The 60,948-nt window shown below is 36.3% G+C and overlaps 4 protein-coding genes across 10 annotated transcripts; 2 read left to right on the top strand and 2 right to left on the bottom strand.

The window, feature by feature from the left end:
• Positions 1-576: 576 nt before the first annotated feature.
• On the bottom strand, positions 577-3,071 carry LOC128860304 (pineapple eye protein). The gene is made up of 3 exons (XM_054097752.1): positions 2,858-3,071; positions 2,181-2,790; positions 577-2,113 (listed from the first exon to the last, which is right to left on the bottom strand). Exons 1-3 carry the CDS (start codon positions 2,975-2,977, stop codon positions 819-821), a joined length of 2,025 nt encoding a protein of 674 aa, XP_053953727.1. The 5' UTR covers positions 2,978-3,071; the 3' UTR covers positions 577-818.
• Positions 3,072-5,008: 1,937 nt separating this feature from the next.
• Positions 5,009-21,257, top strand: LOC128855720 (neurofilament heavy polypeptide). 4 transcript variants are annotated; one of them, XM_054090865.1, is made up of 2 exons: positions 5,009-5,172; positions 17,547-21,257. In XM_054090865.1, the coding sequence occupies exon 2, from the start codon at positions 17,587-17,589 to the stop codon at positions 19,387-19,389; it is 1,803 nt and encodes a 600-aa protein (XP_053946840.1). In that variant the 5' UTR covers positions 5,009-5,172; positions 17,547-17,586; the 3' UTR covers positions 19,390-21,257. The 4 variants fall into 4 exon arrangements, with proteins under 4 accessions (XP_053946840.1, XP_053946842.1, XP_053946841.1 ...); XM_054090867.1 differs by lacking the exon at positions 5,009-5,172 and adding an exon at positions 5,179-5,266; XM_054090866.1 differs by lacking the exon at positions 5,009-5,172 and adding an exon at positions 5,179-5,276.
• A 1,443-nt stretch (positions 21,258-22,700) lies between these two features.
• LOC128860295 (tigger transposable element-derived protein 6-like) lies at positions 22,701-23,682 on the bottom strand. The gene is made up of 2 exons (XM_054097740.1): positions 23,301-23,682; positions 22,701-23,244 (listed from the first exon to the last, which is right to left on the bottom strand). Exons 1-2 carry the CDS (start codon positions 23,664-23,666, stop codon positions 22,834-22,836), a joined length of 777 nt encoding a protein of 258 aa, XP_053953715.1. The 5' UTR covers positions 23,667-23,682; the 3' UTR covers positions 22,701-22,833.
• Positions 23,683-28,697: 5,015 nt separating this feature from the next.
• LOC128855719 (serine/threonine-protein kinase greatwall) lies at positions 28,698-33,590 on the top strand. Of its 4 annotated transcripts, none has more exons than XM_054090863.1 (10): positions 28,698-29,047; positions 29,322-29,799; positions 29,888-30,046; positions 30,105-30,247; positions 30,320-30,490; positions 30,564-30,692; positions 31,103-31,260; positions 31,344-31,433; positions 31,495-32,192; positions 32,263-33,590. In XM_054090863.1, the coding sequence occupies exons 1-10, from the start codon at positions 28,859-28,861 to the stop codon at positions 32,526-32,528; spliced, it is 2,481 nt and encodes an 826-aa protein (XP_053946838.1). In that variant the 5' UTR covers positions 28,698-28,858; the 3' UTR covers positions 32,529-33,590. The 4 variants fall into 4 exon arrangements, with proteins under 4 accessions (XP_053946838.1, XP_053946837.1, XP_053946836.1 ...); XM_054090862.1 differs by having other exon boundaries at positions 29,882-30,046; positions 30,567-30,692; XM_054090861.1 differs by having other exon boundaries at positions 29,882-30,046.
• The last annotated feature ends 27,358 nt before the right edge of the window (positions 33,591-60,948 follow it).

Genomic DNA, 60,948 nt, shown 5'->3' with positions numbered 1-60,948 from the left:
AATAAAACAAATTTCTCTTGTCCGATTGATTTTAGATGAATCTCCAAGGACTTGTGATGATCAACGCAAGAGACTTCTGCAGAAACGGGCTTCACACAAACAGCGATAACTTTTACAATTATTAATTTTTTGTTTTTTGAAATTTTGCTAAAATCAAGTCGAAACATTATGTATTAATGCTATGTTGTTATTTTGTAAAATAAAGCAATTGACTAGCAAAAAAAAAATCATTGAAAATCGTCATTTTTTCATTCATTTACCCCTAACCCCTTAATAAAATTTTTTTTTTACATGAATATTTATCAAAATTATCAAGAAAGTTTTGAACAATTTTAAAAACTCACTTTATTACACTAAAATTGAGTGGACATAAAACTGCGTACTCAATTTTTTTTCAAAGATTTTTATTAAAAAATTTCAAATTTTTATGGAAATTTGTTGAATTTTTATAAATCTTTTAAATTTTAATTTAACTTTGTTTAGTTATTATATTTGTTATGGAATGGACCTATATTCTTATAAAGAAAATTAGTGAAAATTAAAAAAAGACGAAAAAAAGTAGTTTGATTACTTGGTAAAACGTTTGAGTATTTATTATTTTCACCCTGAGTCTGTACTTGACCTTGGACTAGCAAATACATATAAATACATTCTAAACCTTGAAGGTGTCATAAGTTTTTAAAATTTTCATTTAGATTTAACAACATTTGTATAAAAATAATTAAGTAATTAAGTGGAGAGAGCAATGCTGCACAAATTTTTTTTTTTTAAACATCACTGAAGTCTCTTTTTCTCACTTCGAGTACTTCTTTTAAACGCTATGTCGCATATTCGGCAATTATAGCATCGATCTTAGCGAAAATGGCGCAGTCATCACTGCGCGCTATAACATCGCCATCGCTCAACAATTGACTAGAGTTCTGCTCAATGTGTTCCAAGCTCATGCCAGCGAACCTCTCATCACGCAAGTTGATGCGCACCGTGGCAGTACCAATGCATTTTCCCTGAACATCATCATATTCAAATACCTCCAAACTTATCCACTCCTCGTTCTCTTCAGCTTGTGAAGAGGAAGATACAACCGGCGATTGATTACTCTCATCCGTTGGGTTTGTGTTTTGGATGCAAGCTATTTCTTGCGTACGTTCAATGCACGGCACTGATGTGAGGCTAAATGGTTCTGTCGTATTTTCCGATTCTGTATGCTGTGTGGCTGATACTTCTTCCACTACAACTGTGCTGCATATATTTGGAGTACAGACATCAAATACTTGCGTTTCTTCATCTTCGATATTGTGACTAATTGGATGTTGGGACGGTGAAGCTTCTTCAACAGCTTTTGTTTTACCTGCGTCAGGGCAAGAGCTTTCAAGTATTTGTGTTCCTTCAACTTCGCTATCGCAACTAATTGGATGTTGAGACAGTGAAGTTTCTTTAACAGCTTCTGTATCAGGGCAAGCGCTTTCAAGTATTTGTGTTTCTTCATCTTGGATATCGCAACTAATGGGATGTTGGGAAGGTGAAGTTTCTGCAACAGCTTCTGTATCAGGGCAAGCGCTTTCAAATACTTGTGTTTCGTCATCTGCCATATCAACTGTATTAGACGGAGGAGGCGTAGTGAGTTTTTGTATTTCCACATTTGCTGTGTCTTCATCGGAACTATCGATTTCAATCATTTCTAACTTATCATCACTTTTCTGACACGTGACTTCAACGCTAGTGTTAATACTTGCGTTGTATACTTTTCTGTTTATTGCAGCAGAATTTCCTATTGATGAATTCAGTTCCAAGTTTTGTAGCGGGATTACTGTGACAAAACTATCTGTAGATTGCGTGTCATCGTCCTCAGAGAAAGAAGCTATACAATTGGGTACGGCATTTACGCTCTTATTGCTATTTGTTTTTGTCATAAAAATGCTTTTATCAATAATGTCGTTGACATTCTCAGTTGGTAATCCTTCCTGCCGATTTATGACCGTTGACTCTGTGCGCGCGCATGTGGCACACTTGAAACTAGACACCGGTTCTTTAGCATTTTCCTTTCCTGACAAGCATTTCGGATTATGCGCTCCCATACTGCCACACAAAGAACAAAGTATCAACGACCATTTGCCTAAAAAGATGAAATGATGTAGTAATTTTTGTTATTCATGTAAACGAAATAAAAACTATTTCCGAACCTTTGTTATAATCTCGACCTCTTGGGCACAGACACACTTCCATATTACAGGTTCTATGTCCGCGATACAAGTCGACATACGTATCCTTCTGTATCTCCCAATGTGCATCTCGGTCGGGTACAAAAACACCCTGCAGCCGCACTGAATCGCGGAATTCTTTGCTACGACACCAAAGGCAACGTAAGTAATAACCGGCCGCCAGTGCATACTTTTGCACGCATACATTATGCGCATACCCTTTATTACAGCATTTGCCAAATATGAATATCACCTCATTGTAGAGACCCATTTGTTCGCGACAAATGCTGCAACGCTCAAAACTTGATGGTCGGCTCTTAAGTCCAACAGGTTGGAGTTCTGTCTTTGGTATGCAATCATCGCAATATGAACGAAAATCACCATGAAATGTGAGGAGACAGCGATTTTGACGTCCGCAACAAATATGAAAGTAATCGTTGCACTTATGGCATTGAATGGAGGCATTGGCTCGGCCGCAGAAGCAGCAAACACGTTTGGCAGCTGCATTGATTTCTTTGCGAATATCTCTTAATAGAAACCCATTAATGCCGCTACAATCCTTCCCTCTTTGGGGCAAGTTGGTAGAGAGGAGCTAAAATAAAGTGCACACATCCATGTATGTAAACATTTTGATTCTTGAATGTGTGTGAAGTATTTACCAAGCAGAAGTAATGAACGACAATATCACGGCTTTGTTGCCAATCGCCAAAGAGTAGCAGATCGAAATTGCAATTAGTCTTATCTTTGCAAATATCACAGGTTTTATAGTCTCCAGCCATCTTCAAATGAAATTTAAATGATTTTCAAATTATACAAATTTGTTTATAAGCGCCTTTTGGTAACTTCTTCTTCTTACTTTATTCATAAACACATTCACAGTAAGTATCAGCGTAACTGTTCCTACATGTTCACAGTGAATATATTTTATAGTGGTGAAATTTTTCTGGTAATTTCATTGAAATTCACTTGAAGTGAATTACAGAATCTGCCCGAATATTTTTTAGCAAGAGAATATTAATATACAAGGCTGTCACCAATCCACAAAGTCTACAAAATGAAGCGCTCGCAATATCTGTTGCGTTCTTTACGGAAATAAAGAGTTTTCTGTTAAGCTGACCACCATCATGGCACAATTACCAGCGATTTGTTGCGGAGAAAAATGCATCATGTATGGCGAAGTGCGGGCACAAATCCCAATTGAAAATTTTTATTTACCTGGGATTTACTGCTAATTTTTGGCGCTGTTTGTGGATTTTCTCTTTTTTTTACTTCCCGTCGTCGAGACAGTAGTAAGCGGAAAATGAAGGTGTAAATAAAATTTTTTTAGAAGAATTTATAGTGTTTCAAAAATGAGCCATCATTAAGATAAATAGAAAGTTAATTATTAAAATCAGATTTTTTCTTTTTTTGTTTTTTTCGTTTTTTTCTTATAGGAATGCGTGTAATTAGTTGACTTGCCTTACCAAGCCACGACAAACATTTGGACGATATCATTATTTATAGAGAATGACTCATTTTTAAAGGACTTTCAATCAAAAAATGGGTTTAGTTAAAACTTCTCACTCAGCTTGTTTTATGCCATTGAAACAGCGAAACACATTCCCAAATTTACGAGTATCCCAATTTAACCTATTCTTCTGAACTTTTTCATTTATACTCGCTCAGATGAAAGGCCGACTAGAAAGTAAGACGTGGCAAATCGCTATCTCGGCAGTCAGTTCTAAATTCGGATTTAGTTAACACTTCTCACTCACCTTTTTTTATGCGATTTAAACAGCGACCGTTTTTTGGTAAACGCATTACCAAATTTATGAGTATCCCAATTAAACCTATTTTTCTGAACTCACCTACCTACTCACGCTACCTCTCGTCAAACCGAAATCACCAGTTATATATGTTTATATTTAATTCGATTCCCTTAGTCTATTACAAACCGTCGTTATGTTGACTCAGCTATAAAACCTTAGTATACCGACCCCATTGGTAGGTAGGTGAAATGGTTGTAGTTAAACCTGGATATTTACAGAGAAAGTGCTCAACAGACTCCTTCTCTAAAAGGTCACCACAGCTTCTGCAATGGGGGTTAAATGGTGACTCTAGCTTTTCCGCGTGAGTGCCGAACGTCCAGTGACCGGTAGGTTTACGAGTTTGGAAATTGAATGGCGAGCAATCTAAAGGACTTTCTGAGTCCTTAAAGATGACAGATAAATTGGCTGATTTAGAGAAAACCCCTGCTCCGACTTCCGCTTCCATCTTGGAACCGTCAGTGAAGACAGAGATGCAAGCTTCGGCCAGATTTCCCCTCAATCCAATCTTGCCTATTTCGAAAGATTGCCCTAGCACTACCCTCAAACTCTAGCTTGCGGATAGAGAGATCTGTTCGAAGTTCGGGGAAATACGGTGTTAACTGCCTGAAAATGCTACCATGTCCCTTAAGAAATTGGCTCCAGAGGCCAACCTTCTTTAACCTGATTGCAATTTGAGCTACGATAGAAATAATGTAAAAGTCGATGGGAAGTAAGTGCAAAGGGACATTCCTTACTCTCGCAGAAAGAAAAGAGTAAATACTTTTAGTACCATTCCCCATTACAAATTTAATAAGTATTTTTCCGTATATGCCATTCACTTTTGAAACCATCACAACATTAAAGAATTATCATGCGATGTGGCTATTCTGCAATCCACCTCCCATGTTAACCAACTCTTCACAAAGGTTTAGGTCTTCGCTACATTAAACTGTACTCATGCGTTATTATCTATACGCTTGATATTCGCTATAGTGGAACATATTCTCTGACGTTTGCATCCATTCTTTCATTGCTTGTGAATGTGTAGCGGTGTGGTTTTCGTTTGAAGCGGACTTGTATGAGTGCATTGTAAACGGAAAGTTAAATCTGCATTTTATTTGGGATAAAAGAATAATAAACTAGAAGGTGTAATAAAACACGGATAACTAAAAATACACAAAGAAAAGGTTTGTGTGCAGTGTTTGTATGGTTAATAATTAAAAAGATTTTACATAATTTTGGCGGTATAGAGTGCTTCATGTTGAGGAGCGTCTGATAAATGTATGTTGAGGTAGGGAATTTGTTTAAATATACATAACTCTTTTTCGTGTTGCATTAATTTGCCGGGAGCGGTGAAGCATTAAAAGTGCATGATGCGGTTTATGTGCAGGAAAGTTGGGAAAAAATGTAAAATCTTTAAAAGGCAAATATGAATATAACCTCATTGAGGGATAAAAAGTATTCTAATAAAAAAAAAAAACGGCCAACAAGAAAGCGACGAACCGCCATTTTTAAAACGCAGCAGGCCCGAGTCTAGCGACTCCTTTGTGTGCTACACTGATGGCGAATCTAATTGGGAAGCAGAGGCTATGGGGAAAAACCCCGTGAGCACAAAAAAGCGAAGTTCATGTAAATAATTTATTTATATGAAGTGAAATTATTTGCTAACTTCAGAATTGTGTATGAAAATAAAAGACGCCGTTTTATTATAAACTTGTGAATTCGCGTCGTTTTCACTCGTCTCTCATTATTTACAAGTTTGTGCTACGAATTCAACAATGAAAACAAAAAGTGAAAGATGAAAAAATCCCCCCAACAAATGGAAGCACACTACTGTGTGTAGATCGTTCTTGCATATATGTATGTATGCGCTCTGTGCATATGTATGTGCATGTATGTATTTAACATATAAAAACCATCTTGATGTTGCATAGGTTTTTCGTTGCCTGACTAATTGACGCAGCAAGACTTTAACGGCTCTTTCGTTGAGTAGCTGGAATCACTTCCATATTTATTTTCTCAATCTACACATTGGATAATTGTGCTATTTTTCGTGCACCCCTTGGCGCCTCCAGCAACTACTTTCAATTATATTCCTAGGGTGGATGTGAAATTTAGTTTCAAGAAGAAATTTTTAAATTTAGTTTTGCTTATAGTTTATGACAGCTTATGTAATATAATATATAATTATCCATGTTTAGATAGGGGCTAACTAAAGTTTTCCAAAAAAAAAAACTAATAAAATCTAGTGACTAGCTTAAAAACAACCTCGGTTGTACGATACCTACTAGATCGTTCATGGGTAGGAAAATAAGCCAATTCTTTTTTGTATTTCTGCATTGTAGCGTAGTAACATTCGCTTTTGTACGCCTTACAACGAGTGTCGTAGGCACATTCTGCCGGCTCCGGCTATTACGTCCCCACCCTAAAATTAACTATTCCAAGCACATTCAGATGCATAGGGCTTTTTATTTGCTTTTGTATGCAGCGAAATGTTGCGAGGGCAGGTTCACTGATCGGATTTTACTAAAATATATTTATGTTGCATTTCAGGCGACGTTTACACAAACTATTTATACATTTTTCTGCAGCTATCAACAACAAAAAGTCTAACACCGAAACAATCATACATTTGCACAGACAGCTGTCGTATGCAGTTTCTATTTATGCTTATAAATGTGTATTCATATATATAAATATATATGCAATCCACTCATACACTCATGGACATTAAATATATATGGGACATTTTGACCAGTTTACTTTTGTTTCGCCAAAATTTCAATCTTCGCAATTATAATTTTTAGAAGATTTCTTGGCTTGCGGTTTTATAGCCCATTTATTTGGTATAATAAAATGCTAGCCATTTTCTCTCATATAATAATAATCTGTTATTTTCGAAGGTAGCTTTATTAATGTTTCCAAGGTTACTTAATTCTTACAACTAACTTAATAAATATGAGCTTAAAAACTAATAGTGAGAGTCAAAATGTAAATTGTTGTTGTTATGTAACAAAGGGAATTAGATTGGTTTAGATAATGTCGGTAAAGAAAAGATCAGTTTGTAAGGGGGCAAATTAAGAAATGTAAAAAAGAGATGTGGGAATATAAATAGGAAATGTCAGGAGAGAATAAGTTAGAAAGTGTGTGATGTTGGTATTAGGAGCAGAGTTATGTGCGTATATAAAAAAAAATGTCAAACGTACGTAATTAATGTCCCCTTACGTACGCATTCTGAGAAATTTCTCAGTATATGTTCGCTATGGGAACGATTATACTTTGCAAATATTCAGCTAAAACCATCGGCCCATATATAACAATTTAAATTTTGTACCAAGAATATAATAATTTTTTTTGTATTATCTGAGTCGGCGTTCGTTGTATTTTTTTCAAAAGACATGCTGCGCTAAGTATAGTGCAATAATTCAAGCCACGGGTAAAAGTACTGAAAACATCGCAGTTGCATTTCAGAATGAGCCACTTTCGATTATTTCACTCCATGCGTTTCCACGACAGTCGGTTCTACGCATTCGGCCAAGGACTGTCACTTCAGCAACATTCCCCATATAAATTTATGGGGAGTGTTTATTCTACTACAACAACAACATTATCTCCACTGACCGGAATTAAAAAAACCATCAAATTCATTGGTGTTAATTTTGCGTCAAGGTGTTTGTATGTGTTTGTGGTTGTAGCAACATGAAACATATCCCATACATTATTGGGGAAAGCTGCTAAATGGAGAGACCTTGGACGGATCTATTTTCGGGTTCGTTTGATTTTTCGCAGGCTGTGGCCTACATTATGGTATCAGAACGGCACTCTAGTACTACTTGCAGTGTACCCGTGGTACTCCTGCCATCTAACCTATCTATCTACTTTGATTTTTCGGGGTCTATGTGGGAACTTCGTTTATCTCATATTCAATCTCAAAACATCATTAAAAAACTAAAACAATAATATTCTTATTAGAATATTCTGAGTTAATGGTATGGAATGCATAATTTTGAAGTGTAAAGAACACTATGTATGTTCATACATATATACAATAGTATCTAGCGTTACAAACAAATTATATATAGTATTTAATATTTCGATTTTAAACGTTCTTCCTAGTTCCACCATCTACATACATACAGACGTTTTGATATGCAGTATTGTTGGAACTGAAACCAACCTAACCTTCTAAATACTCTTACCTGCTCTGAAACCGTCACAATTCACTCGTGTTGAAAGGCTTGTAACCTTTCGATTGTAGCGCACAAACTATCAGAACGAAAAAAATAAATAACGAATGAGTTATTTGCCTGGCGATAACTTGTTTGTTTTTCTCGCCATTTTTGTTTTGCTCATTTTCCTGGCTTAGTTTTTTTACCCTCCCGCCGTGCCACTCCACGCCGCTTCGCGTCATTTCAACTAGGCAACCGGCAAGCTAAACGGTGCTTCTGCTATGTTGCACTAGGTTGCTGTCTTCTTTACCTACGGTCAATGTTGTTTCTGTTTGGTTGGCTATAGTTGAGAAAAAACGGCAACAGAAACTGTTCGTATGTATATATTTGTGTATGTAGGTATTTACGGCATAATTTTATGTACATTTTTCTCGTTGTTCTTATACATATTTTCATAAAAGTGCATACAAACTTATTATGTACAATTATATATGTATACATGTATATGTATGTAACATATGCTGTCGTTACTGAGGGCTTGGCATATGTTATGATGCCTAGAAACGCTTGATAGCGTACGACTTGAGCAATTTTCAAGTCAAATCAAAGCAATTTACAACTAATTCTCTTTTTACACGACAGATACGTTCCCAAAAAATACGTATAAAAAGACAATTGGTGGAAACAATATTAAAAAATTCTTTTTATATTTCAGTTAAAAAATTATTTCGTGCTTACACGTTTTAATTTGTTAATATGTAATAAGAAATAAATTATTAAATGGTGAGAGCAAAATCTACCGAGTCTCAGAGACTTTTCCTGACACTAATTAAAAGGCTCTTCGTACATGCGTTGGAAAATCTCACTCTCTTTCCTCTATGAGATTCAAGAAAAATTCATAAGGATTGAAAATCGTGTTGAAATAAAACAATTACTACTACTAGATTTTTGTCGAATTATATATTTTCTTAACACGAATTTCCACGTTATCTTGAATTATTTAAATCAAGTTGTCGATGGTAATTTACGATTCAATTATGAGCTGTATTAAGAAATTCGATATTAACAATCTACAGCCGAATGTGTTGGTGCGTGACTACCATTCACAATTCACAGAGAGAACGTCGGTTCGAATTTCGATGAAACACCAAAATTAAGAAAAACATTTTCCTCGGCAGGCAATGGCACACTTCCGAGTGTATTTCTGCCATGAAAAAGCTCCTCATAAAAATATTTGCCATTCGGAGTCGGCTTAAAACTGTAGGCCCCTCCATTTGTGGAACAACATCAAGACGCACACCACAAATAAGAGGAGGAGCTCGGCCAAACACCCAAAAAGGGTATATGCTCCAATTATATATACAGTCCTGTGCAAAAAAAACCGGACAGTCTGAAAACTCCATTTTTTGAAGTAGTATGGATTTTATCAAATATGTTTGAATGTGGTTATATTCCATTGTGTTTTTAATACAAAAGTATGAAATAAAATCAATAAATTTCATACGTCTTTTCAATATTTTCATACTTTATTTGTTTTAGCATAGTCAATAACGAATGTTTTATTATTAGTTTATCCTTATTATATAATCTTACAGCTAATTAATTCAAAACAAAATTAATTATTTCATTATAAATGTTATAATTTGAAGTTTTAATACTTGGTCGCACCGCCTTTCGCCTTAATTACCGCTTTAATACGTCTCGGAATTGATTTAACCAGGGTTTGCAACAATTCCTCCGAAATATCGTTGTGTCAAGTGTCCATTATGTTATCCATGTCAGTTTTGTTCTTCGGCTTTTTTCAGCTGCCTGCTTCTTTACAATGGTCCAAAGGTTCTCAATTGGGTTTAGGTCGGGACTGTTATCCGGCCATTCCAATTGGACAATTCCGTTTTTTTTTTCCATAAATTTTTTTACCTGCAACAAATAAGGAATAAATCATGGGTTTTTTGATTTGACATTTAAACAAAACACTCGGGAGATTTAAAAAAAATCATAACTTACTTTGTGAGATCGGTGGCATGGCGCAGAATCATCCTGAAATATAACGTCCGTTCTTAGAGAAAACTGCTCCTCAATGACAGGTATTAAATGCCTATTTAAAATTGAAATGTAAGCATCTCCGTTCACCCGACCATCAATAAGAGTCAGTGCTTTCGTTCCGTCATAGCTGAAGCAGCCCCATTCTACCAACTGACTGTCTTACAGTAGGCAGTATGCATCCAGTTTTATATCTTTCGCCAGATCTGCGCCTCACATGGTGGATACCATCCGATCCAAAGAGGTTAAACTTGGATTCATCCAAAAAAATCACATTCTTCCAGTGCTCGACAGTCCAGTTTTCATGAGTTTTGGCCCATTGGTATCGTTTTTGACGCATTTTTTTTTTTGTTCAAAACAAACAGTTTTTTTGCGGGATGTCTTCCTACAAAACCGGCATTTATCAAAATCCTATGCACAGTAGATGAATCTATTTCGACGCCAGTTGCATCCATCCCGAAGATTTGAAACGGTCCTGGATACATATCCGCTTAATCGCCCGGTCTTTAGCAGGCGACGTCTTTTTTCGTCGTCCAGAACCTTTCTTTGGCTCCGTTAAAGCCGTTTCTGCAAATTTCTTTAAAAAATCGGCAACAGATGATTTGCTGAAGCCTACTTTAGCAGCAATTTGACGTACGGACAATTTTTGCTGTGATAGTGCAATAATTTGCCCCTTAACGACAGCTCCCATTTGCTTCGATCTTGGCATATTTTTGATATTAACACTTGCCACGTATCAACTATTTCACTTATTGGTTAAATTATGATACAAATTAATTCAAAACTGTTCTATTTATACACAAAAAAAGCTACTTACCGCCAAGAAGCTTTATACTCAAGCTATAGAAATTTAAATAGGGTAAATTAGCTGTCCGGTTTTTTTTGCACAGGACTGTATATATAAGAGAAAAATATATAATTGAATAAATGTTTACTCTCTTTTTACTATGGGCGAACCGTTCCCAAGACAGTTGGTTCTACGTTACCGGAACGACCCGGATGTAGGTATATTCGACCAAGGACTGCCATTTCAGCATTATCAAAAAATTTACGAGGAATGTTTTGTGCTATTGTTGTAGAAATATGCCTTTGCTTTAAAAATTTTGCCTCACCGTAACAGGAAATCAATGGAGTATATCGCTGGTAATTATTCAGGCAGAACTGTTTTCAAATATACGAATATATTTTGCTTTTTGGCAAGCCCCATTATGAAATGATGTGTGTATGTATAAAATATTTGGCTGCATTGTTTCTATAGCACCGGAAATAGGGGCGATTTCAGTTCTGTAGGTAGTTATTAGGTATTTTCTTATACGAGGGTTGCCTTTTATATTATGCGCCCAGTAATGAAAATAGTAAAATAATATTGTAAATGGCTTTACTGTTTTTCAATATATTCTCCTTGAAAGTCTGCACTTGCTTGATCTAATTTTCAAAGCATTTTCGTCACGAGCTCTTTAAAGCCTTCAGCGGCTTCTTCTGGCGTTGAAAAACGTTGAGCTCACATTTTATTTTTGATGTTCGGCAACAAAAAGAAATCATTCGGTGCCACATTAGGGCTGTGAATTACTCATTAATTCGATCTTTTGAGTGCTCAAAAACTTCCTTATGTGGTCCGGTGCGTGAGAGCTCGCACGGCTACAACAACAGCTCGCATTGTCTTGGTGAAGAATGTTTCGTCTTAGTAATTCTCCGAAAACTTCTGGCAAACAAAGGGTTGTGTAGCACTCAGAATTGACTATTTTAAGTTTCTCTAGTGGTGCAGTTGCGACCTGACCAGTTTTTTTTTTTTGAAAAAAAAAACCGACTACCATTTACTTTGGCGTCCTCCTTTCGCGATCCCCTTTTGTTGGATTAAGTTCGCCCATACTGCCGATTGCTGTTTTGTTTCCCGCTCATATGCATCGATCCAAGATTCGTTACGTGTTAAGATGTCATAGACGTGCTTTGAACCGCAGCGGCTGAATTTCTTCAAGATTTCTTTATACCAATCGACACGCGTCTGTTTTTGGGCAATTGTCAAATTATGCCATATCCAATGAGAACAAGTCTTCTTGGTGACCAAATAAACATGCAAAATTTGAATGTATGTTGGCCCCACTATTGCCGAAGGATGCTATTGCCTGCGAATATGCAACATTACGATCTTGCATTATCAACTGACGCACAGCAACCATTTTTTGGGGCACAACAACCGTTTTTAGACGGGCTTCACGAAATTCGTCCTGCAATTATCGACGACCTTGATCAATGCACTCCCCTGTCTCGATAATTCACGTCGAAAATCGTAATAAATCATCGTATGAAGTTTTTCACGAGATAATTTCATCTTTCGGGCGAGTTGAATTTTCACTCACTAAAAAAAACACACAAAAAAAGTTCTGCTAAAAAATAATAATTTTTTCGTTAAAAAATATCGAATTACAGCTCAGCACACGTAGTGCTGCAAAGGCGTAAAATATAAGAGGCAACCCTCGTACATACTGCAACTAGATAGCCATTCGGCATGGGTTATTAAGCATTTTAAATGTAAAGTTTGTATGAATTCTTTCCTATATTTTCAGCTATATCATCGGCTATTGAACACTTTTGAATAACACAATGTATGAATAGCCAAATTATAAAAACCACTATTTTTTATAAAAATATAGTTCATAGCATAATACCAAAAAGAAGGTTGTTGTTGTTCCCTCCATACATGTAAAGGGAATTGTGCTGGCGTGACAAGTCTTGGGCCGGATATATGTATGTAAATCGGGCTCATTCCGGTATTGTAGAATGGACTGTCGTGGGAATGCCAGGAAACGAAATTTTTGAAAAAGTTTTGAGCTGCTTTGAAAGCCGAAGCGACGTCCAAAATTATATAAAGTATATAAACTTACATACCATTTGTTTGAATATACATATGTAAGCAAAAAATATGTATACATCTAACACCAGTATGCAGATTAAGTTACATTCCATTCTCAATCGTGAATATTTCAATTTTTTTTTTACTATGAACAAATTATAACCGCATTCATTGTACTCTTTGCAGTAGCATTGTTATATATGTATGTACATGTGTATGTACATTAGGGTGCATCCCTGTTCATACAAAAAAAAAGTGAAACTATTTGGCCAACGGAATTATGCAATTCATTATATTTAAAAAAAAATCTGCGAACGGAAAATACTTAAAAAATTGAGTTCTTATACCCACGCACTTGTGCAAAAAATGATAATCTTACAATAGTTTGGGGTAAAAAGAAATTCATTATTTCCTCGGTATATGGCTGTGACATTTCACACTAAAAAAATTCTTTTGCTGTGTTTTCTTTGTTCCATTAAGTTTTGAGCATTGTACATATCCATAAGTAAAAACCACTCTCAGTCGGTTGTCAAAAAATGCCCACAGCTTAGATCACCTGGTTCCGAAACGCCATTTTATGAAACATAAATGCATAAAAAATGCAATGCGCTCAACCAAAAAGGCCAAAAACTCACACCATCACTCACTTGACTGCTTGTAAAGCTCACACCAAGGTTGCCGGTCATAAAATAGGAAGAAGAATAGTGTTTTTACTTGTATTTTTGCACAAAGATGAGAGTTACAGGGTGTTAACAATGGAAATCAACAAAGAGAAAATTCGGTACATTTTACAGTTTTTCTTTGAAAAAAGCCAAAACGCAATACAGGCGGCTGAAATTGTTAATAGTGTTTATGGTGCCGATACGGCAAATTATGTGCAATTTTGGTTTCGTCGATTCCGTTTAGGATGTTAAAAAAAATGTCGATAAAATCATAGAAATAATCGAAGTTGACCGGCGTGTTAGTAGTCGTAGCATCACCCAAGCGCTAAAGATCGACCATAAAACAGCTTAAACCATTTGACACAAAAGTAAAATATTTCTTTTTCCCCAAACTAATATTTGTAAGGGTTGTACGTAAACATAATAAAAAATAGTTTAAAAAAACTAAAAAACACGCTTTTATTGCTAATCGAACTAAAAAGTAGAAAATAAATTTTAATGGCAAAGGGACCTATAATGAAGTAATAGCAAATCGAACGATCAGTCATAGTCAACTACCTCAGAACATAATTATAACAAAAATTAAGATACAAATAGAGTAATTCAAATTAGTGTTTTTTAGTTTTTTTAACTGTTTTATTTTTAGTATATGTAGATGTTTACGAGTAATATACTATTACACAACCGCACACTAAATACTAACCTCAATGGTGGTGTGGAAACTAAAAATTCCCTATTTTTCTTTAAAAAAATACCCAATTCATGTTTCTACCGGTGTGGCAATATTGGCAAATGTTATAAAAAATGCACATTTTTCAGCGCTCTCACGAGAAAAAGAGTTTCCCATCTAATCATCTATGTTGTGTGTTCCGAGTCGATCAGATTTTTAGAAGCCAGTGAAAATTAAGCTCAAAGATTCCGTTACATACATACATACAACCCGACCTAATAAAAGTGTGTTAAAAAAAAATATTAATTCTAGGATTGCCAGAATAAGAATAATGGAAAACTTTTATCAAATTATTGCATTGTCATGGGTCCTTGATAAGTATGCAAAATTTCAAGTCGATCAGATTTTTAGAAGCCAGTGAAAATTAAGCTCAAAGCTTCCGTTACATACATACATACAACCCGACTTAATAAAAGTGTGTTATAACGGTTCTGCGTAACAGCATAATCGAGGCACCCTAATGCATTTCGTAGTACACACCAACAACAATAGTAGAGTCGCTGGTTCTTACTTGCTCCTTATGAGCTTTAATTCAGTGAAATGCAATGACACCTACAGTGAACGCGTGAAAATTTGAACATTCACTTGTATGGATACTTAAAATTACTTTAATTTAGGCCTGACTGTCTTGGGGGAAAGCTAGGGGTACTATTTCTGTTATGACACCCAGGCAACAATAAATGCTCCCAACTCTTTCTAAGTTATATCAAAGCTGGTGCTGGAAAGTCTTGATAAGCTGAATATCTTAGGTCAAAGCAAGTACGTATTCCATGGCTTCTAGGGTACATAGGAATTACTGGGAACGAAATGATAGATAAATTAGCCATGAAAGGTGCGGCCTCACCATTTATAGGTCCACAGACATTAAATGGTCTTGGAAAAGGTAATGTCTCCTCTCCTGAGCTGCAATTAGAGATGCCGTACCGTAGCCATAACCGTAACCATTGCAATCAGCTGTTCTTATCAAACATATGGGCATCACTGTAAACACCGTAACCATAACCGTAGTCGTATGTATCCATTGTCGCATGTCGGCATTTAGCGGCCCAAATTAGTTCGTAGCTGTTAGGCTCGCGACGTCTGTCGGTCGGAGCGATAAGATACACATAGGTATAGTAAAAGAGTCACGTTTTCATTCAAAGACATTAGGGGGCCATTAGATATGATGAAGACTTATTGTATATTTCTTATAATGTAAACTTACGATGTGAGAGAACGGTAGACTCAACGAATTTCAGTTCTTCGATTCAGTCTCTGAGGGCCACTGCCAGAGGAATCAGCAGTCTTATTATTATTTTTTGATTTTATCAGACTTTTTTTCTTGTGTTAAATAAAGCCTTAGTTTTTATAACGTTTAACGTAATATTTTCTTTACTGCGCACTCCAATACCTCTCCGTTCCCAAATGGTTAATTTATGGGATCATACAGGGTGGCTGATGAAAGCCGCTACCAAAAAAAAAATTGAATAACTTTTTTTCTTTTTAAGTTATCTGTTCTATTTTTGTTTTAATTTGCAGATTGATCTTTAAAATTTATTAAAATAGATAACTGGGACACGCAAACAAGAATTTGGATAGTCCGCCGCTATCACGCACTGGAGTCCGTAGTTTTGGTACAGAGAGAGTACAGGCGGATGTTTGGCGGCGATCCCCCGAGCAGATGGACCATAATGAGGCTGGTGAATAATTTTGCTGAGCAAGGAACAGTCGCAAGAAGGCCTTATCATCGAAACCCACCAGTTCGGAAGGAGGAAACGATCGCTGCTGTAGCTGCAGCTATACAAAGCAATCCAAGGGTTTCAGCAAGAAGCTTATCTGCTCAACTTGGTGTCAGCCGACAGTCTTTGCAAACAATAATGCACAAAGATTTAGACTTATTTCCCTACAAAATTCAAATGGTTACTGGAGACCGTTATTTGAAAATGCTGAAAGAATTTTTCTATCCAGAACTACGCCGAAAGAGAATTCCTTTCAACTCTGTGTGGTTTCAACAAGATGGGGCAACGTCTCACATAGCCCAGACTGTTATGACAGAGTTGCGACGAAAATTTCCCAATAAACTGATTTCAAGAAACTCCGAATTTCGTTGGCCCCCCAGGTCGTCTGACCTTACTGCACCTGACTTTTTCTTGTGGGGTTTATGTAAACAAGAAGTTTATAAAACAAAGCCAACAAATTTGGATGAACTAAAACAATCCATTCGGGCAACAATTGCGGATATTCCTGTCGCAACTCTCAAAGCAGCAATGAACAACTTTTTACTAAAATGCCGCACTTGTGTCAACGAGCATGGGGGGCATTTAAATTCAATTATTTTTAAAACTAGTTACGCTACATTTAATAAAATTTAATGACCTTCAACTTGAAAAAAAAAAATAAATGATTTCCATACACTAAAAAAAAGTTATTTGAGTTTCTTAATGTAGCAAAATTCATCAGCCACCCTACTACACATTCCTGAAGTAAACTTTACGTGCTGAACCCATTTATCAAAGCCAACTGCCCAAGCAACATAGTATTACCAATAATTCGAGGTCATTATGCCCCGCGCCCAGATCACTTATAGTCCCATGGTTGCATGGTGAATAGATTATAAAATTTTCTTTGTATATTTTTATTTGCCCGCCACTGTACTTCTATCGAGACTTAAAGATAGTGCAATGTTCTACAGAAGTTGTAAGAGCAGCTGTAAATTGCGCTCTTTACTAACAGCGTTGAAGTGCTTTTATTATCTCGCTAAGATAAGCCTCTTATTCAATTGAACTGAGGCGTACGCATACCAGAGGAACTACATAGTTCAATTGAACTGAGGCGTACGCATACCAGAGGAACTACATAGTTGTCTTGTTTGTCCCACGCGTCTAAATAATTTATCAAATATTTCTATATGTGTTTGTTTTAGTCACACAGCATAGCAGAGACTGTAAACAGAATACATTAAATACAGATTATAGTGGAAAATGTAACTGGTTGGTTACTTATTTTCACTTTCAATGAGACATTTTTTTAAGGTGGGTGGGCAAAGAGGTGCGTTGTAACGTAGTTTATTACTAAAATCCTTACTTATTTTAAAATAATTGAATTATGTATTTGCATTTATCTTTTCTAGATACTCTAAGGATATCACAGGATAATCACTACTAATCAACATGTCGGCTAAGACAGCAACACAACAACCGCGACGTGCACCACTCTCGCTCTCTGGCGGTAAGCAGCACAATCAAAATAGTGGCAAATCTGCAGACTCCAACGTTAATTCAAGTAATGGCGCTAGTGCTAAAAATGATAAGCATTCTGCTAGTCAGAAGGTCGAGCCTACTATTAACGATACAAAAGAAGTGAAGAAATCTCAGCATACAGAAAAGAAGCAGCCGCAGCAGCAGCAATCCGTTAACAATGAGACTACAAAGAAAAATGAAAAAGTAGATGAAAAGAAATCTCAAAATGGCACCGGCAAAGATTCCACTAATGGTGGTGAAAAGGAAAAACAACAGAATGGCGCTGATAAACAAGAAAATGGTAATGCTAATGGCACCAATGCCAAGTCGGGCAATACAAATTCGAACAGTAATGCCACCGCCAAGTTGACTACAAAGTCAAATGAGAAAACTGCTACGCCGGTCGTGAAAGAAGATGTAAAGGACTTGGAGAAAGAAAAAGAGAAGGAGAAAGAAAAGAAAAAAGAGAATGGACAGGAAAAGGTTATCGAGAAAATCGAAAAAGAAACAAGATCCCGTCGCCATGACACGGCTGCAGCCGAGGCTGAGAAAAAGCAAACAGAGAAGACCGAACCTAACAAAAGCGATGAAACAAAAACTGAAGTGGCAACACCAAATGTCCGTTCAAGTGCTTCACAGGCCAAGTCGAGCGCTACACCGACAAAAGGTGTGAATAGATCATCTGGAGCCAACACACCCACAAAAGCAGTGGAAAAATCGAGTGCTTCGCTGCGCACCAAGACTGTTACCACTGTCATAGACGATGCCGAGATGGAATCGCTCGCCGTAGAGTCGTCACCAGTAAAACCACAGAAGAACTCGGTTTCCACAGCAGCTGCTCCTGCTGTTGTCTCCCAATTACAACCACCCGTCGCCACTTCGACTCCAGGCAAGATTTTGCAATCAACACAAAAGGTGAAATTGCCAACTACCGCTGCCAAGTCAGAGATCCCAATAAATATACAGAATACTGGCAGTTTACCGGATCGCAACAGTGCGCCACGCACTTTCACACAGATCGGTGGACGTCGCAGCATACGCCCAATAAACGAATATACGCCTTCGAAATTCCAAAGCAACTCGCAATTTCGTGAATCTTATCGTCGTATTAATACCGAATTGGATGTCAGTTCGACCACCAATACTAGCATGAATGTCACAGTTGGATCTGAGGTGCCGAATAGCTCGTCCTTTTCGTTCTTCGGTCGTGGGCGCAAACGCGATCGTACACCACCACAACAATCACAATCAACCATAGAGATGCATACCGATGCTGCTGACTATTCGCCGCCAAAACGTGCACGCTTGGATATGTATTCTTTCTTTAGTGTGGTCTCTTCGCCAATAACAATGCTGCGTTCACGTCTTTCGAAAGCTACCATACAAAGTAGTACGCCGATGAAGTTAAGCTCCAAACTAGCAGACGATGATGAAGAGGCCGAAGTACAAAATGTTTCCGGCATTTCAATCGAAGAAGAGATCGTCGAAGGCGCCGAAAGTGAGGAGAAGACTGCCACCGAAGATGTGACGGTGGGCAAGAAAAGTGACGCTGAAACTGCGCCCAAGACAGATTCGCCTATGAAGGTTGACGAGATATGCGGCATGGAGAAGGGTGATGAAATAGACTTAAAGGAGGGCATTGAAGCAAAGTCCTTGGATATACACGAACTTCCAGCCGTCACAGCAGATACTTCCGTAACCTCCGCTAAGAATAGGAGATGTAACGTCATGTAAGGAGAGGAAAGAAATGAAATCAAGCGCATTGTTTATAATAGTTACCATATTTTTCTTTAAATGTATCACTTTAAACGTACATATATGTTCAATCCTTCGAAAAGTTAATTAAAATATTCTACTATATACGTACATGCATATTTATAATTATTACATTCAGTATGAAATGTATATGTTTAAGTGCAGAAGACGTGTTTAGTTGTATAAGAGTGTATCGCAATCCAAAAACAAAAAAAAACCATGTTTAGTAATACTTTCTTCTGTATGCAATTTAATTAAATGTTTATGTATAATTTGGTATTTGTGTAGAAAATTACAATTATTTCTTAAAAACTATGCCGTTGAAAATGTTTTTCATACTAAAAATTTTTAAAGCAGTATAAGGCAGATATCAAACACTAATTTGGATGATTGCTGCTGGCTAATAATAGGTCTGTTCATGTAAAAATTATCCAGTAACTGAATTTCTGAGAATTCTCTCGCGAAGAGAAAAATATCAAAAAAAAGTACATGAACGCAAAACCAGTAACAATTTGCAAGTTTTACAAACAGCTGATTAAATTGTTGGCAGGAAAAATCACCAAAATTAAAAAATTTTCAGTTGAGCTACCGCGTATTAAATTTGAAAAATATAAAGCAAATAAAATGCAAAATAACGAGCTTCGAAATCACATTTTATTTTCTCTACAATAATTTATTTCATTTCATCACCGCTGTCGGATGCAAGACATTCTATTAGCAATTGCAATTCGCTAATTTGAATTCGTGCTTATTTTTACTTTACGATCAACTGTTTTTCTCACATATAAATTCTTACAAGTAAAGAACCAGTAAAAACTTGCAACTTCCCCTCAAAATGAGATGTCATTTTGTTCTCTCACTTTCCCCTACTTTACAAGTTGATTGGATACATGAACACCAAAACTTGATCATTTGTAACAATTGTTAGAAATTATTTGCCTCATGAGCAGCAGATGACGTGAAAGCGATTATTGTTGAAATTGCCTTATACTGCTCCAACAGAAAGAATATGAAATTTCGGGTTTGGTCACGAATTTTATTGTAACTGTCTTTGGCGGAATTTGCAAGGTGAATTCTTAGAAGGTGACTTCGCTAGAGCAGCAAGAACACTTACATGCATTTTGGTTTTGTAATTTGGTAGTCTGATTGCCAAAATTTCCATGAGTATGCCAACAAACTAATAAGGCAGCAACAAAGAAGCGGGGCACTCCGACGTTCTAACCAGTAAAACGCAAGAAAAAAGCATCAAATCTGCTATAGCGAAATCTTCTGTGGATTCGCCTTGACAGAATTGCTTAATGCTCGTCCAAGAATCAATATTTTGTTTTTTTAATCGACTGCAAATTTATCTCGTACAATAAATATTATTCTCTTATGTTTTTTTATATATCATTTTTTGCTTAGAAAAACATAAAAGAACAAATATTTAAAAAAAAATTGGAAATAAGCATATAAAAATAATTATTTCGAAATTTCCTGTTCGGTATATAGATTAGAATAATTAATTTTAGTCGAAGCTAAAAATCATATCCCAATTGATTTCTTATGAAACGAATGAATTAAAGATACTTTATCGCATAAATATATGCACGTATTTGTAATACCTTACGAACTTTTAACTGTTTGTAATTGTCAAAAGATTTATTTGTGCATTAATTTTGTTTGTAAAATGTAAGGCCTGACTCAAATGCGAGGGTCGATCAACCACAACATATGCATTATAATTTCAGCATATCTAAGTATGTAATAAAATAATTATAAACACATACGTAATACATAATCATAGTTTTATGGCGATTTTAATCAGTATCCGATATTCTTAAAAATAAAGCAAATTTTATAACAAATTTAGCCCCGTTTAAATGTGAAATGACTAATCAGGAAGAGATAAAAGTATCAGATCAGTCCATAAGTTCGTACGTATTTTACCCATAATTTCGATTGTACGATTTTTGCAGACAAAAAATTATTCGCGGAACTATTTATATTTTCTTTGATATATTGTGCATTCAACAAGTGATTTTAATCGCGGGTAGAAGCACTTGTTGTTAAAAAATAAAATGGAATATTCGAACGCGTATAAGAGGCATATTTTGTATTTTTTTTTTATAAAAGTGGTAAAAATGCAACAACTGCTGCTGCAGAAATAAACACTGTTCACGGAGAAGATACCGTGAGTGTAAGCGCTGCGCAAAAGTTGTTTTCAAAATTCCGAAGTGGTAACTGCAACGTAGAGGATGCCCCGCGCGCTGGTCGTCCTGAAGTCATTAACTCCGACGCCTTGCTCGAACTCGTGGAAAATGAGCCAAATTTCACAGTCGATATGTTAGCTCAGAGGTTAAATTCATCGCATGGAACAGTTCACAGGCAACTGGTTCAGTTGTGAAAGGTTTCACAGCTTGGAAAATGAGTTCCGCATAGACTTTCCGTCGCCAACCTTCAGCAGAGAGTGAATGTGTGTTCTCAACTGCTGCAACGGCTTGAAAATGAAAGTTTTTTGAACCGTATCGTTACTGGTGATGAAAAATGGGTCCTTTACAATAAGCCTGTTCGCAAACGCCAATGATTAGATAAAGATGAAACACCATAACCGACCCCTAGAGATGGCCTTCGCCCCAAGAAGATTCTCCTGTCTATTTGGCGGGATATGACCGGTATTGTTTATTATGAACTTCTGGAACCAAACCAACCGATAACTGGTGATTATTATTCCCATCTGCTATCAAACTTGAATCACGCACTTAACAAAAATCGAACGTCTTTAGAGAATAGACGCAAAATTTTGCTTCACCACGACAACGCAAGACCTCATACCGCAAGGCAAACATTAGGCAAGCTGAACGAGCTCGGATGGGAGCTAATGCCGCATCCACCATACTCTCCGGATATTGCACCTTGTGATTATCACCTTTTCCGTGGACTTTAATCACATATGAGTAACAAAAACTACTCCTCAAAAGAAGCTATAAAAAGGGATATCGATGCGTTTTTTGGCTCTAAGGACAAACAATTTTTTGAGCAGGGAATTAAAAATTTGTCTAAACGTTGGGAAGACATTGTAAATAATGAAGGAAAGTATATTACAGTATTTCCCGGATATAAGCACCGAGGAAAATTCACCAGTTTCCGTGCTTATAAGCGGGGAGTGCCTTTATAGAAATCCCTCTTATAAGCACTGATTGGGCTTATATTGAAATCCCGCTTATAAGCATTGCCTGTGCTTATATTGAAATCCCCAATAACTAGTGCCTCTAACAGAACAACAGAACTACTGAGAATTCATTTATTTAAAATAATTGCAAGTGTACAGAGATCAATACATTAACAGTTTTACTGAATTTTGTATCACTTATTGGGTTCTACATACATACATACATACATATGTGCATATATGCACTACATATAATGAATGCACAAATTCATTTACATATCATTTTTAAAAAAGTCCGTAATTTTCGACTGAATGTTTAATTTAGAGAGTTCGAAATAATACTGTTCAATATTATCGATCTCGAGCATACATTTATTTGTAGGCATAAGTGCTCTACGGATAGTATTAATGGAATCAATGACTTCCTTATGGCTTGGAATGCTATCTGCAACACTATTAGGAGGTTCATCATCGGACGGGTCTTCCATTATTGAATTTTCTCCTTGTATGGCCTCTGCGATTATATGCTCGTCGGTAGATTCCCCGTAGCAGGCAAGGTTGTTATCAATCCTAACGAAATTTCTGAACTCTTCTTGTTGTAGCTCACTAAATATTATTATGTTTTCCTGATCCAGTTCGTCGTCGCCTTCCACGATCTCGGAGTTTTCGGTGAAAAATTTGCACTATGTATAAATAAATAAAAAATAAATATTGTGTAAAAAAATAAGGATGGGCATACCTTTTTAAAAGTGTTAGATATGGTCTCGGGCTTCACCAACCACCAAGCTCGATGTATCATTTGAATTGCTGTCAACAAGTTAATCGATTTCTCAAACTCTTCAATGCTTCTTCCACTCTCCACAGAAAGTATCTGCTTTCTTACAATAATTTGACGATAATAAGCTTTGAATGCGTGGATAATGCCTTGATCGAGCGGTTGTAAAATTGATGTCTTGTTAGCTGGAAGGTACTGGAGATCTACATTTTGTAAAGGCACTAACTTATGGGGCGCGGCATTGTCGACGAATAAAATAACCTTTCTTTTCTGCAGTGTGATTTCATTGTCAAAAGATGTCAGTATCGATGTCCATATGTCTTGAGTCATCCAAGCCTTACTTTGCGAAAAGTAATGAACTGGTAAAGTGACATTTTTAAAACATCGTGGATTTTTGGGTTTACCAATAACGAAAGCTTTTTTGTAGTCCCCAGATGCATTGCATAGGAAGCAAACCGTCAACCGTTCTTTGCTTGATTTGTATCCTTTCGGTCGATCGTTATGCATGCTTAGAGTTGAGTTGGGCAGTGCCTTGAACAATAAACCACTTTCGTCGGCGGTGAATATGTTCTCATTGCTGTAATTTTTTATTAAATCGGGAAGCATTTTAAAAAAATCATTTGCACCCTCAACATTTGCTGATGCACTTTCACCGTGAAGGTGTTTGACTGAAATTCCGTTCCGTTTTTGCCAGCACCATAACCATCCGGTGGTGGCATTGAAATTCTTATTCACTTTAATAGACAATTGCGTTGCCGTTTCTTTCACCATGTTCCCAGATATGACAACGCCACACGCACGCATTTGGTTGAACCAAATTGTTACCGCTATATCTATCTCGGACGAATTGCTGCACCTATTCCGCTTCCTACGTATATTTCCCGAGTTACATTTTACGGCCAAACTGTCTTTTTCGTAGTTGATCGTGAACATTTATATTTTACACAAAGTTCATTTTTATTTGTGTTTTTCAGTTCTCAAAAGAATTGCCTTTTTTTGCCCATACGTTAAACTTGTTCGCGTGCTCATTGTTTACATTGTGTGGGAACACAGCTGAAAGTGTCGTACGGGAACACACCTATACCTATCCTTTTGGCCACACTGAATTCATTATTCATTTTTATTCATTATTCAATTTAATTTTAACGTCGTTATGCGTTCTAAGAAAGAGATCATTCGAGAAGCGTTCTTGCAAACGACAAGACATATAAAAACTAGAGTTCCTTTGTAAGTTATTAGTTTTATTTTAACTGCCTTGAATTAAACATCACAAATAAAGAGTGTTAATATAAAATAAAAAGCATATGTGGGGGTTTTAGTCCCCCACAATTGTACATACTCAACAAGAAACTAGGGGCACACATCCCTAGTAAAATGCTAGTTAAATTTATGAATAAAATCGATAAAAGTATGATTGGTAAAATTATTGACACAGTGCTTTTAAATAGAGTTAAAAGCCAAATAAATTCAAAACGTGTAGTAGAGGATTTACAATATTTTTTTTTTATTCAGTGCTTATGAACGGGAAAATTACAAAAGTTGAGAAAGAATTGGGTGCTCATAACCGGGAAATGCTTATAACCGGGGTGCATATAAGCGGGGAATACTGTATTGATTAATAAATACATATTTTTTATTAATTTTAAAACCACCTTTAAAAAACGCACGAACTTATGGACTGACCTGATAATATAACTGTAAGTATTCAGAACAAAACAAACACCCAATAAGGCTCATGGGCATGATGTCCTAACCCATAGCGCAGAAGCTTGGACGATGACAATATCCGATGAGGCATCCCTTACTGTTTGAGAGAAAGATTCTGCGGAAGATTTCTGGACCTTTGCACGTTCTTGACGGCGATGAACCTACGACGATGAGCTGTATGAGCATATATTATTATAGGATAAAGAATCGTGGAAAAGTAAAATAAATATTTGTGTACCAATTTGTTACAAAAATCGTCCGTACAAATTAGTTTGAGGTGTAATGAAAACTACGCGAGGTCCGAAGTTAAATCCGAAACAGCTGATTGTCAGACAACAATAATTCTTATATAATTTTTCATTTTTTTCTGCTTATTTAATACACCAAAGCAGCCTAAAAAGTCATGAGAAAGTTTAGAAGCATTTTCTAAGAGACTACTCCGATCCTTTGGATATTCCAGAGACTGCTAAAAATAATATTATATGTAGTAGATTTCAAACTGCAGCAACAAATATCAAGGACGATTCCATTTCGAGCGTTTTCTGTAATTTTGGGCCCAGGAAACATGCTGTTTCGACAGGTTGGGTCCAGAGGGAGAGGGGTGTTACATGAGTGGATTTTAAAGGGCATGTGTAAAGGTAGTTAGTGCCGTGCGGAGTGCCTTCACATGCCGGACATAAGTTACGTACATATGTCGGGGTCAATTCTGGATAAGTAGGAGTTGAACCTGCTACAATATCCAGAACGTAATTGTGCCATTGTTACGCAGGTCTCACGGGGAAGCTGGATCTCTTCATCTGCAATGGGTGGGGTCCAGTAGGGTTGTATTGGGGACATCAGGAGGCAACCCGTCGCTGTCCGAATGGCAGTGTTTTGGCAAATCTGGAGCTTTATCCACTGCGTGTCACTAGTTTCAGGTGATCAGACAGGCGCAGCGTAGTTTAGAAACGGTCTTGCCTTAAATGTCGATAGCAAGAACTCTTTGTCTTTGTCCCAAGTGCTGCCGGCAAGCGATTTGAGAACCTTGTTGCGATTTTGGACTTTAGTGGCAATTGCGATTGTGTGCGCAGAGAAGGAGAGCTAACTGAGGAAGGTTTGGGATTGTTTACCATCGGAATTGGTGTGTCATCGACTTTTATCTTGAGAGGCAGTTTGACCTCCTTTGTCCAGGTGATAAGGACGTTCGCTGTGGACTTAGTGGGGGAAAGTTGGAGACTCCTCGCAGTGAAAAAGCGAGAAAGGTCGGTAAGGTAGTTGTTTATTGTGGAGCACAGGCCATCGATGTCATTGCCCGTTCACTAATTTCTCGTAACCACTGCTTCGCGGTTTCAATATTTGAGAAAAATAGCGTTGCCAATTTCTGGCGCGTAGTTTGAAAATATGGGCCAACAAGTTGACATTCGTAGTAATTATTCCTAATTTTAGGAAGTAGGCGTTTGATAGAGTTAAAAAATTATCCATCAAATAAAAATTTGGAGAGCAAAGTGACAGTTGGACGCCAACAAAAACGTAATCATTTGAGGAAAAAGAAATCCAGTATTTCTTCGGTATATGGCTGCAGTGATCGATATCTCGTAAAGTATCGATTAAACAATTTAAAGTTTATGTAAGTAATCAAGGTTACATTTCACACAAAAATTTTGTTTTGCTGTTTTTTTAGTTGTAAATTACGGGCTGTTAACAATGGAATTCAATAAGGAGAAAATTCCGTACATTTTACAGTTTTTCTTTGATAAAGGGGAAAATGTAAGCCAGGTCGCTGGAATTGTGAATGATGTTTATAGTGTCGATACTGCGGCCGAACAGCTATTTAACGTGCAATTTTGGTTTCGTCGATTCCGTTCAGGGATTTATGATGTTAAAGAAATTGTCGATAATGTCGACAAAATCACAGAAATAATTGAAGTGGACTGACAAGTTAGTAGACGAAGTATAGGCCAGGAGCTAAAGATCGATCATTAAACAGTTGTAAATTATTTGCACAAACATTTTAGACAAAAATAATGGATTTATTTCTCCAAAACTAATATAAAAAATCTGATAAAAACTGTTCTTCGAACAATGATGGACGTTTTCATTCTGTTGTATGTGTGCGCCGATTTTGAGATTAAAGTTATAGGTAATGATTGTTATTACTTGTATTTTCCTCTCAATTCCTATCATCTCAGGTGGGACATAAGGCCTTTTATTGTAATACTATAATATATAATAAAATCAATAAAATCCTTATCATAAAGTTTTTGGAATTTCAAGAGCATTAAATCGGGTGTTATTATTTCGCGTTTTATCTTCGTTTCACTTACTAAATACCTGATTACCGTTTAAATGAAAATCGCCTAGTGTAAACGGAGTGAGCAATTTTTTCACATTCAACCTCAAATTCAACAAATCGTTTAATCAAATAAATCACTTTTAATGCACCTCTGCCATGATTTTACAAAATTATCATGCAAGGCAAATTCACATAAGGTGAATTCGCTTTGGTAAATTACTTGGTTTTTTCCAAGGTGAATTTACTGATTGGAATTCAAAGTGTCCTGCTATTTGTTTTTGCCGTATTTCCTTGTTTACATTCTCATTGAAATTTGAACGACTACACAAAAACAAAACACATGTAAAAGTACTATAGCTCTATTGGGCTAACCTTCTATGAATTGATTAATATCGTAATATTTGGACTGCAATATTGGCTGTGTAGGTGAAATACTGATGATCGCGATCCAAATATGACAATAAATATAGAATAAGTAGTACATATTTTTATTATAAAAAGCTACAAAACATTGACGTAAATATTTTGTAAGGCACTGCGAACACCTTAAATATTTTCGCACCTTCACAAAAATTCAAATTTTTATTAATAACCTTTTCAAATGTGTAAAATAAAAAATAATACGAAGACGCATATTTAGTGCTTTTCTATGACAATTTACTCGACAAGCTTGACAAAAGGACTTTTTTCACATTTTGCATATATAATTAGTTTTTTTGCCCAATTCAAATATAATCAAGAGCAATTTTCTTGTTAAAATTACAGTCAGCTCTTGCAACTTCCTTGCAAAATTCCTTTTATACTAAAAGTATATCTAATATACATCTAATTCTCATTTTACACGTTTAAATACGTTGTAAGTAAAAAAAAAAAAAGTGAGTGTAAAGAGCAAATTAGGTGAAAACAATATTAAAAATTCTTTTTAGAGTTCACTTAAGAATTTATTTCGTGCTTACACATTTTATGTCATTATTATATTAACATAAATAAATTATTAAACGGCGAGAGCAAAATCTACCGAGTCTAAGAGACTTTTACTGACACTAATTTAAAAGCGTCGTACATGCGGCGTAAAATCTCACTCTATTTGTGCTATGAGATTTAAGAAAAATTGATAAAATATTGAAAATCGTGTTAAAACTATAAAATGCGTGAGAAGAACAAAGTTGGTTTTTCTTTTTAACTCTTGTTAAATCAAATTCGGAGAAAAAATATCGTGTAAAAGAGAATTAGTTGTACTTAAATGTCCTTTCGGGCTCACAATTTCAACTTCTTTGAAATTTTTTTGTAATGATTTAAGAATTTAGCAAGTGTGGCCGCATTGTAAAATATCCCTTAAAATTTCCTTTCTATTTGTAAATCTGCAACTTGGCAGCACTACATTGGCAGTTATGTCAAATTCATTTTCATCATTTTCAACGTTCGCTCGAATTTTGAAAGATATTTTATCAGATATGTTATAAGTCAATCAATTAAGCAAAAGCTCAAAAGAAGTCTATATTAAATTTTCATATTTCGATTTTGTTTGAGAAGTACAAAATATATGTACGGCAAAAATTCATCTGGAACATCATATGCTCGTGTCATGGAAAAAGAGGGGACTGCAACTGTGCAGTACCACCAATGCGATTATAAGACACCTAAAAAATCGTCAATGGTACTCGATGGGGAACACCTTTTAGATAAAATAAATATTCTAACAACAAAGCCGGAGAATCAAACATGTACTAAGGTATTTATTTAATTTGAACAAAGCAGTGCGTTCTTAATTGGTTTACATTAAATTGATAATTGTGAAATAGCGAGAACTTTTACTGATATGATCGTAAAGTGCAGTTACTTGGCGAACACACTGTGGCTTTATTGTTTTTGTAACTACTGATGGTTTAAAGTGCGCTTTGGATAAGTCACTGCCAAATACTTAATAATGTTGGCAATTATTCATGTTCTAGAGAAATCTCATTTACATGCGGATATTATAACTTATGACTGACTTCTTCTTTCAGCTCCCAACAATCAACGACTTTGTAATTATCAAACCCATTAGTCGTGGAGCATTTGGAAAGGTGTTTTTGGGTTACAAAAACAATGATCCCAACAAATTGTACGCCATCAAAGTGATGCGCAAATCGGAGATGATAAATAAAAACATGGTATCGCAAGTTATTACAGAACGAAATGCATTGGCGTTGTCACGTAGTCCATTTTGCGTCAGTCTATTTTACTCACTACAATCGCTAGCGTGCGTATATTTAGTGATGGAGTACATGGTGGGTGGTGATCTCAAGTCGCTGCTTACCATGTATGGCTACTTTGACGAAGCAGTGGCGCGTTTTTATGTGGCGGAAGTTGCGCTAGCATTGCAATATTTACATGAGCATGGCATTGTGCATCGCGATATAAAGCCGGACAATATGCTGCTATCGGCAGCTGGCCATGTAAAATTGACCGATTTCGGGTTAAGCAAAATTGACAACAGAAGAGGTAAACTATAAATATTTGTTGTATTTGCGAGCGTATTTAAGGTGAATACTATGAGAAAATTTGCTAATTGCATAACTACAAGTTTCAGATTTGGAAATATCTGATCTATTAAACAGTTCGCCTACCTTAAATACACGAACACCGGGCCAGTTGCTCTCGCTGACTTCGCATTTATCTTTTGGTTCGGAGAAGAAAATGGAATGTGGAACTGGCACTTCAAACCTGATGAATGCTATGAATAGACGCCGTAAAAAGTGTGATAATTTTCATGATGCGCTATATTGAAAAATATTTATTTATTTTAGATATGACTGAATCCTCGGATAGTGAGGCCGATACTTCTTTGAATGAAGCAGAACGAGCTAGTGATAGTAAAATATCTGGAGTCTCTCCGTTCTTTTCGGTAGAAGAGATAAATGTTTCTGTTACGCACACATGCCCCACCAAAGTAATTTTGAGCAGTAAAATGTTTTTGTTTTTAGGAGAAGTTAAATGAATTACTATGCTTTCGATTTTGTAGACGCAATTGACCGACAGTAATTCCTCCTATTACACGTGCACATCAACAGAGGCAAGTAACAATGAAGCAAGTGTCAGTGCAAATGCACCTACGCATACGCGTCACGTCGGGTTTGTGGACATTAGTAAGGAAATGAACGGCGCTGCTACTGCTGTTAGAGTGAATTGCAATGTAAGCAGTTTAATTTAATATAAAATGCCGTATGAGGAAAATGAATTTTTATTTTTGTATACACTTTTACAAGCAGGAACATAATACACTATTTAAAGATAGTCTCAAAGAGAAAAAGGTTTTAATTAAGGTGCAGGAGCAGAGTGATCAAGAAGGAGATTCATTTGAGTTTAGCATAGTTCGAAAACCTTCGATGGATGAGGTGTGTAAGCGTATGTTTTTTGTTTGTTTGTTTGTGTGGTATTTTGGACTGGGGATTAAATGTGAGATTAAAAACGAAATTAACTAAATTTTTTTACTTATTCGTATTCGATGAAAAATTCCACACCTTTCGGTGTTTATTGTATATGATGAGGTGCCTTGTTAAGTGGTGTGTGTTTTGTACTGGATGTGGTAAAGGGATAGACAATAAAATATACTAAATGTTTCTTATAACACAATCTCCTATTCGTTATAACACAATCTCTTATTCGCTTTCTATGGCTATTGCATGCAATTTTTCTATGTTAAATTTTCCAAGTGGAAAAGTTTATTCTAATTTTTTTACTGCACCATTAAATTTCTTAACTTTAAATTATGCACCAAAATAACACGGATTTTTTTGGAACACAGCGTTTGCGTATTTCAAAAGGCACAGAGGACTCCGGGGTATCCAGTCGTAAGAGTGACTATTCCATTTCGCAGATTAACACCACCACAGGCTCACTAGACAAGGCGGACAATATGTGCATTTCGAAGAACGATACAGGTTGCTCAGACTATTCGCGAAGGTATGCGTTGCAAAAAAAAAAAATATTTTCAAAATCAAAAATATCTTAAAACGCACTGTGTTTTTCATACTTTCATTATACAGTTACAACACGAACATTACGAGCGAAGCCAACAGTATGCGTTCGCCATTTCGCAATCTATCGAAAAATTTCAAACGTCCCGAATTCATGAGGTTTTTATGCACAAAGCAAACATATCAATTTTATTTAAAATTTTCGTTTATTAATTTTTAGGGGCATGAAACGCAAGCTAAATCTTCTCAATCGTTCTGAGAACTCGCCAAGTCTGGAAGGTGACGGCTCCAATTCGGTATCTAACTGTGGCAGCACCGGCCTCACACAAGAGATCGATATTCTTGACATTGGCAGCAGCACGCCGAAAAAGCGTAAAGCAATTAGTGGTGTGCTGAAAGTGCGCTCGCTTTCGGACGATGAGATGCCACAGACTCTCAGTGAGCATGTCACAAATGTTGTCTTTTCGACACCTGTGTCATCCCAAAAGCTGCCTCATCGTGATGGTGGCTTGTTGGGAAAACTCAAATCAACACGCTTTGCGTTGCCAATATCGATGGAGATGAAAAAATCGGAGCAAGCGGCTGAGAAGGCATCGAATGTGCAATATTTAAAAATGCCAGCTGATGATCTTACCATGTCACCCATCAATTTGGGCAATAATGTACACCAAACGCCGAAACGTATTAATACACCCTTCCGCACGCCAAAGTCGGTGCGGCGTGGCGTTGGTCGGCAGTCCACCGAACGTATACTCGGCACACCCGATTACTTGGCACCCGAATTATTGTTGCGTCAAGGACACGGACCGGCTGTTGATTGGTGGGCACTCGGCGTTTGCTTTTACGAATTCTTGACGGGTTTGCCGCCCTTCAACGATGAAACACCACAAAAAGTTTTCGACAACATTCTGAATAAAAGTAAATGAGCCAAAAAAATAAAAATAAATTATTTAATTTTACTTCTAAATAATTGTTTCCTTTTTTTTAGATATTGAATGGCCAGAGGGTGATGAAGCTTTGTCCGCTGAAGCAGTTGAAGCAGTCGATTTACTGCTTACAATCGATCCCACGTTGCGTCCGGCAGCAAAGGAGGTGCAGCAAATGCGTTTCTTCGAGTCCATAGATTGGAAGAATATCGAAAACGAGGAGCCGCCTTTTGTGCCAACGCCTGAAAATCCCACCGACACGGCGTACTTTGAGGCGCGCAACAATTTGCAACATTTGCAATTATCCAACTTTACGCTGGAAGATTAATGCCTAAAACCACAGCTAAGCAAAGACTGAAGAGTGGCATAGAGTTTGGTTTCAATGGGGTTGCGCACATAAACTACAATTCATCGTGCACGCAATGTATTCAACGGAAATTAGCTGTGGTGTTCTAAATAAAGTTGATTGGTAGTATGACTGTTCCGCCGACAGTCGGTTATACGTTACTGGTACGACCTGGATTTACTATATATCCGGTTAAGGAGTGTCACTCCTCGTACATGTATGGGGAATGTTTTTGCTGCTACAACAACAACATTAGTAGTATGACTGCATTAAGAGAACGTTTAGCTGAACACTGAACACTGCGTATTTACTAAAATTAAACTGATTATTTTGTTAATTTACTTTATTTTTTCAAGGTTTTTTTTTTGTGTTTTTAATATCGGTTTGTATTGCTTTGTAAAATATAATTTTCACTAGTAAAAGAACTTTTGTATGTACTTCTATTTAGTCTAATTTAATCTATTTATAATATAATGAAATATTTGGCTTTTATATACAATATCTATGTCCAAAGAAAAAACAGTTTTTTACTTGCTACTACGAATATTTTTTAGTTTCTTATAAGAAAAATGTATTCTTTTCCCAATAACCAGTTATAATGCCTTTCGTTAAGACGAAGCGCCGGCATTTTTTAATTGGTTTTCCTATGTCAATTTACGCTCTTCTTTTTTTTGTATTGACTGGTATGAAACATGTAAAACGTACCGTTATATTATTTGATTACATATGCACATTCAGAACTCCTTTATTATATGTCTCGTTTCACTTTTTTATTTGTAAGATTTTATTTAAGTAGTCTGTAACACATAAAAATTGATAACGTAATAAAAGAAAATTACACTAAGAAATTGTATATAAAATAAAACGGATTAAACTGCTGTTGCGGTCATTAATTTGCAAAAAAAAAAGCGAAGAATTTGACGAAGTGAATTAATTTTGCGAAATTTTTATAAAAAATTTTATGTTGAAACCTGTGTATTTTTGCAATTTTGTTTAAATAAATCTTCTAACGCGAGCTATTGGCTGCAGAATAATTGCTTCAAATTCTATTCTTTGTTCTATTTTTTTATAATTTTTTTTATAATTTTTTTTTCATAATTTTTTTACATAATTTTTTTTCTAATTTTTTTTTGAAAATTTTGTTTTTTATAATTTTGTTTTTCCGTAACTTTTTTCATAATTTTTTTTTTCATAATTTTGTTTTTTCATAATTTTTATTTTCATAAAGTTTTTTCATATATTTTTTTCATAATTTTTTTTTAAAAGGTTTTTTTTATAATTGTTTTTTAATTTTTGTTTTTATATTTTTTTTTTAATATTTTTAAGAATTTTTTTTTTATAATTTTTTTTCAGATTTTTTGTTTTTTATAATTTTTGTTTTCGTAATTTTTTTTATATTTTTTTTTCATAGTTTTTTTCATAATACTAAAAATGTTTTGTTTATAATTTTTTTTTGTTTTATAAATGTTTTTTATAATATTGTTTTATAATTTTTTTTTTACTTTTTTTTTCATTATATTGTTTTCATAATTTTGTTTTTTTTCATAATTTTCGTTTTTTTATAATTATTTTTTTTATAATTGTTTTTTATAATGTTTCACAATTTTCGTTTTTTTATAATTATTTTTTTATAATTGTTTTTTATAATGCTTTATAATTATTTTTTCATCATTTATTTTTTTCATAATTTTTTTTTCATAATTGTTTTTTTATAATTTTTTTTTGATAATTTTGTTTTCATAAATTTGTTTTTTCACAATTTTTGATTTTTAATATTTTTTTTCATAATTTTTTTTTCAGAAGTTTTTTAAAACTTTCTTTTCGTAATTTGTTTTCATAAAGTTTTTTTCATAATTTTTTTTGTAATTTTTTTTTGAAAATTTTGTTTTTATAATTTAGTTTTTCCATAATTTTTTTTCATAATTTTTTTAGAAAATTTTTTTTTCATAATTTTTTTTTCTCATAATTTTGTTTTTTCAATTGTTTTTTTTTTATAATTGTTTTTTAATTTTTGTTTTTATATTTTTTTAAATATTTTTAAGAATTGTTTTTTAATAATTTTTTTTCAGATTTTTTGTTTTTTTTAATTTTTGTTTTCGTAATTTTTTTTTATAATTTTTTTTCAGATTTTTTGTTTTTTTTAATTTTTGTTTTCGTAATTTTTTTTTATAATTTTTTTTCATAGTTTTTTTTCATAATTTTTTTTCATAATTTTTTTTTTCATAATTTTGTTTTTTCAATTGTTTTTTTTTTTATAATTGTTTTTTAATTTTTGTTTTTATATTTGTTTTTAAATATTTTTAAGAATTTTTTTTTTTATAATTTTTTTTCAGATTTTTTGTTTTTTATAATTTTTGTTTTCGTAATTTTTTTTATATTTTTTTTTCATAGTTTTTTTCATAATACTAAAAATGTTTTGTTTATAATTTTTTTTTGTTTTATAAATGTTTTTTATAATATTGTTTTATAATTTTTTTTTTACTTTTTTTTCATTATATTGTTTTCATAATTTTGTTTTTTTTTTCATAATTTTCGTTTTTTTATAATTATTTTTTTTATAATTGTTTTTTATAATGTTTTATAATTATTTTTTCATCATTTATTTTTTTCATAATTTATTTTTTTCGTAAAGGTTTTTTCATAATTGTTTTTTCATAATTTTTTTTTTGATAATTTTGTTTTCATAAATTTGTTGTTTCACAATTTTTGATTTTTAATAGTTGTTTTTTAATAATTTTTTTCATAATTTTTTTTTCAGAATTTTTTTATAACTTTCTTTTCGTAATTTGTTTCCATAAAGTTTTTTTATAATTTTTTTTTAATATTTTTTTTTCAGAATTTTATTTTCATAATTTTTTTTATGTTTTTTTTAAATTTTTTTTTTATAATTTTTTCTCCATAATTTTGTTTTTTCATATTTTTTTTCCAAATTTTTTTTTTCATACATGTTTTTGCATAATTTTTTTTAAATATTTTTTTGTTTTCATAATTGTTTTTTCATAATTTTTGTTATTTTATAATTATTTTTTTTTTAATTATTTTTATAATTTTTTTTTATTTTTTTTCATGTTATGTCATAATTAATGTTTTAAAATTTTTTTTAATAATTTTTTTTTTATATTGTTTTTTCATAATTTTTGGTTTGTTTAGATTATTTTTTTATAATTGTTTTTTATAATTTTGTTGTATAGCTCTTTTTTTAATTTTTTTTCATATTGGTTTTTTCATAATTTTTCTTTCATAATTTTTTTTTCCATAATTTTTTTTTTTATTTTGTTAATATTTTTTTCGTAATTTTTGGTTTTTTTTTATTATTTTTTTGTAATTGCTTTTTATTTTTTTTTCATAATTTTTTTGTAATTGCTTTTTATTTTTTTTTCATAATTTTTTTGTAATTGCTTTTTATTTTTTTTTCATAATTTTTTTTTCACAATTTTTTTTTCATTATTTTTTTCATAATTTTGGTTTTTTTATAATTGTTTTTTATAATCTTTCATAATTCGTGTTTTTCATATTTTTTTTTCATAATTGCTTTTTCATATATTAATTTTTTGTTCATAATTTTTGGGTTTTTTTTATAATTGCTTTTTATAATTTTTGTTTCATAATTTTGGTTTTTTTATAATTATATTTTTATAATTTTTTTTGCATAATCTGTTTTTTTCATAATTTTTCTTTTAATAATATTTGTTTTTTCATAATTTTTGTTTTCATAATTTTTTTTATAATATTTTTCATAATTTTTTTTTCATAATATTTGTTTTTTCATAATTTTTTTTATAATTTTTTTCATAATTTTTGGTTTTTTTCATAATTTTTTTTCTAATATTTTTAATAATTTTTTTTAATAATTTTTTTCATTTTTTTTATAATTTTTTTCATAATTTTTTCTCCATAATTTTGTTTTTTCATATTTTTTTTCCAAATTTTTTTTTTCATACATGTTTTTTCATAATTTTTTTTAAATATTTTTTTGTTTTCATAATTGTTTTTTCATAATTTTTGTTTATTTGTTATTTATTTTGTTTGTTAATTATTTTCGGCATTTGGAGGAAACAGACGTGTTTTGATTTCGCTCCGCAGTTTTTAAGTGTATTAATATCGTTGGTGACTTTTAACCATTTTAATGGTGACATATTGAGCCTGTGATTATTGATATACACACATATGTACATGTGAACAAAACTTGTGATTAGCAAAATACATATTCATGCGTTTTTAGTTTCGCTGTGCATATATGTACATATATTATTGTACGGTAGACTAAACACGAAAACAAAGAACAATAGAAGAGAGAGAAACAAAAAAACAAAAAACAAAACAAAAAAAAAAAAAAAACATTACAATAAAAAAAAAAAAAAACAAAAAAAAAAAAACCCGCTATAGAGAGTGTAAACAATCACGTAAACAAACAATCTCGTGGGTCGAAAGAACAGCTGTCATCGTTAACTGCATTACCGACTCAACGAAAAGGTATCTACTATACCGACTAAACTTCGAACCCAAAGTGCTGTGTTAGTAGATAAGTGTTTAAACATACATATATCCCAGCGCACACTACGAATTACATAAATTATGCAACGAACGCCTCCACCCGGAGGTGGCCAACTAGCGAAAAACCATGAAATTATGGCAAATAACTTAATCCACTATCAAAACATAATAAGCCAACAAGCTAACCAGTTAAAAAATATGGAAAAAATGTGCATGGAGTTAAAGAATGAATTAGATTTACTCAAAACAGAAAATAAAAACCTTAAAAAAAATAGTACACCTCCTAAAAAAAATGATACTAACGTACAATATGAAACGGATGAAGAAGAACTTGCACGAGAGACGGATTGGATCCTAAAAAAAAGGCCAAGTAAGAAAAGGAAGGCTGAAGTATCACCTGAAATACAGGCTTCTAACTCAAAAGTGACTGCAAAAGCATCCTTTGAGCAAAAAGAGAAGAAAATCCCACGACCTCCACCAATAATGATATCTGGAGAATGCGATTACCAACAAATTTTTAATATTGCGAAAAAGGAAATGAAAAAAGAGTTTCTTATTAAACTTCTAAACAATAATACTTACAAAATCAATGCATCAGATCCTGATGACTATAGAAACCTGACAAAAATGCTGACCAATAAAAACCTATCTTGGTATACATATGAAAACAAGCAAGCCCGGCCGATTAAGGTGATGGTAAAGAACTTGCATCATACGAGTGATCCAGGAGAAATAATATCAAATCTTCAAAAACAAGGACTTAAAGCCATCAGCGCAGTCAATAAATTGAAATGGAAAACTAAAGAACCTTTAGATATGTTTCTCCTTACGTTTGATTCCAGTGAAAACATTAAGAAAATACATGAAGTAAAAACTATCTTACACTCTGTTGTTACTATAGAAGCAGTGAGGCAATCAAAACTCATACCGCAATGCAAATCATGCCAGGCGTATGGGCACACGCAAAACTACTGTGGCAAACAACCAAGGTGTGTCAAATGCGCAGGGAAGCATAAAACGATTGAATGCACAAAGCTTGAACAACAACAACCAAAATGCTGCAATTGTGGTGAGTCCCATCCTGCGAACTACAGGGGATGTGTTGTTGCCAAAGAACTACAAAAGATACGTGATCAACGAGCTGGCTCAAAAATAAAAAATAATATAAATAGTACTCAAGGCAAAAATATAAATAAAAATATTATAGGTAGCTACCCAAATAACCTTACCAGCAAACCAATTTTGCAAAACAATACTACACCACTTAAAAGACCCACATTCTCACAGGTAGTAAAAGGAAACAATCACTCGGAAAACGCTAACATACTACAACAAATATTGGAAAAAATAACGACACAAAACGAGTATATGACTGCACTAGAAAAGAGATTGCAGAAGATCGAAAAAACACTACACCTAGTTGAATAAAAATGACTAAATTTTTAAAAATAATGCTATGGAATGCAAACGGCTTGTTTAAACATCAAAGCGAGCTGGAAATGATTTTAGAAACCGAAAAAATCGACATCTGCCTAATATCCGAGACGCACTTTACCAAGCAGTCATATATCAAATTCAAAAACTACAATACATACCATTCAATTCACCCAAACAACGCCGCACGAGGAGGCGCTGCTATTATTATAAGAAACAATATAAAGCATTACGAAGAAGGCAGCATCTCTATACCTGAATTTCAAGCAATAACCATAACAGTGGAGAGTGATAGGAATTTATCAGTCACTGCAGTTTACAGTCCCCCAAAACATCAGATCAAATGCGACCAATACATAGAGCTAATTAATAGTCACGACAACCGATTTTTAATGGGCGGTGACTTCAATGCGAAGCACACACACTGGGGCTCGAGATTAACCACTACAAAAGGTAGAGAATTATGCAAAGCTCTTCAACAGACTGGATGTATAACATTTTCTACTGGGACTCCAACATACTGGCCAACGGATTCACAAAAAATACCCGACCTAATCGATTTTTTCATTGCCAAAAAAATATCAGCTAATTATATCAGCATAGAAAGCGGGTTGGATATGAACTCGGATCATTCTCCAATTTTATTAACATTATATGAAAATGCGCTTATCAAGAAATTGCCATTTACGCTAACAAATAAATGTACGGATTGGGAATATTTTAGGAACGTTTTAACCGCGGATAATCACAATGTAGAAATTACCAACACTTCCGATTTAGATGATGAAATATTAAGATTATCTAACCTTATACAACTGGCAGCCTGGAGTAGCACTTCGGAAAAAAAGTTTGTCACATCAGGTCATAAATATACCAAAGATATTAAAGATATGGTCGCAGAAAAACGCAAAATACGAAGACGATGGCAGCAAACAAGATCTCCCTCCGACAAAAAACGACTAAATAAAATTACGAAAGAAATTTCCAGGAAAATAAAAGATTTTAAAAACAGATCTCTGAGTACGTATCTAAAGAGCTTATCGAACGAACGCAGCACTGATTACTCGCTCTGGAAATGTACAAAAAACTTTTCACAGCCAGTAACACAGTACCCACCAATCAAAAAAGAAGACGGTTCTTGGGCCAAAAGCAGTAAAGAAAAAGCTAATGTTTTTGCTGAGTACCTCGAGGGCATCTTTAAGCCATATGACACGTCGAGGATAGCCGGAATGCAGCCACTTACCTATGAAACTGATGCCGAAATTCCCCTTGTTACGGATTCCGAATTGCTTGGTGAAATAAATAAACTAAAATCAAAAAAAGCGCCTGGGTATGATCTTATTACTGCTGAAATTTTAAAACAACTTCCTCAATGCACGATATCTAGGTTTACTGAAATAATGAACGCCACATTCAAATTGCACCATATCTCAATATATTGGAAAACTGCTGAAATAATTATGTTTAATAAACCAGGGAAGCCAGCGCATGATGTCACATCTTATCGGCCTATCTCGCTCCTACCAATTATATCAAAACTGATGGAAAAGCTTTTAGCCAAACGTCTCAACATAATTATTAAGCAAAGAAATATAATACCAGTGCATCAATTTGGTTTTCGCACAAAACATTCTACCATCGATCAAGTGCACAGAATTACTCGCATCATTGAAAACGCCTTTGAGGAAAAAAAGGTGTGCTCTGCTGTCTTTCTCGACGTGTCTAAAGCCTTTGACAAAGTTTGCCACATTGGGCTCCTCAACAAAATAAATGCGCTTCTACCAATACAATATTTTAATGTTCTAAAATCGTACTTATCCGATCGTTTTTTCCGAATAAAATACGAAGACACATATTCCGAACTTAAGGAAATTAAAGCTGGCGTCCCACAGGGCAGCGTGCTGGGGCCCATTCTTTATATTCTTTTTACGTGTGATCTACCTATTGACATAAATTGCTCCACCGCAACTTTTGCTGACGACACAGCCATCTTATCGGTAGGAGAAACTCAGATTGACTCAATCAAAAACCTTCAAATTTATTTAAATAAAATCTCCGAGTGGACCATTAAATGGCGCATAAAACTAAACGAAACAAAATCGGTTCATTTAGACTTCACACAGAAGAAAATCAAATATCTGCCACTACATATAAACGGCGTACAAATCCCGCATCACAACACCGCCAAATACTTAGGTATGACACTAGATACCAAGCTTAGATGGAATGCTCACGTTAAAAAGAAAAGAGAAGAGTTAGATATCAGATTTAGAAATATGTACTGGCTTATGGGCAACCAATCAGCCTTATCCCTATACAATAAAATTCTTTTATATAAGCAGGTGCTTAAACCAATTTGGACATATGGGATCCAGCTATGGGGCTGCTCAAGCTCAACCAACATAAAATCCATACAAAGATTCCAAAATAAGGTACTACGATGCGCTGTTAATGCACCTTGGTACGTCCGTAACACCGATATCGAACGCGACCTTGGCATCGAATCAGTTGCCACTTCGATCAACATCAACGCTAAGTCTCATATGGAAAGACTACGCCACCATGTAAATAGCGAAGCCTCAGCCCTAATTGACCCCGTTAAATGGAAAGAAAGGCTGAAACGAAAAAAACCGCACCAACTCACGCAGTAGCCCATTTCCCTGCAAGCCTGATGCAGAGTATTTTTAAATTTAGTTGTATTGTACAAAAATAAATCCAAATTGTTCGTTAGTTTATAATTTATTAACTAGTTACAATGTAAATAATAATAAAAAAAAAAAAAAAAAAAAAAAATAATTTTTGTTATTTTATAATTATTTTTTTTTTAATTATTTTTATAATTTTTTTTTATTTTTTTTCATGTTATGTCATAATTAATGTTTTAAAATTTTTTTTAATAATTTTTTTTTTATATTGTTTTTTCATAATTTTTGGTTTGTTTAGATTATTTTTTTATAATTGTTTTTTATAATTTTGTTGTATAGCTCTTTTTTTAATTTTTTTTCATATTGGTTTTTTCATAATTTTTCTTTCATAATTTTTTTTTTCCATAATTTTTTTTTTTATTTTGTTAATATTTTTTTCGTAATTTTTGGTTTTTTTTTATTATTTTTTTGTAATTGCTTTTTATTTTTTTTTCATAATTTTTTTGTAATTGCTTTTTATTTTTTTTTCATAATTTTTTTTTCACAATTTTTTTTCATTATTTTTTTCATAATTTTGGTTTTTTTATAATTGTTTTTTATAATCTTTCATAATTCGTGTTTTTCATATTTTTTTTTCATAGTTGCTTTTTCATAATTTTTTTTCATAATTTTTTGTTCATAGTTTTTGGGTTTTTTTTATAATTGCTTTTTATAATTTTTGTTTCATAATTTTGGTTTTTTTATAATTATATTTTTATAATTTTTTTTGCATAATCTGTTTTTTTCATAATTTTTCTTTTAATAATATTTGTTTTTTCATAATTTTTGTTTTCATAATTTTTTTTATAATTTTTTTCATAATTTTTGGTTTTTTTCATAATTTTTTTTCTAATATTTTTAATAATTTTTTTTAATACTTTTTTTCATTTTTTTTATAATTTTTTTCATAATTTTTTCGTTGCACAATTTCTCATTTTGAGATGGCTTAAAGGCAGCAAATTGAACTTTTTGCTAGCACATCCACATAAACGAAGTTAGTGGGTCATTCAGCATTGCATTTGAGATTTTGATGTATTTTTCTTTTTGCATACAATTGGGTTAAATTTGAAGTTTATTTGGAATTGAAAAATAACGCAAATTGCTTTTTGATTGTACGTACAGGCTTTTGTACGCAAGCATCTACCAAACTAACTCGGCTGTGGCAGAAATTTTGCAGCTTCAAGAAAAAAAGTTTATCCATTGCTTTTAAACGTTTGTTTGCGGGCTTGTTTTACCATTGGTCAGTGATTCAATTTCCTATTTGCAAATTCCATGAAGGTAACACATATTTCGACACTCTTGCAGCAAAGGAGCGATTACGTATAAAAATAGCTATGCCTTCATCGCGGGCGTGTTGCTGCACTTACTAGTTACTGTTTGACCAGCCATTGAAGTAGTTACGTTGGCGGTTGGTTGCTGGTGGTGCAGTAGTTGCTTTCATAATTTACAGGGTGCGCTCGCTATTTGAGGACATGCATATATGAGGCTATAACTTCCCGAAACCATTATTATTTTTTTTGTGTATGTGCAAATCGTACCGAATTAGAAATCTTTAATTTTTTTAAGTGCGCCCCTTCGTTCGTCCATAAGATTCGCAACAAAAACACGAGGAATGTGCTGACACTCTGATTTGCAGAACTTATTCAAAACGTGTAAACCACCATTGACGAGTACACTTCATAATCAATAAAAGGGCCCTTGTGAAGGAGCTTAATGCTTCGGAGGGTCTTATTCGTCGAGTTGTTCCTGAAGATCTCCGGTATAAGTCCGACGCTGTGCGCAGAAGACAGTTTATGTTGGAGCAAACATGAGAACAGCGTGTTATAAGATCAAAAAGCCTTCTAAATAAACACCCTGAAGAGCCTGAGATGTTATGCTTTTTTTCTGTCTTAAAAAAATCTTGACCAAGATCAAAAGGCCAACCTCAGAAATAACTATGTGAATGACAGATGGTTATGCTGCAATCCTACATAGGTTTCTTTTGTCATGCACACGAAATTGCCAGCCATTGTTATGGTCTTAGGTGTTGCGAGTAACAAAAAACATGCCATGCCATCCTTTACTCAAGGAATTCGAATGTATCGAGGTTCTAGAGAAAGTAGTGATACCCTGGATTGATAGTGTACGCAGTGATAGCCCATACATGCATAAGAAAGACTTCTCATTCACACAAAGCGATGGCGACACAAGATTTGATGGCTGAAAATTTCCATGACCACATAACACCGAACTTATGGCCGCCTGACTTCCCAGACCCGAATCAACTGGTTTACAACGTTTGGGGCGTAGTTGGGCGTGAAATCAATAAGCATCCTCATAATACCATTTCTTCAGTGAAGGCTGCAATTAATACCGTTATGGTCAATAAGGGGGAATAAAAGGCCTTTGGTTCGGGCAGGCAGTCGATTCCGGAGCCGTATCGAGGAGGTTATTGAAACTAATGGAAATTTTACAGATATATACAGGGTCCGGCGCTCGAAGTGTAACCAATTAAAAAGGGCATAAATTTAGTTTGGAAAATTACTTTTATTCAATTCAAAGCAAAAAATGCGTGAAAATAATACAAAACTAAGAATCAATTTACTTTTTCTCAATATGACCACCTTTCGCCTTGACTATAACCTTGAGACGGTCCAGAAACGAATCGCAAGCAGCCCGAATGTGACTTGCAGGTATTTTGGCCCACTCACGGACAATGGCTTTTTTCAGCGCATCGAGACTGGTGAATCTTTTAGTTCGAAACTGCTGTCCAAAATGGCTCAAAGATAATAATCCATCGGATTCGTGTCTGGTGAATTTGAGAGCCCTTGTATGGACGTTATGAAGTTCAGAACGTTGTTTTTTAGCCCTTCTTGGTTCACTCGAGCTTTGTGAGATGGTGCTGAGTCCTCTTGAAACGCCCATGGTCTTCCACGTAAATGTTTGTCTACGCACGGCTTCAAAGCAACCTTCAGAATACTTTCCCGATAATATTTCGCATTTACTTTGACGCGAGGCTCGCTGAAAACGATTGGAGAGCGCCCACCTGCGGTTAGAGTGGCCCAAACCATTACCTGTGCTGCCAGCGGGTGCTGCCTCCTGGTGGCCAATCGATGACTCAAATTACACAGGCCGACAAAATTTAACCAACATTCAGACCCAGAAACCAGACTATATATTTCCGAAGGTTTATGATGCGCTGAATCCAAATCTGGCCTCAGAATTGCTCTATTAGCTTGAGTTTTCGAGATATCCTAACCTAAAAGTGCAAAAAACCCCATTTTTGCCCATATTTGAGGTTATGTAGCCTTGCAGATGTTTTCTTTCACCAAAATTAAAGGATGGCATCTTTAAATACAAGCCTTATTTTTTCAAATGGCGTTTTGCTTGCTCAAATATCATTTTTTTTTCGCAGAGATATCGCATTTTGAAATTTTCATGTTTCGAAATTTTCCTACACCTGAAAATCGATTAAGATAACATAGACATGATATAGTCGATTACTAATTTTCTTGGGTTTGAGGGCCTGAAATATATGGATTAATAGTACATATGTAAATTTGGAGTTTGTGGGTAAGCCTGCTTGCGGCATGATAGGGGTGGTTACTAGGGGTTAGGGCTGTGTGTGACTCGGTACCCAAAGGTTAGATAGTGTAGGGGTGTGGTGAGTCAGCACACTTATGGTGTGAGACAAAATTTTAAGAAAAATAAGACTCAATTCGAGAAAATTAGTAATCGACTATATCATGTCTATGTTATCTTAATCGATTTTCAGGTGTAGGAAAATTTCGAAACATGAAAATTTCAAAATGCGACATCTCTGCGAAAAAAAAATCATATTTGAGCAAACAAAACGCCATTTGAAAAAAGAAGGATTGTATTTAAAGATGCCATCCTTTAATTTTGGTGAAAGAAAACATCTGCAAGGCTACATAACCTCAAATATGGGCAAAAATGGTGTTTTTTGCACTTTTAGGTTAGGATATCTCGAAAACTCAAACTAATAAATTAATTTTAGTTATCAATCCGAATTTTGCATGGACAGAGAAGCAGATATTAGTTTAAATTATTTCGGATACTTTTCCTTGTAGACTAGTGTTATCGTATGAACGATCGGTCATATAAATCATAACGTTTTGGGTGTTTAAGAATTGCTCAATTTCGAAATTTTCGTATTCGAAAATTTGCCGCTTTCGGCCAAGCAAAGCAACTCTTTCGTTCTCTCAAGTCTGACTTGTTGCTGCTTTGGTGTGAGATCATGCGCCTTTTGGATCTTATAAGGCCTGACTTTGAGATCATTTTTCAGTATGCGGCGGATGCTATGATCAGATATTTTTAGTTCTTTCGCCATTTGATTGGCACGTCGTCGCTTCTTCACTTTTTGCACCATTTCACGTGACGTTGCAGTCTTTTGATGACCACCTCCATGACGTTTCGCGATGCTACCAGTATGGGTATATTCAGAAACGCATTATAAATGCGCAGTAATTGCAGCGCTGGCAGCACTGCCAATGTGACAAGTGTTGCAATTAATAGATTGGCAGTATTAAAATTTTTCCTGCAAATAATGCGCGACGTTTGATACAAAAATGGCGTTTTGGAACGCGATGCATTTGCAGTACTGCCATATTTGCATTTCTGAACGCATTGCCAACACTGCAAAAGTACGTTGCGCATTATAATGCGTTATTGAATATACCCTACATCTGTATCGTACCATTAGATAAACAAAAACTTTTTTTACTTTAAGGTGCTCGGGCTCACAAACAATAGCTGGTTGTCATTTTCCAGCCAAAAAATCCATTTTCCAGCCAAAAAATCCATTACAGATTTTCTTTTTTCGCGTTTACTCTCGGCAAAATGCTTCCGCGCGCTTGTAAACAACACTCTGGTCTGTCATTTAGCCAACTAACAGACAGCTGATGCCCATGCACCAGGTGCGCGAGCGGTCTGGAGTTGGTTACACTTCGAGTGCCGGACCCTGTAAGCATCTGCAACGTTTTACCACCATTACCTAAATTTCGTCATGAATTTGAGGTCCCGATTACCTAAGCTGGCAATCTGTTGGGATATATTGGACTGCGTCTGGCATGGCTGCAAATATATCTGCCACAAGACCAACATCAAGAAGTTTGCTTATTTATTTTCTTCTTCAGTTTCCGAGTAGACATATTGAATTCCCTCTTTACTAGGCTTTTAGGTTCGGTTTAGTTGCCAAGATGTCTATGAGAGACTCGCTTAAATGCGCAGTTACTTTCCTGCCTAATTTATCTGCCATTTCGTTCTTAATAATTCTTATGTGCCCTCGGACCCATAGGATACGTACCTGGTGCTGACCTAAGATGTTCAGCTTATCAAGACTTTCCAGCACCAGTTTTGATGTAACCTGGAAATAGTTGAGTGTCTTGATTGCTGCCTGGTTATCAGTACGGATAGCTATGATTTTCTAAGGCGTAACTTCCGCTTGAAATATTTATGTACGAGTATTCATGCCTAGCGCTTGCAAGTATCTTTTTCTTAGACCGGTGACCTCTATTCTTCTGTGAGGTATCAGTCCTTGCCATATTATCATACCTTCTGGGTTATCTTGTAGGATTTAGATAACCCAAGTATTTATATTGCCCAGTTCAGTCTTGAAGCGTTTGAAAAAACTGAGCATCAGTAGCATTATGACTCATGGTATTGAGATGTTGTTGTTGTTGTTGTAGCATCATAAACATTCCCCATATTTACATACGGAGAATACTGCTGGAGTGACAGTCCTTGGCCGGATATAAATCCGGATCGTTTCGGTAATGTAGAACCGACTGTCGTGGAAACAATGGTATTGAGATCTCAGGGGTTAGTTCAACAAGAATATTAAACTTCCTGCGATTTTGATGAATGCCTTAGGTAATTTTGAAGCTCTGGTTATTCTTAGGATAACCCTCCTTGCTTGGGATTGGATATGAATGTGAAGTGGTATGAGTTCTAAAAGACGCTCCATTGCTGTCGTGGGATATGTACGCATGGTTCCTGTTATGTATACACTTGCAACTCTTTGTAGCCTTGTTAGTGCGTTTGTTACTGATTGCCTCACCGAGTAATTCTCCCCGACTGCTGCCCCATAGGAAATCTAGTAGGTCTGATTCATAGTTAGCAGCCGTGTAGATCCATCGTAGTATTTTTGGTGTACATTCCCAACTTTTCCCTGCTGTCGATTTAAAGTCGTGATTACTCTAATGGCTTTTTTTGCCATTCAAACTCTATGGCCTTTATTATGAGCAACATTCGATCTTCGACTGTAGTCGAAAGTTCTGATCGAACGAATTTTCATTTGGTATTATGGTGCTCATTCGTTGAAGATTAGGACTATTATGAATTTCGATCGCTCGACGCATTTACAATAGATAATTTTTTCTCAGATGATACAGCAAATCAAAATAAAAGAAAAACCGATTGAGTTGAAATTCTTTGCTAACAACATTTTTAAAAGTTAAAAAAAGTATTTTTTGTACAACGGAGTTGTGGTTCGACGATTCATCGGACGATGAGAGATTAGTGGAACTAGCTAGAAGTAGAAAATGGTTGAGTGACGCATCCAACCCCCTAGAAATGGCTTCCACTGAGTAAGTTTAGAATTTTCAAAATGTGTTGACGTACTTAATATTACAGAAATTTTCTTACAGATTTTTAAAGAACTTTAGATTATCTAAAGAGGCGTTTATGAACCTACTGTCTAGTACAGAAAACCAGTTGCAGCAGTGCACCCGAGCCAAATCCATTCCAAATATTTTAAAGCTAGCCACAGTTCTGCGATTTTGTGCTCAAGGATCGTACCAATTGAGTATGTTGTATCCAGGCCAAATTCCCCCCCAGGCGGATTTATGCAGACATCAAATTGCAGTAAACCGATTATACTTTCTTCGGTATTTGAAAGTACCTGAAGTTTGTTGGGTCCCCCACCTATTGCTCGGAGTTCAGCTTTGTTTTGCGACATTTTTTTTCGCTTTTGACTTCATGTCAGCCCATACCTGCCAAGGGAAAATAAAAATGTATTTCTATAAACATCACACAAAAAAAAAACCATTATTAACCTTAATCCATTTTGCTGCCGTTCTAACTGGTGATTCCAACCAATTCAGCTCGTTGTAAATTCCTCCCATTTTTTTGCTGCCTGAACTTTGGTGCAAATCCCTTTTGCGAATTGTGGATTCTCTTCCATTAATGCAACTAGCCTTTCTAATTGCTGTTTGGTACTCACGACTTTCGACCTGCATAAAATTAACAAAATTAGTATATATATTTATTATTTGGTTACTAAAAAACCATAAATAATCGCAAACAACTTACATTTTAACAAGTTTTCCCACAATACGCTACACAATCGAAAGCAAAATTGCATTCGACTGTAAATTCGGTATACAACGAAAATTTCGATAGGGTTGCATCGCTCATAATACCAAATTGACATTCGATTTTCGATCTTCGATAACCAACGAATATCGAAGATCGAATCCAACTCATAATAGGGGCCTATGGTTGGAGGTCGCCGGTTGGAGCTTTAAATTGACAAATTTGACGCTCTCTGAAAGAAAAGAAATACTTCATCATAGAATTAGTTGGATTACCGCTCAGTGGACTTTTAAAATAGCTTCATTTCCGTTTAAAGCTATAAATGTTTCATCCTTTTTGCTTTTGTAGAAAAAAAATGGCCACTAACTCTTGTGTAGGCATTCGCGCACTAAACGAACCCACCAATATATACCAAACGTATGTTGAGGATTATGTTCGCCGTGGGACAGAGCATTGAAATCACTACGAGCTATGCGCGCACCGCACTGCAGCGAACCAATTACATTTTATTACAAAAACAACAAGAAAACGATAAAATCAACAAAAACATACATAGTAGGCGCTCTCTCTCAGTCAACCATTGTGGCACTGGTCCAGTTGGCCAATTGTCCACATAAATGCTATTCTAAAGACTTTTTTCGAGTACTGTATTGCATGACAAAAAATGTCCGTTGAGTACAATTGTGTTTGGGTGCGGGGTGGGGGGTACGGGGTGCGGGGTGCGGTGTTGCTCTAAACTAGTAGTCTTTGTTTTTGGCTTTCTGGTGTTTGGTGTTTTTTGTTATTGCTGCCTTTTGCACATTTTCCCATTCGTATTTTTCTTGGCACTCAAAATTGGTCTCCTAAGCGAAATTTGGATAAGTTTTGATACTTGAGGTCGTTTACCCAATGCTCAGATATTAAAACACATATAAATGCATACATACATACACATATATATATGTATAATACTTATGTATTGTATATGCAAACCCATGCGCATTTGTGCGCTAAATACTTAATATTTATTTCCTCTGCATTAAAGCACCACAGTTTGCATAGTAAGAAATTAAACTGAAAGGCTTTTGCAAATGACAAAGGCAATTCTGTACCAAATGGACACTTTTGTTTCCCGAATGTAAGCATTCATGAATTTTTACAACGATGTCATTGGCTACGCGACATTAGCCTGAAATGATATTTTTCTGTTCCGTTGCGATTGTGTGTCATTTGGAATTGATTTCTATGCGTACGAGTATAAGCGACGGCAGCAGGTGCGGCATACTGGGATATTATGAGCTTACAATGGGAAGTCGTTTAACTAAGAAGTGAGCCTTTTCAAGTAGATGTATTGAGAATGACGCTACTTGAAAAAATATATTCTTATTTTAATGTGATCGTTTAAATTGCGATTGATCAGGGGATCAATTAAAATCAACTCACGTGGGCAGTCTGAATAGACAGTGGTTTACTCTCAACTATCTCAAAGCCGCTAGCCACATTTTCATTATAATAAGTTTTGTTATTGTAACTCAATTTGCCATAGGCAGTTTTTAATAGAAAAGAGTTATTCAGGAGAGTGTAAACATGAACTATCTCAAATTAATATTGACTCAAATTTTCTCACAGCAATTGTAAAGAGAAATAAATACCAAAAAGCAGACAATTTGTTACTGGACATTATTGTGTACTCTATTGCTTGATTAACGACATACATAGCTATTCTAGTTACATAACAGCACCATAGTAGCGGTATTATAGCAGAATTTTATAATTCTGCGGCGGCCAATCGGGAACAGAGCAGAGAAGTTAATGCCACGTTCACTTTGAAGAACACGATTAGTCGCAGCAGAGCAGATGAGCAGAGGAGCTAACATCGGAGCAGAGCAGTTAACATAACGTTCACTATGAATAACATGACTGGCCGCAACAAAGCAGATCAGTTAACATTGCGTTGAAAGCGGATTCCTATAGCAGAATGAATAACATGAAATTAACGTCTCGTCAACTGTAAATAGCATGATGACCGACACGTTAACAAAGAAAACGAAGGTATTAATCGGAATTTCACGACAGCAGGAACAAGGAATTAGGAGCACAAAGACGTAGGGTACTTGAATTCTATAGGTTAGCCAAAGTTGTTGACAATGAGTTCTGTTGGAAGAAGTATAAGTTAAGAACGATATTCAGGAGATGCTTGAGGTTTAGCTATGTTCCTGTGTTGTGGAGAGAAGCGAGAGTTGTGTTTATTCCAAAAGCAGGAAAAAGCAACCCTCTCTGCCATTAGTCCGACCTCATTTATCCTGAAAACGTTAGAGAAGATTCTAGACACATATGTACGTTAGAGATACAATTGCGCCGGACGTATTATCCAAGGCGCAGTACGCTTACACTAAAGGCAGATCTACTGAAACTGCACTTCACTCACTTGTACTAAACATAGAAAAGGTTAGAATATAAGGAGTATGCTCTAGGAGTATTTCGAGATATATCAGGGGCCTTTAACAACGTGACGAAAGATGCTATTTTAAATAGCATAGAGTCACTTAGTGTACAACCCGCGGATTATCTATGGATAAGGCACCAATTAGCTAGCAGGAAGATAAGAGCGGAATGGAACGATACGAGCGTCACCAAATATGCATGCAGAGGCACTCCGCACGGTGGGGTACTATCGCCGATATTATGGTTACTTGTAGCGAACGAACTGCTCAAGAAATTTAACGGAAGGACCCCAAAACTAGTGGCATATGCAGATGACATAGCTATAATAGTTACGGGAAAGTACCTGGACACCATCATTAATGTGATGAATAACACACTTAAAACGGTACATCAATGGACATCTCGCGCAGGGCTAGGGATAAACGCCGGAAAAACGGACATCTTACTTTTTACCAGGAAGTACAAGGTCCCGACGTGGAACCTCCCGAAGCTAGGCAACAACGAACTACTAGTAATACTAGATAGTAAACTGCTGTGGAAGCACAATGTTAAGGAATGGGTGAAAACGGCCAGTAATGCGTTGTACGCATGTAAAAGAATGCTGGGCGTTACTTGGAGTCTATAACCCTCTCTGATGCATTGGTGCTACACGGGGGTAGTTAGACCGATATTGCTGTGTGGGGCCTTAGTATGGTGGACTGCAACAAGAAAACTGACATACTTAATGCCACTGGAAAGGATTCAGCGACTCGCTGCTCAGTGCATAATAGGAGAGGTGAAAACCACTCCAACGGCGGCGCTGGAATTGATACTCAGCATGCCACCTATTGACCTTATGGCGGAAAACCCGGCAGCGAAATCCGCGAGGAGGTTGGTGGCTGCTGGAGTATTCATCTACAGAACCCTCGGTCACAGCTCAAGAGGAAAGTGGAGCTCAGGTTGCACAGACTACATGGGAGCGAAGGTTTCACACTACAATTGAAGAGGAAGGATGGCACAGAGGCATTAAGCCTGGTCATAGAACTTTTCACATCTATACAGACGGCTCTAAAACTTCAGATGGAGTGGGAGCGGGTATTTACTGCTAAGAACTAAGGATAAGGCAGCCTATCAAGCTGTCAGACCACATCAGTATTTTCCAAGCGGAAGTTTTTGCTGTGGGGAAAGCCGCGGAGCTAGCCTACACTAGAACAAGAAAGAACTCAGCAATTAATATATACGTGGATAGTCAAGCAGCAATAAAAGCAATAAGCTCATATTGTGAACAAGAGAACAACATACCAAAACCTCTAAATACGAGTACTATATGCAATGAAATGGACGACTACCTGAAAAGGCGAGTGGAAGCTAGGTGGACTAATCTGACCACATGGAAAACAGCAAAAGTTATGTGTAAAACTAACGACAAAAAACTCACTCAATTCGTACTTACGCTCTCGCGAAAGGCCTGTAGAACTATCATAGGTATGCTAACAGGTCATAATCTATTGGCTGCAGATGCGTACAAGATATGTATTGCTAACACGGAAAAATGCGGGAAATACAGAGAGGATGTTGAGGAAACTTTAGAACACCTTCTGTGCGTTTGTCCGGCATTATCAAAAACGCGTTTAAAATGCCAGGGAGCCCCATTGTTTGAGGGTCTGGAGGACGTCTTAAAAGCGAATCTCCCAGCGCTGCTTAGATTCGCCAAAAGCGCTGACATCCTACATGATGTCTACTTTAGGTATTCATAGAAGTCGGTCTCCATCTGATATCGCTAGGGACCAAAAGATCTATGCGGGGCTTGTTGCCAGGCTAACCTAACCTAACCTAATGTTCTGTTAATTTTGCCGACTTCTTTTTCCGGGTTTGGTTGGCTTTTTTCTTCTTTTCTTCAAACCTCTCCTCATCAAGTAAAAATAATGAGCCGATGTAGGCTGTTCATCGATGACAAGACGAATCTAGACAAAGTGAAGACAGTAGTACAAAAAACGAAATTTATGTGTATTTTGTATTTTTTTTTTTGCAAATTGTTGGCTGAAATGCCAAAACTTTAATCAGAATATAAAGAAACAAGCATTCGCTCCGAACCAAACTTTATAGACACGCACACATTTAAGTAAAATTCAATTTGAGCTGCCTGTAAATTTTTGGAATTAAACAAACTCATACACGATGAGATTTATATGTAGTTTATACGAGGGTCGTTTGAAAAGTCCGTGCAAAAATAATACCTACTTAATCTTTTAAAACCTTTTATATTTTTCGATATAGCCTCCTTTTAGACTTAGGATTTGTCCATCCTAAAAAGATTTGACTGAAAAATAGCCATTCGTTTTTGCAATCACCTCCTCGTTTGAGTAAAATCTTTTTCCCGTCAGCCATTTCTTCAAATTGGGGTACAATTAGTAGTCCGATGGAACCGATGTAGCCAAGTCTGGAGGATAGAGTGGATGTGAAATGAGTTGGAACCCTATTTCCATTAATTTTGGGACCACAACTGCTGAGGCATGAGCTGGTGCGTGTGGTGATGGAAAAGGAAAACCACTCGACTTCCTCAATTCAAACCAAGTCGAGCTGCCAAACACAAAGAAATAGACCGATCTGGCTTGGTCTGTGCTCTTCAAATAGATGTCATGAACTAAACATAACTTCGATACGTTTAGTGGTGCCATCTCTCTGACTTTGCTTGGACTTTTCAAACGACCCTTGAAGCATCAGATTTGGTTTTGTCATATGAAAATTGGGCGTGATTTTTATTCGTTCTCTTAATATTTATATCGTTTCTAAAAGGGTTTAAAGCAATGCATGTACCGAGTTTCGAAGTCGACCGCCTAACTTTTGTTTTTCTATTTTTAATGCTAATTTACCATTTTTATGATTTGTGGCAAACATCAGGACGCACATTACAAATTGGAGGAGGAGCTCGGCTAAACACCCAACCAGGGTTAAGCTAAAATTTAAGAACTAATTAAGAAAATGGGTAAACTACTTTGAAATTTGTGAGTTCGTAAGTACTGGGTGGGCCTAATACAAGTATCCCTTTGGAGTTTAAAATAAATGAATAAAACTCAAATTCAACTCAAAAAAGATTTTTCATATTTATTTCCATTATTTGACTTTCTCGGTTGGCTTAGTAGTACCGTAATTTTGCTAACCCAATTTTTCAAAACCTTCTGATGGATTTTGGTGCCATAATTGCATTGGCTCGAAAGATATTCGCAGCAGATAACACAGTATATAACCCAACGTAGTCCAATGGCGGGTCCGAGTTGGACAACTGACCGCGGTAAGACGGAGGATAGCACATTTTTTCAACTAAGTGCTCGAAAGATCGATTTCTTGTTGGGCTGTGTGACTTACTAACAAAGATTATACAAGCTCATATCTTCAATCCTTTCAATTTAAAAGCCATATCAAGATGTCTTTCTAAACAGAATGGGATAATGGGAGTGCTATCACTAACCTGAGTCCACACTAACCTGAGTCCACACGCAACTGCTTTTCTGATTTTCTGATTCTCAGTTTTGGCTATTTAGTTTACTAATAAAGCCGCGGAGAAGAAAATGGATTTTGTCAAAAGCCAAGTTCGATGTCCAATTGTAGCTACAGTAAGGCACAATCTGAGAAGCGAAAGCGATCTTTGTTTGTTCGCTTGTCTTCTGTTGCTGATTCAGATTTCTACGCACATAATCCGAGATCTTTTTAGCACAATCTTTATTAGGCTGATGCGTGCAAGGCTGAGGCGTTGAGATTGATTTGGAGTCGTTGGGTTGAGTTGTACATACTCGACCACTGTAGCCAACTTCTCGTCGGTACGCATCGCGTGACGATAGGAACTTGAGTTTTTAATCACTAGCAAACCAGGTATATCGGTCTCTGGAGGTTTGAGCGATGATATCAAAAACCGATTAAAGAAAGCTGTAGCGGAATTTGGTTCCTTGCAAGCAATTTGGGACGCATCACACATTTCACGGCGCACAAAACTGCGAATTTTTAACTTCAATGTAAATTTGACTTTACTCAATGGTTGTGAAACTTGGAATGCGACGTCAGGTGATACAAGCTCCTTACAATTTTTTGTAAGCAGATGCCTTCGGAAAATTCTGAAAATAATCTGGCCAAATATTATCTCGAATTCTGCCTTATGAGTCAGAACCCAGCAGAAGCCAGAACTATTAGAGATCCGAAAGAAACAAGGGGGCTGGATTGGCCGTGTGCTACGCAGAGGAAATGGTGACTTAACAAAAGCCGTCATTGACTGGAACCTCTAAGGACTCCGCAGACGTGGAAGATCAGCGAATACCTGGAGATGACTGCTGCACTCAGAAAACCATGCAGCCAGCCATGCAGCTTAGCTGGAATCAAGTTAAGCGATTGACGCAAAACCGACCCGAATGGAAGAAACTTGTTGTGGCACTATCTTCCACACTGGAACTCTAGGAATTTAAGCTGACAAAACCAGTCTCATGAGCCTTCTGCACAAACTTGCGTACGGCACGGGGAGTAGTTGCTTTATTTTGGGCTAAACTTCTTTTCAATAAACACGCAGTTTAGGCAACACTGTACTCCCTTGAAGTAATACTTAAACGGTGGTTCCATGAGAATGACTCATAGTAGAAGTATGTAGCTTATATTTAACGGATTTAAGTTTTGTGCTTAGGTAAAAAACCTACTTTGGAAATAAGTCAGCAATATTTCCCAATGCAGTTCAAGCGTGAAGCCACCCAAGGACATGTAGACTAATTCCCGTAGATTTTGAGCGGAAGACAACTGTTAGTGTCAAAATAACATTCGTTCCAAAAATACAAACTTGCATGTGGAACACCCGGCGTACTTAAATTAAGTAGGCGTTGTCTATGTTTGCGGTGCTAATGATGAAAGTCCATTACAAACTTCAGCACATACGCCCATGTGACGTTAGCAATTATTGTATGCTCTCTATCCGACCACTTTCCACCTTCTTGCACACACACACACACGTATTCGTTGCATGCACATATAAGTACGTGCCCATATTCGCACAGGCTCATTCATATCCCGTTTGCTGGCATTTGAACTTTATCCGTATTTATTCGCTGCCACTTGATCGCTGACAGAAGTCGTCACGCTGCAGTTGCTTTCGTTGTCGGAGCAAAGCGACAAACCGTGTGTGTTGCGTGAAAACCAGTGAACCGTGAAAGTAATAGCGCTGCTGCAGTGGCAATTCCCAACGTGGCAGACAAACAATTAGGCAGCATCATCACAGCTCCCATTCCCATAAATCGTTAGCGTTAGAAGGCCAAACTTGGATAGGCAGTTGGAAACTTGGATAGCGCGGATTGTTGCACAAACGTAACTAGTAGAGATCTCACACCTACCCATGCAAATATAATTGAACAGTGTACAAACACGAAATGAAGACTACATCGGGCGCCATTTGGTGGATCAACAGTCCCAAGCGAGTATCGAAATGGGCAGAAAAAAAGCGAAAGCAATCAGTAGGTACCATATTCAGCCATGACATGGCAGATCTATTTCGCAACATATCGATGCATGGTTATAGCAAGCTGGTGGACAATACGCTGAATTTATGGCAGAAGTGAGTATACAACACACATACATATGCCTTATGTACACACACACGACACAGTGCAAATACAAATTCATACTATGTACATTAAAGATGGAATTTAAGTGTGTTTGGTTGAATTATGTATTGCAATGTTGCTCATACGCAGCGTATGACGTGAGCAAATACGCATTAATCGGGCGCTGTACACCGTCAAATCTGTAGGGGTTTACCCTTATTTTGCGACGCGTATTTGAAGCTCAGAAACAAAATTCATTAGATAGGACTAATTCAAGACTAGCGAAAAATTTGTATGAGCAATAGATCTAAGGTATGTAGACAGTTGAAGGCATTTGAGGAAGAGAATTCAGGTCGGACAATGAAAATGCAGAATATACTCGCACATTGATATATACCTATCTGTACCTTTTTTGTAAGCAAAATATGTATTTATTTCATCATCGCACGTATGTGGAGCGGAAGGCATAAGAGTAGAAAAAGGTTTTTCTAAATTCCTTCCCTCCTTCGGCAGGGAGTGTTAAATATTCTAGTGAGTATCAGCTAAAAGAAGCTTTTAATAGAAACTATCAGGTGCTCGCAATATTTGCTTTTAACTGTTAGAGCCATTAGCAAGATTTTTGGGGAAAACTTTCGATAGTTCGGGTGTAGAAAAAGTTATCTAGAAAAATTTGCTAAATGCCTCAAAACAACTAAATTAAAAATACAACCCACCCCAATCTCAATATAAGTGTGTGGAAGTTACATTTATTTAAGTCCAAACTCCTGTCGAGAGACCAAAAATGACCTATGAATCATTCACACCTACGCCCAATATTGACATATGGCTGTGAAATATGAAGGATAAAAATGAATGAGGTGAACCAAATAGCAACATTCGAAAGGAAAATTTTGAGAAAAATATGTGGCCCTATCAAGTTGGCAGATGGCACATATCGTATTCGATACAATCTAGAACTTGAACACCTTATAAAGTGGCAAAACATCATGAAATATATAAAAGCCCAACGAATGCGCTGGACACGTAGAGATAATGCCAGAAAAAGAGCACCAAAAAGAGCCTTCAGGAGGCAACCGTATGGAAACGGTTGGACAAACAAACGTATGGCTCGATTCGGCCTTCAAGAGATGAACATACAAAACTGGTGGCGATTGACAGCGGATCGAGAAATCTGGAGAAAGATTGTTGCGGAAGCAGTGGCCCCCCAAGACTGTTATGCTAAAAAAGAAGAAGAAGGAAGTTATGCCCGTAGAAGCATTAAGTATTTAGTTTCGTAGTCAATGCGAGGCTGCCTTTCATAGGCATTGTGGTAGCGCGCTACCTTAAAGTGGCCTTCTGAAACCAGGCTAAGACAGTTTATTTCCATCACCTTTCGCCGCGGGACTACCGTCAAGTGTTTCATCGCAGAGAGGGAAGGCGGTTAGCTGCCGCTGCTGTGCCTCAGTTGTTGTTGTTGTAGCAGTACCTTTGCCCTGTCAGTGTAGCGTAATCATCGGTCGTCTTCGTTTAGCTCATCTAACGGTAGGCCCAGGAAACTAGCTGTTTCGACGTGTTGGGTCCAGAGGGAGAGGGGTGTTAGATGAGTCGGTTTAATGGGGCATGTGACAATGTGGTTAGTGTCGTGCGGGGTGCCTTCACATGCTGAACATATGTTTAGTATGTCGGGGTCGATTCTGTATAAGTAGGAGTTTAACCTGCTACAAAATCCAGACCGTAATTGTGCCAAGGTTACGCGGGAATTCGGGGGTCGGGAGCTTAAGAAGGTGGTGAGAGTCTCTTGATGAATATCGTTCATGGCCTGTCTGTACACTGTCCAATCCAGTAACTGTCTGTTGGTTTTGTCTGAGATCTCGTCCGCTTAGTTGAGGAGATGCCTCCTGATGTGCCTGGGAGGTGGCTCAGGATCGAGCAGGTGTCTGCATGGATGAGGCCTGCGGTAACACCCTAGCAGAAACTGCTTACTGAGCAATTTGTTATGTTCCTTAATACGCAGCATTAGGGCCTCATCATGTAGATGTTGTGTAGGTGACATCAGTATACATCCTGTCGCGGTCCTTAATGCAGTGTTTTGGCAGGTCTGAAGCTTCGTCCACTGCGAATCACTGGTTCCAGGCGACCGGACAGGCGCAGCATAGTTTAGAACCGGTCGGCCTATTGCTTTAAAACCCCACAGCAACATTTCCTTGTCTTTGCCCCAAGTGCTGCCGGGACACCACCCTGCGGTACGCCTTGCTTCATTTTCCGCTGTTTAAATGTTTGGTCTCGAAATATTACCGACGAATGGCGTTCCACCTCTTCAGCCCTGGTGGGGGTGCCGACTGTAAAATGTCATCTAGTAGCGTGGCGTGGCTGACTGTATCGAAAGCCGTTTTTAGATCCAACGTTACTAGGACAGTCGTGTCGCAGGAGCGGTTTTGGTTGAGGCCGCGGTTTTCCTGGGTGTTAATGACGGTGAGTGCAGTAGTGGTGCTATGCACTCTTCGGAAGCCATGCTGGTGTGAGGCTGGGGTCAGGTATTTCATAAAGAGTGGGAGTAGAAGGGCCTCAAGAGTCTTCACTACCGGGGAAAGGAGAGTTATCGGGCGATAAAATTCCCCTTGGTTGGCGGGTTTCCCAGGCTTCAGTAGTGGGACCACTCTCCCTAATTTCCACTTATGACGAATAATGAGAGTGGTCATAGACAAGTTGAAGACCTTGGTGAGATATTCTACTCCCAATGGACCCAGCTTTTCCAACATCAGCATGTTTAGTCCGTCAGCTAAACCGGCTTGAACGCCAAAGATCGTGATGCGCATTAAAGTCACCTACTACCAATCGGTTTTCACCCCTGATGATCGCATCAATATCATGGTGATATCCTGCCTGGCAGCAAGGGGGTTTGTAAATATTATAGATTTCGAGCTCGGCATCGCCTGACCGGACAGCTATCCCTTGACATTCTAAGGTGCTGTCCCTGCGGTCGATGCCTTCATCGATAAGACGATACTGCCCTGTATGGTGGACTATGAACGCTAAGCCTCCACCGTGGTCTTGCTCGCGATCCTTTCTGTGCACGTTGTAGTCGTCCCTGGTGATCAGGGGGGAGCTAGCGTGCAGTTTTGTCTCTTGGACCGCAGCTATCTTGATACCATGTCGGCTCATAAAGTCGATTATTTCGTCAATCTTACTCGTAAGTCCGATGCAGTTCAGTTGTAAGAGTTTAAAACTCCTCGGGAGTGTGATCGTAACTCGGGGGGTGAGGGACGCGTGGTGTTGTCTGCGTTGGCCCGGCTGTGCGTTTCGCAAGAGTTGTTGTGGCCTGACGTTGACGGACGGCCCACCGCAGAGGGCGGTTGCGGGTGCATAGCTCTGCAGCAGGGGGCAACGAAGTCGCGTGTCCACTTACGGGTGGTGCGCAGGCCAGAGCCCCTCCGAAAGTGGCACCAGCCATTGCAAGAATTACATTGGACTGTTGTCAGGCTCCGAGGGACCCTGGTCTGACACACGGAGCAGACTGTGCGGGGGACCAAAAGCTGCTGGCTTGTCCCCGCACTGTGATAGGAGCAGGAGGGTTGTGGATCATTGGGGGAGTTGTGTTGCGCATGAGGGCTTTTTACCATTGAGGTGTTATTGGTGGCGGCAGTTTGAAGTGCCAGGGGATTTGCCGTTGGGCAGGGGCCGCCTGATGGCGGGAGCAACACGTGGCCACACACCTTATGGACCACTCCTTATGAGTCTTAAGGCCCGAAGAGGTCTTAAGATGGCAGCACCCGTTGCACTTATTGCACCTAACCAAGGTGGAGTTCGGGTGAGGCCGTTTGTGGTAGATGCAGCAGTAAAATACCTCTGGCCCAGGGTTGGGTTCGACGCCAGCCCTGAAGAGAAGTATTCGGAGCAAACGTGCCGCAAGGGACTGCTCATGTGACGAGAGATTGGGGGTGGGATACGGTACACTAGACAGGGCTAGTTTAATGGGGCGGCAGCCCTTGGTCGGGAAAAACCCCAGTCATTCTGGTAACGCAGAACCGGCTGCCATGGGAATGCCGTGCCTCAGTCTTTATATACGCCTTATCTCTTTCATAGTCTCGGCCACTTAGCCGCACTCCACTTTTCCTTCGGGCGTAGCAAATGTTTCACAAAGTCCAGGAAAATTGACATATTGATAAGCAGACTTAATTTTTTATAAAGAATATCGCTATTTCGATATCCCGATAATTAGCGATACCCTATAATATATCGAAATTCAAAATATTGATAGACAGACTTAATACTTTATAAAAAATATCGATAATTACCTATAATCTAAAACTTACCGAAATTAGAGATATTGATAGACAAACATAATACTTTGTAAAAAATATTGAAAGTTTGTTATACCGATAATTACCAATACTCCATAATTTATAGAAATTAAAAACAGTGAAAGACAAACTTAATATTTTATAAAAATATCGATAGTTTGATATACCGATAATGACCGATATTCGATAATTTATCGAAATCAAAAAATATCGATAGTTT

Source organism: Anastrepha ludens, chromosome 2 (genome assembly GCF_028408465.1).
Source record: "Anastrepha ludens isolate Willacy chromosome 2, idAnaLude1.1, whole genome shotgun sequence".
Taxonomy (NCBI): domain Eukaryota; kingdom Metazoa; phylum Arthropoda; class Insecta; order Diptera; family Tephritidae; genus Anastrepha; species Anastrepha ludens.
This window is presented reverse-complemented; position numbering and strand designations above follow the sequence as displayed.

Coding starts and splice junctions, on each gene's coding strand:
- LOC128855719 (XM_054090861.1), top strand. CDS start 28,859: ATGTACGGCAAAAATTCATCTGGAACATCATATGCTCGTGTCATGGAA. Junction 30,248..30,319: donor CGCACACATGCCCCACCAAA/GTAATTTTGAGC, acceptor TCGATTTTGTAG/ACGCAATTGACCGACAGTAA. Junction 32,193..32,262: donor CGACAACATTCTGAATAAAA/GTAAATGAGCCA, acceptor CCTTTTTTTTAG/ATATTGAATGGCCAGAGGGT.
- LOC128860295 (XM_054097740.1), bottom strand. CDS start 23,666: ATGACTCAAGACATATGGACATCGATACTGACATCTTTTGACAATGAA. Junction 23,245..23,300: donor TATCTAACACTTTTAAAAAG/GTATGCCCATCC, acceptor ATTTATACATAG/TGCAAATTTTTCACCGAAAA.
- LOC128860304 (XM_054097752.1), bottom strand. CDS start 2,977: ATGGCTGGAGACTATAAAACCTGTGATATTTGCAAAGATAAGACTAAT. Junction 2,791..2,857: donor TCGTTCATTACTTCTGCTTG/GTAAATACTTCA, acceptor ACTTTATTTTAG/CTCCTCTCTACCAACTTGCC. Junction 2,114..2,180: donor AGGTCGAGATTATAACAAAG/GTTCGGAAATAG, acceptor TCATCTTTTTAG/GCAAATGGTCGTTGATACTT.
- LOC128855720 (XM_054090865.1), top strand. CDS start 17,587: ATGTCGGCTAAGACAGCAACACAACAACCGCGACGTGCACCACTCTCG.